A 72,089-nucleotide genomic window follows, 5' to 3' on the forward strand; every position below is an offset into this window, starting at 1 on the left:
CCCCTCTTTCTTTTTTTCCCCTGAAACAGGGTTTCTCTGTGAAGCCTTGACTCTCCTGGAACTTATTATAGACCAGGCTGGCCTCAAACTCTGCCTCCCAAGTGCTGGGATTAAAGGTGTGCACCACTGTCACCTGGCTCATTTGGTATTTTATTACATTGCTTTCTAGTTTATTAACTCTCAAAGAGGTCAAACTTGTCTTGAATTCACATAACTAGAAAGGGGTATGACTCAGAGCTGACTATTTTTTGCTTATCTATTACTTGTCTCCATTAAAGAACCATCAAAGAACAATTCATAGATACCCACCTCATAAAGTAGCTAATGAAAAAATCAGGCATGACAAAACAAGCAAGCACCCAGAGTTAAGTGGCAGCACAGCATGAAGGGCACTTACTCAGCTTTGACTTCAGCTCTGCATTTTCCTCTTCAAAGGTGTCAGCACCGGTCATGAAACTCTCATAGCATTTGATGGTGTAGTCCAGAAACAACTGATTGTGATAAGTAGATTTTAAAAACAAAGACATGATTCTGTATTTAGTGTGTTTCATTTTTTTCAAATTGAAAATTTAAATTTGAATAAAAATGGAGTAGGCAGGTATTTAAATTCCTTAGAATAAGAGATTGAAAACCTGCCATTAACCGTGTTATAAAGATGTAAGCAATCTATTACTTCTAAACATGAATAGGGATAAAAATACACAATTTGGGCAGATATTTTGAAGTCAACCCAGGAAGCTTACTAAAAAATATAATTCGACACAAAATGCACAAACTTAGTCTTCTTTAAGGGGAATGCTCAGGTTGGTAGACTCAGTGGTCCTCCTGCACAGGACCTGGTTTGCTCCCATCACCAACATGGTGCCACACAACTATTCACAGGACTAGTCCCACAGGATCTGATGCCCTCTCTCTGACATCCTGGGGCAATAGGCATATATGTGGTTCACACATATATGCAGGCAAAATAGGTCCATAAAAAAGCAAACAGAACATAACAATAATGATGATGATGATGATGATGATGATGATGATGATGAAGCAGAGGCTATGGAGATACCTCAGTAGTTAAGAGTAATTGTTGCTAATGTAGAGGAGCTGGTTTTGGTTCTCTGCACCCACATGGTGGCCCACAACTATTTATCATGCTAGTCCAGAGGATCTGACACTCTCTTTTGGCCTCCAGGGGCATTTCACACATATGGTACACAGACTTACATGCAGGCAAATCATCCACACACATAAAATAATAGTATTTTTTAAACAAAGACTCAAACAAACAAACGAAAACTAAAGCTCCGTGTCACTACTATGCATCTATAAGACTGGAAGAAAAAAATGAAGGATTTGCACCTTATGAAAAATTGAAATGGATTATGATTGTCTAATTCCAATTAGACAGACAGGGACTAATTATGAAAGTCAGAAACTTCAGGTGAATAATGCCATGGAAGGTGGAGCCCTAAGAGGAGACTATTAGACCTGTGACCCTAGAGGAAGTTCTGTTTTCAAACATGAAGCATTGTGACCAGTGTAGTTCAGCCTGCCTTGGAACTCACTATGTAGCCCAGTGTGGCCTCTGACTGGTGATTCTCCTTCCTCAACCTCCCTGAATGTTGGAATCATATTGTCTCACAACACATGACTCTGAGAAGAGCTAATCAGAGTGTTCCACAGCCTACATAAAGTACATATTTCCCAAGACAAACACATACCCTTTCACCAATACTGTGCTTACTAAGAAACCCTCTCATTACCCTGTTGAAAGAAGAGGTAGCCTAGATAGGCAGTGAATATTCCTATAACCTGAAAGGGACCCCACTGGTGGCAAATGACTATACCTTCATGTCACTCCCATCTGCTCTCTTGTAAATCACTTTCCTTAGGTGTGGTAAGTTTGAATCCTATGTAGTTCGTAGTCCCACAAAGCTAACTGATGGAGGTGGGTCATCTTTCTATCTGTTGTTTCATTGGTTAAGTAATAAAGAAACTGCCTTGGCCCCTTTAATAGGACAGAAAATTAGGTAGGCGGAGAAAACAGACAGAATGCTGGGAGAAAGAAGCCGAGTGAAGGAGTCGCCATGGTTCTCCCACTCCAGACAGACGCAGGTTAAGATCTTTCCTGGTAAGCCAGCTCGTGGTACTACACAGAATATTAGAAATGGGTTAGATCAATATGTAAGAGCTAGCCAATAAGAGGCTGGAGCTAATGGGCCAGGCAGTGATTAAAAGAATACAGTTTCCGTGTAATTATTTCGGGGCATAAGATAGCCATGCGGGCGGCTGGGTGCTGGGGACGCAGCCCCGCCGCTCTTATTTCAACAGCTAACGACCAGAAGCTGAGTTATCCTGTGAGATATACTGCTAGAAGTGTCATCCACTGTTCATGCCCTGCCATGGTGGGCTCTTCCTTATGAGCTTTACTGTTACTGCTGAGGGGCTGACAGAGTCCAGGGCTCTGGATGCTTCAGGCAAGCGCTCTGAAAGAGCTCTGTCTCCAGCCTGAGGATTCTCAAGAGGAAAAGATAAAAGGTTCTCTAGCAGCCTTTGCAGTTTGAATCATTGCTTAATGTGGCAGGTTCATTCTTGTTTAAAACAAAGGGGGAGGTTGGTTGGACAGCTGAGTATGTGAAAGTACTTCCTCTGCAAGTCTGCCCACTTGAGTTTGAGACTCGGGATCTATAGTGGGAGAAGGAGTCAACCCCTGACAATTGTCCTCTGATCTCACATGTGCATGTGACACACATGAATGCACACATATACACTCTGAGCAAAACAGGTCATTCATATTACGCTAGTCAGTTAATGTAATTTTAAACTATTTCTCAGCCATTGATAAAAAAATAAACTAGAATGATTACCACTTTCATTTTGTGAGATAGGCTTTAACAAGACACAGTTAAAACTACTGCACAAAGCTATTTTTATTCTGAGATGCCTATGGTCCTTAATATATATCAGGCAATATGAATAAGGTAAAGTTCATTCTCAAGCTAATGTTTGTATTTTAAAATAAAGTGGGGTTTGTCATGCAATTTATGTTCTAATAAAGCATATGGAATGAACTTATACTTATTTTTTAAAAAATAATGGTGCAGGACATTTGTCTATGTTCTGTCAATTATGTTTTAAATAAATGTGGATTGGCAGTAGCCAGGCAGGAAGTATAGGTGGGACAACCAGACAGGAAGTAGAGGTAGGTCAATGAGAACAGGAGAATTCTGGGAAGAGGGAAGCTCCATCTGCTGTCCTGACCAGACACAGAAGCAAGATGTGACTACGTCGCTGAAAAGGTACTGAACCATGTGGCTAACACAGATAAGAATAATGGACTAATATAAGTCATAAGAGTTAATAAGATCCCGAGCTAATGGGCCAATCAGTTTATAACTAATGTAGACCTCTGTGTGATTTCTCTGGGACTTAATGATTGTGGGAACCGGGCAGGACAGAAATATCGCCAGCAAATAATTATTTTCTCTTTGGCATTTATGACCTCCCATTTTTTAGCCTTCTGTGTGCTGAAGTTATGTAAGTGTACCACCACACCCAACTGTTTATTACATTTAGCACAACTACTTTTGGAAGTGGTAACTGAGCTAAGTAACAATATGCCTAACTACAGCAGCCAAAACAAAATAAACCAGAACAACCTACATGCAGTATTTTAAGGGTCAATATGTGCCAATCCTGCAGTCTCAGCTACTTGTGAAGACAAAGCAGAAGTTGTGTGAGTTCAAGGCTTCCTCGAGTACAGAGTAGTTTAAGGCCAATCTGAAAAATTAAGAGGACTTTTTGCCATGCAACATGCCTTGGATTCAAGCCCCAGCAATTCCCTAACCCCTCTCCTCACCAAATAGTTACGTTTTGTACTGATAAATAATTACATTGAAGTAAGAAACAGGAGGAAAAGGAATCTTACCTATGACACATATATTAGTTTCAATACTTTTCTTTCTTTTTTTCCTTCCTTTTCTTTCTTTCTTTCTTTCTTTCTTTCTTTCTTTCTTTCTTTCTTTCTTTCTTTCTTTCTTTCTTTCTTTCTTTCCCTTCCTTCCTTCCTTCCTTTCAGTTCTTTTTGAGATAGGTCTCTCTATGTAGCCCTGGCTAGTCTGGGATTTACTATATAGACCAGGCTGGCTATGAACTCACAGAGGTCTGTTTGCTTCTGCCTCCTGAGTGCAGGGATTAAAGGGATGCACATGGTTAAATTTGCATTTTTCAGTTAACATTTTTAAGTTTTTGTGGTTAGTGATTTTAGGAAGATATAATGTCATCTGAATAAAAGGCACACTAAGATTTTTTTTAAAGATCAATTTTTAAAAAGATTCATTTACTTATTATGTATACAATGTTCTTTCTGCCTGTACACCACCATGTCAGAAGAGCACACAAGATCTCATTACAGACAGTTGTGAGCCACCATGTAGTTGCTGGGAATTGAACTCAAGACCTTTAGAAGAGCAGTCAATGCTCTTAAACTCTGCACCATCTCTCCAGCCCCAGACAATTCTTAGTTTACTAAAAATATTTTCCTTTAGATTGATCTGTTTTATATGCAGTTTGCTTGGGAATGGCTTTCCGTGTTGTCAGTCCCAGCATTTGGAAGCCAAGCAGGGACATCTCTTTGAGTCAGGGGCAGCCTGGTCTACATAGAAAGTTCTAGGACAGTCAGAAATATGTAGTAAGAATTTGGGCAACCTTGCCAAGGCCACCTTTGAGTCCATCTCCATGGCCTACAGTTACCTGACCCCTAACATCCGGAAAAAGACTATTTTCACCAAATCTCCTTCTCAGGAATTCATTGACCATCAGTGAAAACTCAAAACAGAGTCTCTGCTCAGAGGACGTAGGCTCTAACTGTGGCCACCACATGAGAGATTTTACACAGGAAAAATTAATGAATTAAATCTGGTTTAAAAAAAATCAAACTCAGAAAATTCCTAGAAAGCAAAAGACAAGTTCTATAAAAGAACACCTTTTAGTGAAGAATATAAAAGCGTCCTCTTTATATATTGTTTATAGTAATATATAGTACCTTATCATGCTTAATTCCATCTTCTGTTTCTTCTCCACAAGTTGTGCTTTCTTTCTTGGCATGATAAATCTAAATAGTAAACAAACAGCACACTAGATTAGTGGTTTAATAGTTTGTAAAATCCATTCTTTTTTAAAGATTTGTTTATTATATATACAGTGTTCTGCAAGGTCAGAAGAGGGCACTGGACTCACTGTAGCTGGAGTTATAGGTAATTAAGAGCTACCTGGTGTGGGTACGGGGACTCTGGTTCTCGGAAGGGTAGGAAGTTCTCTTAATCAAGTCATCTCGCAAGCCCTTTGCTAACATTGTTTTGAGATAGAGTCTTCACCTAACGCTACAGAATGGAGCTCCCACCAGGTGAAGGTTGTATTCTCTAACAAAATACTATTTCTGAGCATTGTTCAGGGCACAGGAGATCCAAGCCAGGCCCTAACCAAAATTGATTTTGGAACTCATGCAACCTTGTTATTTAGTCTCTAAAAGAGATGGGGCCATGGTCAAATTGCTGCTATGCAGACAGACTGTGTGCCAAGTGAGCAAAGAGGCACAGTGAAGAATGAAACTATCAAGCCACTTATAAAATATTATGAAGCAATTTGGGATCAGAAAAAATAACAAATAATGGACAGAGGCCATCAGTCAATATATTATATATGGAGGTGAAGAGAATAATAATATATTCAGAATTGGAGAGAGGGCTCAAATTGTTAAGAGTGCTTGGTGCTTTTCTTGAGGACTCAAGTTCGTATATCTCACAAATGCCTGTGACATTGGTTCTAGTGGACCCAGTGCTCTCTTCTGGCCTCACACAGATTTTCACAAGCATAGATAAGTAAAAGTAATATTTTAAAGGAACATTTTCAATTGCTCCTACAACCATTATGTCAGGATCTAATACTTGCTTAGACAAGCTCCCAATACTCTCTTCCATTACCAGCCAGCAGTAACTTCATTGGGGTTGGGGGGGCTGAATTAACAGTCATATGTATGCTAGACCAGCAACCTATCACTGAGCTATTCTTAAGTTCTCTTTTCCTTTTTATCTTGTGACAGGATCTAAGTTGCACAGGCTGGCCTAAACCTCTCTTTGTAGAAGCACTTGTAAGGACAGATACCTGTGATTCTTCTGCCTTAGCTTCCTAATTAGATGAGATTACAGGCCAGAATCACTAAGCCTGGCTTAAAAAGCCATTTTTGAGATAACAGCACATCCACTACTGTAGGGAAAACACTACCTTTTATCTGAATATATCATAATTAAGTAACAAAAAAACCTTTCTTTTTAAGCAGTGGTAGTAAGAAAATGATTTAGAATGGGGTAAGATAGTTTATTAAGACTAGTGAGACAAGAAAGTCTTGAAATATCACTACAAGTCTCAGCATTAATGACTTAGAAATATAGTTAAGAAAACATCAAAACAAATGATATTAAGAAAGCTATATCTTACTGAAGAAATAGAGATGAATAAATGAGAAAATCAATACTTCCCCAAATGTTAACGTTAAATATTGTCAAGATGGGAATGTTTCCCTAATGTTTATGAATGCAATTTGAAACCAATGGGGGAGGGGTAAGCAAAACACAGAATTTTAAATAATATCGATAGGCTGGGAAAATGTTCTGTGGATAAAATGCTTACCATACAAGCATGACGAATTGAGTTTGGAGGCCCAATAACTGTAGTGATGGGGTTTTTTTTTTAAGTTTTAACAAAGAAAGCTTGCCTGAAGATCAGAGTACAGAGTGAACCACTAGAAGGCAAACACCTTTAATCCCAGGACTAAGGAGAAAGAGACAGAGGGATCTGTTAGTTCAAGACCACTCTGGGTTACACATGACTGAATGTCTAAAAGAGAAACAGAGCTCTTGCAGAGGTGATCCCACACCTTCAATCCCAGCACTAGAGAGGTGGAGACAGGAGTGATAGGGCTGGATGGAGAGAGGAATATAAGAGGGGAGGAGACAAGAGCTCAGAGCATTCTGAGGATTGTCCCTTTAGTCTGAGGAGAAGCATGAGGAGGGAGCCCAAGGAGAGGATTGCCCCTTAGGTCTAAGCATTGGTAGAAGTTAAAGGTCTCTCTAGTGCCTGGCCACACTGCTTTCTGGATTGCTCATCTTACCCTGATAGCTGACTCCAGGTTTTTATTTGAATTTGTGCTAAGGGAACCATGTAAAAGCTGAATGTAGAGATGAGCATTTGCAGTTCCAGTAGTAGGAAGTGGAGACAAGTTTTTGTAAATTGATAAGATAAAAGGAAAAAAGGGCTAGCGAGAAGGAGGTAAAAGCATGATATACAGTTTTGGCAACCTGGGCTTGATTCCACATATATGTAGTAGCATGTGTACATGTGCCCATGCACAAGCAAATACATAGTAATATCATTATTTTTTGCATCATTGCAAAAGGAAAAGAGGCAATTACTTTTTTTTTCCTGCCACACTTGTAGCTGGCTCCCAGCGCGCGGGAGAAGAAGAAAAAGAAGAAAAAAGAACAACAACAAAAGAAAACGCTGCTTTTCCCCTTGCTGCTGCTCTGCAGCCTCTGCCTCCACTTGTGCAACCAGAGGAGGAGCTGCAATCACCGCAGGGGATCCAAGGTCCAGATCACACAGGTACTTCACACAGAGGCTTCACACAGGTACAAGCTGATGGTGCCCCACCCACCCCCCACCCTGGCGGACACAGAACACTCAGGAGGCCTCCGGACTCTGAGCAGATATGGACCAGGACTCCAGCGCCTGGGCCATGCCCAGAGAGGCTTCAAGCTCGGGACCTGAAACAGGACATCCCTGGACCCTGAGATCCCTTGCAGGAGGCTGTAGGAAGATGCCTGGAGCAACCCAGAGTGCACCAGTTTCCTTCCCTCTCCTTCCCTCCCCTTGCCTCTCATTAAAGACTGGGCCCTTGTGACTTCAACAGCCTATATATATATATATATATATATATATATATATATATATATTTGCTATGTATACAGTGTTCTGTCTGCATGTCAGAAGAGGGCATCAGATCTTATTAATGGTTGTGAACCACCATGGGGTTGCTGGGAATTGAACTCAGGACCTCTGAAAAAGCAGTCAATGCTCTTATCCTCAAAAGCAGTCAATGCTCTTATCCTCTGTGCTATCTCTCCAGCCCAGGCAAATACTCTTGTGTGAAACTTTGAAGTTCAACTTTAAAAAAATATATTTTAAAAATAGCAATATTCTTTTTGTCATGTTGTCAGTTATTAAAAACATGAACAGCAGACCAGACTCAGTAACCTACTCCAAAATATTATGCTATGACTTTCACATGTGTGCCACAGCATAAGCATGTTTACACATCGCTCACACACACAGAAATAACAAGTTAAAGCCTTCAAAGGTATCATCAGGACTGGGAAGTGTGGTTCAGCTGAAGAGTACCTACACAGAATAAAAGAGGCTCTAACACTAACATGGGGGACCATAAATCTAGGGAATACGAAGTCAACTCCAAAAACCAAAAAAAAAAAAAAAAAAAAAACAACAAAAACCAAACCTGGATATAATGCCAAGGACTGGTGATCCCAGTTAAGACTACCAGTGAAATACAGTTTCTATTCCAAAATGATGAACCAAAAAGCCCACTCACCATATCCCAGCCATTCCTTTCTCAAAGGCACAGCAACCTGACAACAAAACCAAACCAAACCCAACAATATGCCTTCCCAAATCAATGGCTCAGTTTGAGACAGAAAGAATTTCATACAAAAAGGTTCAAATAAAATGCTGGATTAAAAGCTGGATGCAGTGGCACATACCTGTAGTTCCAGCTATTTACCAGATTGCAGTGGGAAGATTATTTGACCTTTGACCCCAGAGTACAGACAAGGCAACTTGGTGAGATTCACACAGAAAAAACCAACCAACCAACCAAAAAAGAAAAGTTTCAAATTAATAGTGAAATCACGTAGCGGGATATAAAACTGAGAAAACAAACAGCTTTAAAGTTTCCACATAGGTAGAGTTTGAAACAGTAATGCCTCTCCATAGGCACACAATGCTCACCCATGGCTGTGTAGAGAAGGGCTGTCTCTGCATAGACCAGGCTGTCCCTGTACTCAGAGATCTGCCTACCTCTGCCCCAAGTGCTAGGACTCAAAAAAGTATGCTATCACATCTGGAGGCTGAGTACTTTTAATTGCTATAAGTTTCCTTGGAGGAAAACTTGTTAATATGTAAAAAAAAGAGGCTGCTACAGATTTACATGGAACAGTTTTACAATAAAAAAATTTTGTTAAAAAAAATTTTGTTTAAAAAAATGTCATACACTCTAAAATAAGTAGGGTAAACATGTCAGGCAACATTAACTTATGTGTTATACTCTTATATGGCTGCAGCACAGGTTTATATCAGCATCACCAGAGATGAGCAATTTTGCAATGGCTCCATCACTAAGTGACAGAAATTAGTTCATATCTGTAATAATCTTATGGGATCACCATGCCATCCATCAGTGACAGAACATCTGCAAGCAAAACATGACTGTACACAGTTTTAGAGTAAACAGGACTTTGAAACCAATATCCAAGCCTGAAGTGCACCTCAATGGTAGGGCGACCCATGGTTCAACACCTAATACCAAAGAAAGAAAGAAAGAAAGAAAGAAAGAAAGAAAGAAAGAAAGAAAGAAAGGAAGGAAGGAAGGAAGGAAAAAGAAAGAAAGAAAGAAAACTATATCCAAAGAAAATGACTTAAAAGTTATCTGTAAGTTGTGAAAATATTCTTTCTATATTTCCCTATTTTTTGTGATTAACACTGATTCTATTTTTAAAAAATGACAAAATGAATTTTTCGAAGAAAAATGATGGGTTCATTTTTGTCTAAACTCTAACGCCCCAGGAAAACAATTTGTCAAGCAGAGCTTCTCCCTGCTCACCGTTCTTACACTAACAGTTTGAAGAACTTCAAATCAGATGTGCTTTGAAAGCAGAAGCAGGTTTGGAGACAAGTTGCAAAAGTCAGATAGGGAGAGAATAGAAATTCATTGTGAGGAAAAACAAAACAAAACAAAAACTAAACGTTTAAAGGTAAGATTTAAACTATCAATCAAATATCTTGATGCAGTCTATCAACCATACCAAGGCTGTCAGGATGTTAGGCCAGGTATGAGGGGCTCCCACTGCATAGAGGGAGCTCTTGGACAGTGCAAAGAGATACCTATGAGAAACAGGAAGATAAGGAGCAACCACGTTAGCAAGCATAAAGGCTACAGTAAAAGTGTATTTTAAAGCTACACTGCATGCATACCTGTTTGAAAATATTTGAGTCTACTCTGAAGATCTTATTCATCATTGATTTTTGAGTATTTATTCACATTACACAGATTACTTTGCACAGTGTTTAATAGCTGAGTATAGGATTCTCCTCAAAAACCTTTTCATTTTCCTACATTCAATGTACTTCTATTCGTACATTAGTGATTATCTGTCACTAAATCTCCTTCCGTCCCTGTGTCTCCAAACAAACAGTTTTTCTTCCTCAGTTTCCTGAAGTGTTGGGATCACACGTGTGCAGTACCACATCTGATCTGTGCTTGTCTTTCTTTATAATACTTTTAAACTTCATCTCTCTGCTGGTTAGCTTTGTCAACAAGACACAAACTAGAGTCATCTGGAAAGATGGAACCTCAATAAAGGAAAAGTCTCCATTAGGCTGGCCCATGGGCATATCTATGAAGCACTCCCTTAACTCATGACTGATGGGAGAGGGCTAGTCCTCTGTGGGCAGTGCCACCCAAGTAGGTAATACTGGACTGTAGTAGAAAGCAAGCTGAGCAAGCTATGGAGAACGAGTCAGTAAACAGCTTGGCTTCATAGTTCCCACCTCTGCTCCTGCTTGAGTTTCTGCCCTTAATTCCCTTGATGATTAATGTAATAAACTCTTCCCTCTGTTAGTGTTTTTTTTTTTTTGAAAGATTTATTTATCTCCTATGCATACAATGTGCTGCTGGCATCTATGCCAACACACCAGAAGAGGGCACCAGATCTCATTACAGATGGTTGTGAGCCACCATGTAGTTGCTGGTAGTTGAACTGGGGTCCTCTGGAAGAGCAGACAGTGCTCTTAGCCATCTCTCCAGCCCCCTTCATTAGTTTTATTCTGTGTTTTATTCAAGTATCAGGAAATCAAAATAAGACAATCTCATCGCTTTCATCAGACCTTACTGCTATGGTTTTGCCACTATAAACAATGGTACCCAGGCTGCACTTTATGTTTTCTTGAGACCAGGACTGAGTAGCTTTGACTAGCCTGGTATTCATCATGTAGATCAGGGTAGCCTTGAATTCAGAGGATCTATTTGCCTTGGCCTTTGGAATTCTGGGATCAAAGGCCATACCAGGCTGTACATTATGTTCCTCATGGTTTGTGCTTTACGTTCTATCACCTAAACTTCTGTTATAATGGACTACTACAGTTTGAATGTTTATTCTGCAGAATTCATGTTGGTAACTTAGTCCCCAGAGTCAGATACTAACGATACAAAGACAGGAGACTTCAGGCAGGTGAGAGCCCGATGAATGAATCTATTCCAAAAAAATGGGAGTTTGAAGGCATGGCCTTGTTATAAAAGTAATCCTTTTCTGACACACATGTTCCTCCTTGCCATATGGTATTTTCAGTTATGACCCACAAAGAAGGCCCTTCCTTATTAGAGGCTGGGTACATGCTGATGCCATCTTTTCAGCTTTCCATCCCTTATAGCCAAGAATTAAGTCAGTCACATGTGTGTGTATATGCATGCATGAGTGTATGTCCGTGTGAGAGTGTGTATAAATATATGTGTGAAGCCCATAGATCCTCTGTACCAAGTAGTCTACAATAAATATATATATATACATATATCATAAATATAAATGTATTGTATATTTAAAATTTATGTATATGGATATTTTGCCTACATATATGCATAACATGTGTATGCCTGGTTGCTGTGGAGGTCAAAAGAGGAATCATTGTATATGACTGTGAAGCACCATATGGGTGCTGAGAGCCTAACCTGAGTCCTCTGGAAGAGCAGACAGTACTCTTAACCACTGAGTCATCTCTTTAACTCAATAACTCCTATATTTACCAATTAACAAGCATTGGTGTTTGTTACAGGAACCAAAATGTTAAATATGCTACAATCTATCAATTTTCCTTCTTTTTCAGTATATCATACCCATGCTGTTAACAGTGATCATCCTAAAACTGAACCTACAAATTCAGAGGATTCACAAATTTATAATATGTGTTTCTTCTGTGTTCTGATAAGATCTTAGACTAATAAAAATATTACATACCCAAGGTCTTTAAAATCTTGGAATCTCTTCAAATTTCCTGACAGGAAATTTACATAATGGACCTAAGAAACTGTAAAGAAATGCAAAAATCTTAAGAAAATCTTTTGTTGATGGGGCTTGAAGAGACATTCTGGATAAACAATATGAATAACCATTTTCTGTAAGAAACTACAATCATTTTTATTAGGCATTGAAAGTTTGGATTAGAAAAAGTATTGGGAGCAAAATCCCTCAAATTAGACAATTTAATACCTTATATAAATGTTGGATATTTTTCTGAATGCTTTACCATGGATAGGTCTTGTAACATTTATTGTTTTAGAGCTGGAAAACATAACAAGTTGCATATTAAGAATATTTTGAGAAGCCAATCAAAAACATTTCCTCTGTATTCAAGTCCTGCCTGTACCTCTTCCTTGCTATTGGCCATTTAGCTTTTTGTTAGACTAATCAGGTGCCTTAGGCAGACAAGGTAAAACAGCAACACATTTTTACATATAATTCAACAAATGCAACACATCTCTACATAGTTATACAAATATTTTGTAACAATGAAACATCATTTCTCCTTTTACTTTTTTTCTTCAAACCCTCTCATATATGCTTCCTTGTTCCCTTTCAAATTCATGGATTTTTCATTAATTTTGTTACATGCATATGTGTATGTAACCTGCCCAATCTGTATGTTAATTGTCTGTATGCTGTCAGGGTTATAATTAGGCTGAAGGGAGATAAATACACAGGGAGAAAGGAGAGCAAAATAATAGTATGGATATGTGAAAAAAATCACAAGGATTCATACTGTTAAGTACCTAAGAAACAATACCACACACATAATTTAATTTAGTATAATGTTATTTGTATGTATGATTCAGGGCTCACCATTTGGTATTGGATAAGCAATTCGTGTACTCTTCCAGCAGTAGGACTAAAACTATTTCTCCACTTAGTTCTTTGTGTAGGGCTGGTTGGCCCCTTGTCCCCTATAGCATGCCTCTTGTCCTTATTCAGCTCATATTTAAGCAGCCATGTTAATGAGATTTTATTGGTGTAGATTCTGACATTCCTAGGAGATACAATGTAACAGCAAACTCCATGATGCTCTGGCTCTTATAATCTATGTGTCTCCTCCTTTACAATGTTTCATGAGCCTTACGTGTAGTGATATTTCATTTGTATTTTAATAAAGAAAGTTTAGCTGAAGATCAGAGAGTAGGTGGTAGCACACACCTTTAATCTCAGTAGCCACACTAGTTTGCCATAGAAACCTGGCGGTGCACGCCTTTAATCCCAGTGGTGCACATCTTTAATCCCAACCTAAAGAGTGGAATGCAAGACAGAAGGAGAAAGCTCTCAGACACAGTCTCATCACCCTGTTATTTGATTTCTCTGTTAGATTGCCTTCACATATGCATTTATTTCAGGAAGCATCGACTGTATCAATACCCATGCCACTGCACACTATTTCAGTGGCCTCAGTTTTAGCTGCTTCTCCCTATATACACTCCCTCCTCCCTCTATTTCTCTCCTTGCACCTCCCCTCACCAGCCTGTACCTTTCTATTCTATTTCTTCTTTCCTGATGAGATGCTTCTCTCCTCCTTAGTTTGTTACTCTATGCTTAATCTCTGTGATTCTGTATATCCACATGTAAGCTAATACATGCCATATTTGGCTTTCTGTGTCTGGGTACCTCACTCAGGGTGATTCCCCCCCTAGTTCTACCCATTTACTGTGAATTTAATTCTTTTTAATGGCTGAGTAATATTCATTTGAGTAAAGGTTCCAATTTTTATTATCCATTCATATTCATGTCTTGAATATGTTATCCAATTTCTGGGCATTATTAATAGAACAGCAACGGACATGGTTGACTAAGCATCTCTGTGGTAGGATGAAGTGTCCTTTGGGTAAATGCCCAAGAGTGATAGAGCTGGATCACGAGGTAGATCAGTTCCCATCTGTCTAAGGTGCCCCCACACTCATTTCCATAGTGACTGTATGAGTCTGCACTCCTACCAGCAGTGGATGAGTGTACCCCTTATTCTATGTCCTTGCCAGCAGGAACTGTCACTCGTATTATTGATCCTAGGGATTCTGACAGGTGTAAAATGGACTCTCAAAGCAGACTTGCTTTGCATTTCACTAATGACTGAGAATGTTGAACATTTAAGTCTTTCTCAGCCACTTAAGATTCCCTATTGAGAATTCTCTGTTTAAAAATTCCCAATTTTAATTGAGTCATTTGTTTTCTTGATATCTACCCTTTTGAGTTCTTTATATATTTTGTTTGAGTTTTTTTGTATAATTTTGGATATTAGCCCTCTATTGGGTGTGTACTTGATAAAAAATATTTTACCATTCTGTAAGCTGCCACTTCTCTGAATTATGGAATCTTTTGTCATGCAGAAGCTTTTCAGTATCATGAGATCCCATTTATTAAATTGTTGAAATTAGTGTCTGTGTTAATAGTGTTCTGCTCAGAAAGTCTTTTCCTATGTCATTGATTTCAGGGATCTTCCCTTCTTTTTCTTCTGTTAGGTTCAAGATATCTGGTTTTAGGTTGAGGTCTGTGTGGGAATTCCTTTCCATTAAATATTTTTTGGGATGTGGGGGTGTGTCAGCAATAGGGTGGCTTCTGTGTGCTGACATGATCTCTTATAAGGGAGAGAATGGTCTCCCATGTATTTCTGGTTTCTTCATCAAAGATTAGTTGTCCGTAGGCACTTGAATTTCACCTGACTTCTCAGTGGAAACCATGAAAGCCAGAATGTCTTAGATAGATGTGCTGCCAACACTAAGAGACCATGAAGGCAATCCCAGAGTACTATTCGCAGCAAAGCTTGCATTCACCGTCAATGGAGAAAAAAGATATTCCAGGACAAAAACAGATTTAAATAATAGGTAGCCACAAACCCATCCTTACAGAAAGTACTAGAAGGCAAAGAACAAATCAAGAAATCTAAGAACACCCATAATAACACAGACATCTGACAACTCTCCACCACCACAACTCAAAGAAGGGAAACACAGAAACTAGAACTCAAAGAATACATCAAAGCCCACACTCTAATAGTAGGTTTCAACACTCCTCTCTCACCAATGGACAGGCTAAACAGACAGAAACTTAATGGAGCAATAAGAGATATCACAGATGTAGTGAAACAAATGAAATTAATAGACATCTATAGAACATTCCACCCAACAGAAAAGAAAATACCTTCTTCTCAGCATCTCATGGAACCTTCTCAAAAATTGATCACATAATCAGTAACAAAGCAAACATTCACAGATACAAAAGAAAATGTCGTAACCACCTGTGTACTATTGGATTACCGTGGAATAATACTAGAATTAAACAAAACTTCTACCCCCAGAATGCCTACAAACTCATGAAAACTGAACAGTCAACTACTCTCCAGAAGATGACATCAGATACCTTAGAATTAGAGATATAAGGGATTGTGAGCTGCCATATGGGTGCTGTTAACTGAACCTTTGTCCTCTGCAAGAGCGGCAAGTGTTCTTAATCATGGATTCATCATCCCAGCCCTAGCAGGTACTTCATTTTTTCCCTTAAACCCAGATGTCATTAGGAAAGATCCTTTTACAGATGGTGCTGAGAAAACTGGGTATGTACCTGAAGAAGAATGAAATCAGGTCGAGTCTCAAACTACATGAAACATTGAAAATAGATCACAGACTTCATGTGAAGACAGGACATGCTGAAACTGCAGGGAAGACACATCAACTATGTCCCGTGTCAACAATCATCCTATGCAGAGGTAGGAACTTCTGAATGGACTGTGACAGCAGAGAACACAACCCAAGGACTGACACATGGATTATAGCAAACTGAAAACCTGCCTAACAATGGAAGGAACCTCACAACTGAAGAGACAGCTTACAGATTTGAGAAATCATTGCCAACTCTGTATCGCATAGGGTTCTATTATGAAAAAACAGCCAAGATTAAACCAAATCCAATCCATACATGAGGTAATGAGGTGAGCAGACAGTCCTCAAAGGAAGAAATAGAAATGGCAAATAATATTTGATGATGGGTTCAACATCCTAAGCCATCAGGGAAAGGTGAAATTAAAATGATTTATACTGTCACCTTACTAGCTCAGAATGACTTTCATCAAGAAAACAGAACAACAGATGCTGGCAGGAATTTGAGGAAAGAGGAAACTTTACTCACTGCTAGTGAGCATAAATTGCAGCTACTGAGGAAATCAGTAAGTAGGTTTGTCAAAAATGAGAAAGTGGTGGGACAGATGTCTCGGGGAAAAGCACTGGCTGCTCTTACAGAGGAACTGGGTTTGGTTCCCAGCACCCACTTGGTGGCTCAGAACCATCTATAACTCCAGTTCCAGGGAATCCCTTTCTGGCCTCCACAGTCACCACGGATGTACACATATATTGCAGGAAAAATATTCACACACATAAAAATAAAAGATAAACAAATCTTTGAGAATGACAACCAAAACTATCACATGATCTGCCTATATGCCTCAGTGATAAAGAGCACTTCTTGTTCTTCCAGAGGACCAGCATTTGATTCCCAACACTCAAACCAGGCAGTTCACAACCACCTGTAACACAAGCCCCAGGAGGGTCTGACATCTCTCATCTCTGTGGTCACACACACACACACACACACACACACACACACACACACACACAGATTTAAAAGTAAAAAAATGACATTTGTAGGAAAATGGGTGAAATTTCAATTCAGAATGTTAGCTGAAATAAACTGCGTTCAGATAAGCACTACGTTTTCTCTCATGTGTGCAGCCTTGATTGAAGTTTCTATGTGTGAGTGGGTCGGTGTCCATGTGTGGATGACTCATGAAACTAGAGAACTGTGAGAGGGAAAAAGAGACCTGAAGGATTTGGGTACAGGAACACTGACAGAAGATAATGCAATATTGTACTGGGAGTGCAGAAATTAGGTTGTTGTGGGCAATGGAAAAACAGCAAGAATGGGACAGAGGGGAGGGCAAGGCAAAGGCCAGAGGGCAGGGTGTGGAAGAAGAACACATGTGTAAAAATGCCATTATGATATCTACTACTTTGTAGCTAACTTAATAATCTTGTAATGGGAAATACTTGTTCCTGTAGCCATCGTCCCACTTGAAATGGAGTCCATGGGGCAGGTGTTGTGCTATATTAGTTCAGACATCTATTACAGTACCAGGCATATGGTCATGCGTAAAGCATTTGCTGAGCCAGTTGTTGCCATGCATGCATCTAATTCCAGCATTTAGAGGACTAAGGAAGGCCCAAAGATTCTGGCTAGAGACTCACCTAATCTGAGCAAGACCTTATCTTAAATAATAATTGCCTATTTGCCAAATACATTTTGATGGCAATTATTGAGCTTTGTATATTATGTCTGTCGGTGATTGGTTTGATTTTATTATGATGCCTATAAGTTGTTGTACACGCATATAGTAGCCTCTTGATGATTGTGTTTATGTTCTGTGACAACTCTCATGTTTAAAAACCATCTGACCTTTAATTATTTGAAAGCATTCATCTGTAAAATAATTTGTTAATAAATCTTTTTGTGAGAGTTAATATTTGATTTTTTTTGGTTATTTTGACTTTTCCATTTTGATATTTTATTGTTTATGCTGTAATCCCTCTTAATATCTCTTTTCTAAAATTTAGAAAGGTTTTTGCTATACATACCAGGGTAACCTTGGACTTGTTATGTAGCTCAGGCTAACCTTGAACTCAAGATTCTCCTCTCAGCTTCCAGAGTGCTGGGATTACTGGCATGCACCACCATGTCTTGCTCAATTATTTTTAAAATAAATTATGTGTCTAGGTGTTTTGTAAACTTTGTACATCATGTGCACACAATGTTCAAGTAGGCCAGAAGAGGGCATCAGATCCAGGGGACTGGAGTTACTGAGGGTTGTGATTGACCAAGCAGGTGCTGGCAATGAACACAGGCCCTTTGGAAGAACAAGTGCTCTTAACTGCTGAGCTACCTCTTCAGCCTCTCGTCAATTATTATGTACATGTATATTTATGCATATAAACATCTTCACTGCATGTAAGCATGTGTGTTGTGTGCTCCTAGATTAGAAGAACTGCAGTTATAGATGGTTTGAGTTTCTGTGTGAGTGCCAGAAATTGAATTCAGGTCCTCTGCAAGAGCAAACAGTTTTCTTAATCACAGAAAAAACCCTCCAGTCCTACATACATATAGTTTTTCTTTTCTTTTATTCTTCTTTTTTTTTTTTGAGTCATGAGTTTACATAGCCCAGAACAATGGATTCTCCTGCTTTCCAAATCTGGGATTATAGGTATGTCCTACTGCACAAATATTTAGATCATCAACACTTTTGGTTTTATGGGACAGGGTTTCTTTGTGTAGGCTTGGCTGTCTTGGAGCTCACTCTGTAGCCCAGGCTGGCCTCTAACGCATAGAGCTCTTCCTGCCTCTGGCTCCTGAGTGCTGGGATTAAAGGCATGTGCTCCCACCACTACCACCACCGGGCTTCATCAACTTTTTCTTCCTTCATTTCTTTTCCTTCCTTCCTTTCTTCCTTCCTTCCTTCCTTCCTTCCTTCCTTCCTTCCTTCCTTCCTTCCTTTTTCTCTTTAAAAACTTATTTTTATTTATATGAGTACTCTACCTGCACGTCCAACTTTATTTCAGACGAGGACATGGGATCACACTATTGACAGTTGTGAGCCAGTATGTGGTTACTGGGAACTGAACTCAGCACCTCTGGAAGAGTAAGCAGTGTTCTTAGATGCTGAGCCACCTCTTCAGACCCTCATCAACATTTTCTTATAGACTGATTTTTGTTTAAATTTTTCATGACTCAAACTAACTTGCACTATTACTAAACATAGACCATTTTTCATTTTAAGATTTCCTGGCTGTTATGTATTTTAGATAGGGTCTTACTATGTGACCCTGCCTGACCTGGAACTTGCAATCCCCCCAGTGTCTGATAACAAAGTGCTGGAATTGCTGATACAAGGCACACTCCTGACCTCTCTTTTATTGAGGAAGGGAAAAGGGTCTTCCTAGTAAAAAGTAGTTGTTTTGTTTTGTTTTGTTCTTTTTGGTGGTACTGGGAATTGAGCCCAGGTCTGAAGCCACATGCTAAGAAAGTACTTTACCACAGGTCCATGTTTGTAGCCCATGTCAAATGCCATAGAAATTGTTAACGGTGAAAACAACTTTGTGTGGATTACTTGAATAGCTATTTTTGTAAAACTGTGGGTTTTACTTATACATTGCTTTTTAAAAAAACAATAAAACTGGGTGCTAGTGGCTCACACCTTTAATCCCAGCAAATCCCAGCACTCCTGAGCCAGAGGCAGGCAGATGTCTGTGAGTTCAAGGCCAGCCTGGTCTACAGAGTGAGTTTCACTGACAGCCAGAGCTAGACAGAGAAACCCTGTCTCAGACAAACCAGAATTTAAACCACACTGCAAAAGCACTCAAATCAGACAATTTAATACCTTATATAGATGTTGGATATTTTTCTGAATAAATACTTTATCATGGATAGGTCTTGTATCCTTTATGTTTTTAGAACTTGAAAACATACCAAGTTGCATATTAAGAAGGCAATCAAAAACATTTCCTCCTGTGTTCAAGTCTGCATTATTTCAAGGCTATCCATCACACACACAAACACACACACACACACACACATCATAACAACAGCATCAAACATTAGTCTTTAAGCTTTAAATAACTAAAGACAATGCATTCCTTAAAGCAGGAGAGCATACCATGAAGTTACAGCAGTTTTAGGTATAAAATATGGGGGGAATGAAATGTACTTCTGTGACAGGGATATATCTCAGTGTTTTGTTCAGCTTGTGCTCAATCCTCAGAACCACAAATAACAAACCAAATTTCCTTGTGCATGACATTATCAACACATATATTATCCTTAAAGGTGTGTTTCAGGCCCATAGATCTGTACCAAGTAGTCTAAAGGCCTGTTCAATAACCTAAACACTTTCGTCTCTGTTTATGCCCCTATATGCTCCCTTTTTTGTACTCCCTTGTTTGCCATTGTGCCTTAAGGGAAAGTTGTCACCGAGTATCAAGGGTTAATATGCATGAAGAACTTAAGAGCAGTTGACCTATATGAACACTCAATAAATATTCAGAACTACTTGTAAAGGAGAGTCTGCCATTATCTCCATTAAAAAAGTGAAAAGTTCTATTTTATATTCTATGTATATTTTGTTTGTATAGACATAACCACACATGCACGAGAGTGCCTATGGAGGTCACAAAAGGGGCATCAGATCTCCTTGAGCTGGAGTCACAGGCGGTTGTGACCTGCCCAATGTGGGTACTGGGAACTGAATTTGGGTCCTGTGGTAGAATAGGAACGACTCTAAACCACTGAGCAATCTCCCAGTATCTCCACTCTTTTTCTTTCTTTTTTTGGAAGACAGGTTTTTCTGTGTAGCTGTGGTTGTCTTGGAATTTGTCTGTAGACCAGGCTGGCCTCAAACCCAGAGATTAGACTGCCTCCGTTTAATTAAATACGTGCACCACCGCTCAACCTATCCCCATTCTTATACACAAGGGATTCAAAGTACAAAAAGGTGAGGTCATACCCCAGGTCATACAAATAACAGACTGTTTCCTGTCAATCTGTATCAAACTTCCCCACCTCCAATCCAGACAACTGCTGATCTAGACTAGACATGTTCTCCAAGGTATGTATATCTAGGTATCACTACATCAAAACTAAGATGTTGTTTGTTCTTCTCATGCTCATCCTTTCATGCATACATTGCTACCTAGAGACTGGCTGCTAGGACAGTCTGAATGCAGCAGCAGAATAGATTCTAACTGTCTTTCATTAGTCAGATATTAAAGGGATCTGACGTTAAAAGGGGAGACCATGTTTTGCTGCCCAATGAAATTGTTTTGCATTGGAAATATTTTAACTTTATTACATTTATTATTGTGTGTGTGTGTGTGTGTGTGTGAGAGAGAGAGAGAGAGAGAGAGAGAGACAGAAAGAGAGCGAGCAGCTGGTGGTCAGTAGCTGCTGATGCAGCAGGTTCTCTTCTACCATGTGGGTCTGGGGATTGAAAGCAGGTGTTTGGGTTTGTTGATAAGTGCCTTTACCTGCTGAGTCATCTTGCTTACCCAGATTTTTTTTTTTAATTAAAAGCATTGTAGGTGGTGGTGGCACGCACCTTTAATCTGAGCACTTTGGAAGCAGAGAAAGGTATATCCCAAAGTTCGATGCTAACCTGGTCTACAGAGTGAATGCCAGGAAAACTAGGGCTGCATCGAGAAATCTTGTCTCCAAAACAAACCAAAACAAACAAAGAAGCAAATAAATAAATAAAACCATTTTAGTTTTGAAACCTTATAATAAGATTGTTATTTTAAATTGAGTTTATATTGACATTTTCTTAGTTTAATTGCTAATATAATTAATACTGCCAGACTTAGACAGTAAAACCAAAGCTCTCTGAAGGAATTACTAACCTTTGGAGAGTGAGCGACTCAAGTGTGGAACTAGAGAAGACCCACTTTCACCATCTGATTCTACAGTTTCTGAGAACTAGGTACAGAACATGGCAGCATGCAGCTGAGATCCATAGTTGGAGGCACTTACGCTTGACGGGTATAAAGGTCTGGTTTGTCGAGGTCCTGAGATCTTAATTCCTGTGTGGAGAGGCAGCCAGCACCACCGGTGGAAATGGAACTGCGCTTCATGCTCAGAACCTAATTCATGATTTCAATATCAGAAAAATGTTCCAGATGCAAGTGGATCATTAAGCAATAATTGTCACTTTTATTCTGAAGTAGAAGAGTAACTAAGTTTATTCCTTTACGATAGTATTTTCCCTGTGTGCTGTATTTGTTTGTCATGTATACTTAAGTCCTCACTAAAGATAACACCTATGCAACTTCAAGTATTCAATACACTCGAGCAAGACAATGCAAAAATGAACATATATGATTCCTGCATCACACGGCAATCCATGATCGCAAAATTTCAATGTGTTATCCCGAATACATCACTGGTATCTCTTATGTCTATTTCAATGGTAACTCACAGACTGCTTGACAAGAAATCTCAGGCTCCTTAACTCTCCTCAAAATGTTTCCTTTGGCTTCAAAATCAGGATTCATTCTCTTTTCCTAATATCTACTTTTCTTGCTTTATGTTTAACCCCATAGTTTAATACCCACTATTGTCTTTCTGGTTCTAATCTCCCTTTCAGTAAAGACAAGCAATCCGTTCCATAACATAATGTAGAGGCTGCTTCCATTCTCAAAATATTTTAGTATCATAAGCATACCTATGTCAGACCCTGTCTTCGTCTCTGCAGCACTAGACGCTAGCCACTCAGCTTTTTCTGGTCCTGCCCTGGCTTCTTTCTAGGATAAGACAGAACTCACTGTTGATAAAATTATATATATATATATGTAGTGAAGAGAAGTCACTCTATGCGATAAGGCTTATACAGGAGGCTTATTGGAAGATGAGAGAGAAGGGACAGAGAAGGCAGAGAGGGGAGCAGACTAGTCCCATGGGGTAAAGAGTGCGGGAGAGAGAGGGAGGTAGACACAGGAGAAGGGGGAGGTTAGGGGTAGGTCCACCTGTTACAAGGAACCATAGCAAATGTGCCCAGAAGTGGCTACAGGTGAAGTGCTCTTAGTGGCTACAGGTGAGGAGGTTTCCTGTCAGGACCCTAAGGACAGGCAGGCCAATGCAGATTCCCAAATACTAACACCAAATAATAACACCCACTTTATTGTTTGTTTGAGCTGGGGACTTTAGCACAATAGGCTGTGCACTGAGTCACATCACTCCTTGTTCGACTGCTTACATTCCACTTAGGTCTTATTCTCAAGCCTTCAGTTTCCCAGACTTTTTCTTCTTACATGGCTTTTCAGATGCTGCATTACCACAGGAACGCAGTGTTTTAACCTGTCCCTCCCAGGCAGTCCTCCCCTTCTCCCCCTCCCTGCGGAACACCTTGGTCAGCAATCAGCATCCTCTTTTCCCTCTCCAGGCGCTGCCCACACAAACTTACTGATCCCTGAACCCAGAACCTGGCAGATGCCGCCCCAGGTCTCTGATGCCACAGAGTTTCTTAGCAGGAACAGAGTTAACCCCATACCAGCAGTTACCTTTCTCTCTGGTTCTTGACCCCCAGCGCCCACTTCCAGTAAAATGCACAACTGCTTAGGAAGACACCCACCAATGCCAACCAGGAGCCATTTGGATTTTAAAGTCTCCGCCTGCGTGACGTCAGAAAGCCTCTTGCGAGTACTCTTAAGCAAGAAGGCTATGCCAGTTCCCAGACAGTGGTGGGAAGTCCTAGGGCAAAAGCTTAGATTTCTAAATCTTGCAGCTGTTGTGCCTCTGGCTAGAATTGTAGTTTTGTCCCTAGCAGCCCTTTTGAGTTTCAGTCTTTCCTAGCCATCAGTGTGTCTCCTCATCTGTATTTGAGACAATCAAGTACTTTTGCAGCAGTGCCCAGTTGTTTTCCATAGTATCTTTTATTGTTGTTTTGTTTTGTAAAATATCCCTGGGCCTGGTGAAATGGCTCCATGGGTAAGAGCACTGCCTGCTCTTCCAAAGAAATGGGTTAAATCCCCAGGACCCATAACTATAACTCTAATTTCAGGAGGTCTGATGCCCTCTTCTGGCCTTGGTGGGCACCAGACACACGTGTGGTATACATGTAGGCAAAACACTTTATACATAAAATAAAAATAATAAAGATCTTTTTTAAAAAAATAAAGGCAAATAAAAAGTATTCTTGTACAGTTTTATCAGGACCTAAGTTCTCAAAATTCATTTCAACACTCATCTTAGTTTCAAGATGCCTTAAGAAGTACAAAATTTGCTGGTCAGTGGTGGTACATTCCTTTACTCCCAGTACTCAAGAGGCAGAGGCAGGGGGATCTCTGTGAGTTTGAGAAGAGTCTACAGAAGAAATACAAAATCACTTTAGCTAAGACATTTGAATTGGAAGTATTATCTCTGTTTGACCAAGATCTCCCATATTTTGTCATTACAAGGTCAATTAGCAAGACTATTGTAATAGCTATTGCTTATGCATTAACTACTCCTGGATTCTTTTTATAGAAGACTGAAGTGAGAAAGGATTAATGTTCTACGGGTGCTTAAATAAAGCAAGTTTTCACATACTAGTCCTTCTAAAATCATTCCTCATCAAAGAACTCATTGAAACATTTTTTTTGTACAAATTTTAAAAAGTTGAAGTCTACAGTCATCAGGCTGGTAGTCATAGACACACAAAAACCTAACAAGCTTGCTTTCTATGCCTACTTCTGAAGGCCATAGGATTTTAGCTTAGTGATACATGGTGTTAATAAATTAAAATTCATCCTAAGGAATGTAGTGGGAAGAAATGATATGTAATCAAGTTGAATTTAATTTTCTAGATATTTTATAATGACATTATAGGTCATAAGCAACTGTAATATACTTTACTATTAGAAACTCTTTTAATTAATGCAGGCCACCTTATTCCCATGTGGTTATGCCATGGCAGTATCTGTGAAAGATTCTTCAGAGCAGGTAATAGGGATAAGTTACCTCTCTTTTTATCTTCGTTTTTTTTTTCTGAGACAAGCTTGTCTATTTAACAGTCTTGGCTGTGTCCCTTTTTTATCTTTTATGTTAATGCTTTAAAAACAACTACTTCTTTATTTTATTTGTTGTATTATGTGTAGTTGGAATTTTCTTTGGGCCACCAAGAAACTCCCAAATAATTTATTATGAATACTTATTAATTGTAAGTGCTTAGTCTTAGCTTAGGCTCATCCTGCTAGCTTTTTGAACTTAATTTAACCTGTTACTATTCATCTACATTTTTCCTTGGGGATTTTTACCTTTCTTTCATTCTGTATGTCTTGCTTTCCTGCTTCCTCCATGTGTGTCTGACTGGCCACTGGTTTCTCCCTGGTATCTCTTTTTCTTTCTTCCTTTCTAAGCCTAAATTCCTCCTGCTACTTAGTTTCCCTGCTGCAAGTCCTGCCTATACCTCTTCCTTGCTATTGGCCATTTAGCTTTTTGTTAGACTAATCAGGTGCCTTAGGCAGACAAGGTAAAACAGCAACACATTTTTACATAATATTCAACAAATGCAACACATCTGTACATAGTTATACAAATATTTTCTAACAATGAAACATCATGTCTCCTTTTACTTTTTTACTTCAAACCCTCTCATATATGCATCCTTGTTCCCTTTCAAATTCATGGATTTTTCATTAATTTTGTTACATGCATATGTGTATGTTACTTGTCTGTATGCTGTCAGGTGTATAATTAGGTTGAAGGGGGATAAATACACAGGGAGAAAGGAGAGCAAAATAATAGTATGGATATGTGAAAAAAATCACAAGGATTCATACTGTTAAGTACCTAAGAAACTATAACACACACATACTTTCATTTAGTATAATGTTATTTGGATGTATGATTCAGGGCTCACCATTTGGTATTGGATAAGCATTTCATGTACTCTTCCCACAGTAGGACTAAAACTGTTTCTCCACTCCTGGCATTTGTGAGTTCCCTATAGTTCTTTGTGTAGGGCTGGTTGGCCCCTTGTCCCTTTAGCTTGCCTCTTGTCCTTATTCAGCTCATATTTAAGCAGCCATGTTAATGAGATTTTATTGGTGTAGATTCTGACATTCCTAGGAGATACAATGTCACAGAAAACTCCTTGATGCTCTGGCTCTTATAATCTATGTGTCCCCTCCTTTACAGTGCTTCGTGAGCCTTACGTGTAGTGATATTTCATTTGTATTTTAATAAAGATTGTTTAGCTGAAGATCAGAGAGTAGGTGGTAGCACACACCTTTAATCTCAGTAGCCACACTAGTTTGCCATAGAAACCTGGCGGTGCACGCCTTTAATCCCAGTGGTGCACATCTTTAATCCCAACCTAAAGAGTGGAATGCAAGACAGAAGGAGAAAGCTCTCAGACACAGTCCCATCACCCTGTTATTTGATTTCTCTGTTAGATTGCCTTCACATATGCATTTATTTCAGGAAGCATCGACTGTATCAATACCCATGCCACTGCACACTACTTCCGTGGCCTTAGTTTTAGCTGTTTCTCCCTGTATACACTCCCTCGTCTCTCTATTTCTCTCCTTGCACATCCCCTCACCAGCCTGTACCTTTCTATTCTATTTCTTCTTTCCTGATGATATGTGTCTCTCCTCCTTAGTCTGTTACTCTATGCTTAATCTCTGTGATTCTGTATATCCACATGTAAGCTAATACATGCCACATTTGGTTTTCTGTGTCTGGGTACCTCACTCAGGGTGATTCCCCCCCTAGTTCTACCCATTTACTGTGAATTTAATTATTTTTAAAGGCTGAGTAATATTCATTTGTGTAAAGGTTCCAATTTTTATTATCCATTCATATTCATGTCTTGAATATGTTATCCAATTTCTGGGCATTATTAATAGAGCAGCATTGGACATGTTTGAGCAAGCTTCTCTGTGGTAGGATGAAATGTCCTTTGAGTAAATGTCCAAGAGTGATAGAGCTGGATCACGAGGTAGATCAGTTCCCATCTGTCTAAGGTGCCCCCACACTCATTTCCATAGTGACTGTATGAGTCTGCACTCCCACCAGCAGTGGATGAGTGTACCCCTTATTCTATATCCTTGCCAGCAGAAACTGTCACTTGTGTTATTGATCCTAGGGATTCTGACAGGTGTAAAATGGACTCTCAAAGCAGACTTGCTTTGCATTTCACTAATGACTGAGAATGTTGAACATTTAAGTCTTTCTCAGCCACTTAAGATTCCCTATTGAGAATTCTCTGTTTAGATCTATACCCCAGTTTTAATTGAGTCATTCGTTTTCTTGATATCTATCCTTTTGAGTTCTTTATACATTTTGTTTGAGTTTTTTTTATATAATTTTGGATATTAGCCCTCTATTAGCTGTGTAGTTGATAAAAAATATTTTACCATTCTGTAAGCTGCCACTTGTCTGTATGATGGGATCTTTTGCCATGCAGAAGCTTTTCAGGTTCATGAGATCCCATTTATTAATTGTTGAAATTAGTGTCTGTGTTAATAGTGTTCTGCTCAGAAAGTCTTTCCCTATATCATTGGTTTCAGGGATCTTCCCTTCTTTTTCTTCTGTTAGGTTCAAGATATCTGGTTTTAGGTTGAGGTCTGTGTGGGAATTCCTTTCCACCAAATTTATTTTGGGAGGTGGAGTGTCTCAGCAATAGGGTGGCTTCTTTGTGCTGACATGATCTCTTATAAGGGAGAGGAATGATCATCCATGTATTTCTGGTTTCCTCATCAAAGATCAGGTGTCCGTAGGTGCTTGAATTACACCTGACTTCTCAATGGAAACCATGAAAGCCTGAATGTCTTGGATAGATGTGCTGGCAGACACTAAGAGACCATGGAGGCAAGCCCAGAGTACTATTCCCAGAAAAGGTTGCATTCAACATCAATTGAGAAAAAAGATATTCCAGGACAAAAACAGATTTAAACAATAGGTAGCCACAAACCCAGCCTTACACAAAGTACTAGAAGGCAAAGTACCAACCAAGGACGCCAACAACTCCCATAATAACAGAGACCTCTGACAACTCTCCACCACCACAACTCAAAGAAAGGAAACACACAAACACTACCACCAAAAAAAATAAATAAAAATAACCGGAGTTGACATCCACTGGCCATTAATATCCCTCAATATCAAATGGACCTAAGAAACAAGCCAGTGTGGCTATACACAAGTTCTTTCCCCAAGCTCAGGCAGTTTTTAGACAAGCAAGGGTCTCATTCCCTTTGAGGAACTCTCAGGCCCTGACACTAACACCTGACTGGTGCCTATTGTCAAGGCCAATGGTACACTCCTCAGCCCCTCCCTGACCTGACCTGACCTGAGAAGCCACACCCCAACCCAGTTCACAGTCTCCTCTTTATCTAACTAACTAACTAACTTACTATACAGCATAAAATGTGGAATCTCTTCTCAATGAAATGCTGTTGGCAGCCATTTGATGAATTTATTCTCAGATCAGATCAGATCCTGTCCAGCAGGGGTGTCTTCTTTCCATTTTTCTTCTTCTTTTGTTTGTTGCAGTCAGTTTAGATGTGCTGGTCTATGATGTGTGTGTGTGTGTGTATGTATGTATGTCTGAGAGAGAGAGAGAGAGAGAGAGAGAAAGAGAGAGAGAGAGAAAGAGAGAGAGAAACGGAATTGCTATTTATTTGAAGAGTATTAATGATTTAATATTCAGCGATTTCCAGCTTTATTTACCAGCACATTTATTATTTCCAGTGAACACCTTCCTCTGAAAACATTGGAACCCCCCCATCTGTACATGTCATGCACGTGTGTGTGTGTGTGTGTGTGTGTGTCAAATTCCATTTCAGGAGCTGCTTTGCTGACACTCACCCAGCACCAGTGAGATGGAGGCCACCATTTTCTTAGCCAGTTATGTTTCAGGACAGTCAGGAGACAGAAAGAAAGAAGGAAGGAAGGAAGGAAGGAAGGAAGGAAATAAATAAATGATGTACATTCCCGACGAAAATAAAATTAAGTAAATTTTAAAAAGTAAAAAGATAATTAAGAAAGTAAGTAAATACATACATAAAAATAGACAAATAAGCAAACAAAGAATGAATAAATGAATAAAATATTATTATTTAATTGAAACATTCAATAAATAAATAAATGAGTCAGGCTGAGCAAATAAATAAACAGATATATGAAAGAAGATAAGGAAGTGAAGGAATAAATGAACAAATAAATAAATAAGTAAGTAAGTAAATAACTAGGTGGGTCATTTTTTAAAGAAGTAAGTAAATGAGATGGGCTGAACAGATAGATAAGTAAGTAAGCAAGCAAAGAAATACACAAGAAGTCATTGCTTGATCAATCAATCAATAAGCAAGCAAGCAAGCAATAATGAAAAAAATGAGACACATCCATTAATCCATAAAAGACAAAACATGGAAATAAACATGTAAACTGGTCAACCCACCCACGTTCACTCTGACTCTAAGATTATAAGATACACATTGTGAGACATTGACCCCTCCCACGTGTCACATTCTGAGGCAGTGACATCCTCACATGTGTCACATTCTGAGGCAGTGGCCCCTCCCATGTGTCACATTCTGAGGCAGTGACCCCCTCACATGTGTCACATTCTGAGGCAGTGCTGCCCCCTCCCATGTGTCACATTCTGAGGCAGTGGCACCCACAAAGGGGAAGAGTAAGTCCAAAGGAATCTCAAGCCTGGAGCCAGGATTGGGGTGTTTTTGAGCAAAGAGGAGATGACTTTTGAGTGACAGGTAAGGGCCTCGTACTGTTGCTGACCTAGTCATTTTCCTGTGATCAGAAGACACCTCTGGGCTCTGGAATCAGGTTGATCTACTCTGGACTGATCGCAGCAATTACAGAGCTTCAGAGGACAATGGAAGAACAAGCTTGCTGGCTGCAGCTCAGAGAGGGTGCCATAAATGGATCTGGAATTTAAGCTTGAAGGATGATTCTTTAAGGTTCCAACTTAAAAATATAAAACCATGAATGCATGAGTGGATGGTGTTGGGCTCAATACCACATTCAAATACTTAAAGCATAATAGGCACACACAGTGTCAAGTTGGGAGCATAGGCCCCAGTCCCTCACATCTGTCCCAGCCCCAAGGCCTGGTCTGGACTCCAAATCCCAGCAGGCCAGGTCCTGACCCCATCCCTGTAGCAAGCTGCATGAAGCCACACCTGATGGCAATGTAGAGAGCTGCCTGGAGTCGCACCTGATGGTGCTGGCTCCCGCCCTCCGCAATCCCGAAAGCGAGTGCTCTCTGTGATAATCAACTCCTATGGCTAAAGCCTGACTTATGCTATTATCATGCAATGACTGTCAGCTGCTTGCATATGCGTGGACCTATGGGTAGTGCCCACCTGGCAATCTGAGGTTGGCGGCCCAGGCCTACTTAAGGGCTGGGAGAGGTTTGCCCGGAGGAGAGAGGAAGAGACAGAAGGAGAGAAAGAGAAGGGAAAAGATTGCTGTGAATAAAGTCCTGGAATAAACTGCTTAGCAAGAAGACCTCCGGTGTTGCGCGTCCTCCTTGCTGGTCGAGGGGGGCCGCGACACATCCCCAGGTTACTTAAGTGATCTCCAGAAAGAGGAACATTTGGTCTCCCTTTCTTCCTCTCAGGGGCTGTATTCCTGCAGCTTCCAGGTTCCCACTTGGGGCCATCTGAGAGTGCAGATCTGCTATTAAACCTGGATATTTCTTTTTTTTTCTTTTCTTTTTTTTTCTTTTTTGGATTTTCTGAGACTGGGTTTCTCCATAGCTTTTGGTTCCTGTCCTGGAACTAGCTCTTGTAGACCAGGTGGACCTCCAACTCACAGAAATCCACCTGCCTCTGCCTCTCGAGTGCTGGGATTAAATGCGTGCGCCACCACCATCTGGCTAAACCTGGTATTTCTTAATTTGGCTTGTTTTGATTTAACTTGATTGGGAATTTTTGCATCACTGGAGAGCTTGCTTTACACAGTTCAAAGCCAGGTCCACTTTTCCCCCTGTAAGCCTCTTACCAAAATCTTTTTAAATTGAGCCTACTTTGTTCATTTGTATCAGACAGACTCAATTTAAAAAGATGTTTGTATATATATATATGTGCCCATGGTTTTTGGTCTCTGCACTTTCACCCCTCCCTTCCCTTAGTAGCCAGTCTCTCATAGCACCATGCTACCAGAGGCACTGGCCCCTCCCCCACTCCCTCAAGCCCACACTCCCCAACCCCCTCCTATGGAGCTACATTCTTTCCCCTTGCTTTCCCAATTTGGAGGTTCAAATTCCACCTTTCCCTTCCCCTACCACCTCACTGCTCCATGCTGAACTCCCTCTTTACACTGGGCTAGCCCCTCCCATGCTCCCTTTTCTCTTCCAAATCTCCCTCAGGTAGAAAAGCAGCTAGGTTTCTTTTCTACTAATCATTCTGTTTCCTCAGTCGGTACTAGATATTAGGAAAGAGTTTTAAAAAGTTGAGGATGGTCCCCAAACTTCTATATGGGAATTGGAGAATATGGCCTTTAAAGTTTTTAATGCCCCAGAGGAATCAGCTGAGTCTTCCCGACAGACAAAGCTACAACAATCTACAGGCCCAGGTCTTAGCAGCTGACCTAAGGTCACAGGAAGGGGGACAAGGGAAGCCAACCACGGGGCTCTATCAAAGGTGGTCTAAATGGTCAAATGGCACGATATTGCACTACAGCTGCTCCGAGGTTGTGCCCTATCTGCCAGCAACCCAGACACTGGAAATCACAATGCCCCTGTGCTGGCTTGTCCTCTAGGCCATGCCATGGAGGTCTGGCCTCATCACCATTGGCAAGTGAAACTCTGCCAGCCTTCAAATGTCTCAGCCTGGCAGAGGATTGACGCTGCCCAGACTTGGTATATCCCGTAACCCTCTCCTAGCCTAGGGTCATGCTACAAGTGGTGGGTAAATCCATTATTTTTATTTTCACTTGGGCCTTTAGTTTCCCTCACCAATTTCAGCTATAGGGGTAGACAGGACCTGTTCCTCCCCACTTAAAACTCTGCCACTGCCCTACATTCTTGTAGGACAATTATATCCTTAGCCACTTCCCCAAAGCTTTGTTCCACTTCTTGGAGTCCCTTTTAACCCCGCCCATCTCCAAGATTCTATTTTACAGCTTCATTCCTCCTGCCAGACGTGTGCCCAGGCCAACCCACAAGGAGTTCTCCACATACACCCGCTGCGTGGACACCAACCGGGCAAAGATTGGCAGGTTAATTTCACTTAAATGCCTACTCATGAAAAAACTTCGTTATCTCTTAATACTTGTGGACACTTTTACAAGGTGGATAAAAGCATTTCCAGTCTCCAGGGAAACAGCAGATGTGGTGGAGCTCAACATCTCCTGGACAATGGGACTCATCAAACAACAACTGAGCAAGCTTTCCATTGAACTCAGGTTATCTTGGCCCTTGCCTCAGGGCCAACCGGCATTCCCCTATGGGCCTTAGCCCCTTTGGGCTGCTTTATGGCAGGCCCTTTCTCCTTAACCATCACCTTCCAGTTCAAGCTCCTCCACTGGTGGGGTACCTACCCTACCTCTCCCTTTTAAGGTCCCTTCTCCATTCACACGCTGACAGCTGTCTTCCTGCCACCACACCAGTGGACGCTAATGCCCCTAAACCTGCCCTGCTCTCCCCAGGGCACAGAGTACCCCTCAAACAGTTAACTCCTAGGTCTCTTGAACCTCGATGGACAGGACCTCACATGGTAATCCTCACCACACCCTCAGCTGCCAAGCTCTTGGGACACCCATGCTGGTACCATCTCCCCAGGCTCAAGCGGGCACCTACTCAAGACACTTGGTCTGTCCAGCAGACAAGACCCTCCACCCTCCATTTTTCCAGGATGCCACAATGAAGGGCCTACCTGTTCCTCATCCTGGCACACTCATCTTTAGCAATAACAAGTTTTTTTTTTTCCCTAGACACCTGCCTTCTCCTCTTCCCCAAGGAACAGATGCCTGCCTTCTCCGGGATGACACTTCATGGGATGCCTTTCCAGCCACACCTCTTGCTAAACATGGACACCTGGCTCTCCCCTTCCCCACACTGCCCCATGCCTGCAGGAAGTAGCCAGATTTGAGTCTATGCCCTTTTTTCCCCAAAGAGCCCTATGGAAGGTAAGTGCCACTTGGCCACAGACCTGGAGTCCTGCCCAGGGGACTTACAGCCTACCTGGATTGTACTCTGCCTCATTATTTTCTTTTTTTAGGATCCTTGACAGCCTTGTAGGAGCCAGAAAAGACTTTTAAAGGCCTGTAAGAGAACCAAGCTCATGGATATCATGGCACAAGTGAGAAATGAGAGGTGGAGGGAACTCTGGCAGTTGACAGTCTTTCCTTCTGGGTGTCACTGATGTAAAATGTTGGGTTTTGACAATTTGGCAAGACATGTTCTTATGAGCAGTATTCTTTCCCATATGTCAATTATGTGTCCACAGAGTTTAGAGAGAAAGGAACTCGCCCACACTGAGATTTGGGCTTTGGAAAGATAATCTGACAGTGTGTTTTGTTTTGTCTTGACTCACTTTCTTCCTTACTCCCTTTCTCTGTCCTTAACAAACCTTCATTGGCTGTGTGTGTGTGTATGTGTGTGTGTGTCTGAGAGAGAGAGAGAGAGAGAGAGAGAGAGAGAGATGGGGGAATATTTCTGGGGATGGATCCCAATGCCTGTGTTTGCTCTCTAACAGATACACACCATTTAGCTTCACTTCCAAACTCTCACATACAGGAATCATGTATTTTTTCCAACCAGCAAGGATTTCAGACTGGCCAACCATGGTATGCACAAATGGAGACTGGTGACGGTTCTTGTGGGAGTGATGACCCATATCAGGGGGCTTGGAAAATGCACTTGTTGTCTGGTCAGAGACACCATTGCGCTACCACATACCACTGACAGGCCAAGCCACTAAGGATACCTTCCTGGAACTCATGAGTGCACGTTGTGGAAGCTACCCTGGCACTAAGCCTCTCCACATGCTGCAATGGAGATTCCTACATCAGATGTCTCTGAGGTGAAAAATAGGGACCTGGAAGGGCTTTTCAAACAGCAGAGCTCAGAGCCTGCTGACTTTTCACAGGCATCGGCCTGAAGAAGGAAAGCAAGCCACAGCCAGGTCCTCTCTCCTGATCTCTCCAGCCTTGGAGTGTGTGAGCTCTTTGAATCTCCCTCATGATGCCCCTTTCCTTGCTGGTACAGATGTCTTAGGCAGTGCCTACCTTGCCTAGTCTGATTCCTTCCCACATGTTTCATCCACACTCCCCTAGACTCCCATCGGGTTACACACCACAGATGTTTTGGCCTAGCTATTCATGGAGGCTTGCTGACATCATGGCATGACTGATGGCTGACTATGAACACCTGCCTATGGCTTCTGGCACATTCAGCGGGTAGACACATTACAAGTGTTACAGCTCCAGAGGGAAAGGTACACTGACTTGTTGGGAAGTCAGGCTATACCTGCAAGTATTACAGATCTGAGGGAAAAGTATCCTGACTTGTCAGGGAGTCAGGCTGTACCTATAGCAGTGAAGGGAGGTGTCCTTGACACCTACAGCTGTGAGAAAAAAGGAATCCTACTTGACGGGTAGTCAGGCTATACCTAAATCTGGGGTATGGTGAGGGATGGTCTCCCCATCAGATGTAGCAAATCCTACAGCTCTCTTAGAGTGCACTGGTACAGCTGAGCTCTGCTCCAACCTTCTAAGAGAGCTTCCCAGCTGAGGTATATAGCAGAAATTCTAATTATTCTTAATAAATAAAATCCAGAGTCATATATTAAGGGATGAAAGCTAAAGGATCAGAACATTGCTGCCAGTCACTAAAGAGATGTTTTACCTCTACCAATGTTCAAACCAAAGGGGCAATCTTGTCCTCAGACTGTCTCCTCAGACTGCCTTGAGATCCTGTCTCTTCCCATCTTATATTCCTCTCTCCTCCCAGCTGTATCGCTCCTGTCTCCACCTCCCTGTGCTGGGATTAAAGGCGTGTGATCATAAGTGCTGGGATCACCTTTGTGTGTGGTCTGTTTCTCGTTTAGACAGATTCAATTTTGTGTATCCCTGAGTGGCCTTGAACTCACAGAAATCCATCTGCCACTGTCTCCTGAGTTCTGGGATTAAAGGTTAGTGCCACCACTGCCTGACCTCTAGGGGCTTAGCTCTGCACTCTGATCTTCAGGCAAGCTTTGGTTAAAACACAAACTAAGTATCACTACAGAAGTATCCATTTCTTCTGCTCTGCTCCCCTAAGGGAACATCTCAGCAGAGGTATCCATTTCCTCTCAGCTCTGGCCCAAGATATTACTTCTGCTTCCCTGAAAATAAGAGACACCTGCAGGAATGCAGCAGTCTCCTCCGAATCCAGTGAAAAGTTGTTACTCACCTGGCCTGAGAACTGTTTGTGCTCAGCTTCTTCTTCTGGTTACTATAGAACAGGGTCACTATGAGCTGATAGACAGGCAGTGCTGGCTGAGCATTGGGAGGGAAACAAGCCTTCCACACACAGCAGCATCATGCTATCCCTCTACAGCTGTCAGCACCAAGCCTTCCAGAGAGGCTGGGTTTACTTTCTCAGGGTCACACAGCACTAGGTGTGTCAGACCAGGGCCCACACACTCACCTTAGGGTCATTCTGACTGCCTCCTTCCTTCCTCCAGTACTGTCTCTGTGTTTTCTTTTGGGTAGAAGGGACTCAGGGGACAGATAAAGCATACATATGCAGAGTGGAGGTGGTATTGGGGCTGTTTTCTGCAGGTGTCCAACCCTTTTCAGAGGACCCAAGTGACTTGCTGGTGTAGCCCCTATAGATGGGAAAGCTGTGGATACACAACCTTGTTTTCAGCTCTTGTAGGCCACTCAAGAAGATCCTTCTTCCTGCTGCCTGTTTGGGTGGTTGCAACTTGAGCCTGATCAGGAGCCAGCCTGTGGCAGAGCAAGACAGGTCTGGTTCCTCTCCCGGGAGCAATGACAGAGGAAGGGTCTGACTCAGGTCTCGGTTCCAGACTGTGGTTGAGCGGGGCTAGCTGGGGCCCTGGAGAGAGATGACAAGCAAAACCCTAGAAGCTACAGTCTGCAGTGTAAAGTCCTGATTTGCATCAAAAGCCACCAAACAGGAGGAGGCAGGAGGGGAAAGTCCAGCCCCTGGGATGCATCTCTGGCACTGGCTGAAGGACTCTGCCTCAGCTTCTTCCCCAGAAGTCCATGTGTCTGGAGAATGGAAACCTGAGCTGCTTTTGGTTCTCAAAACCAGTGGAGCAAAGCATGGTGGGTCTCACCTGTAACTCCAACACTTAAAAGGCTGAGGCAGGAGGACTGCTATGAATTCAAGGACAGCCTGGACTACAAGATGAAGAGTGTATGAAAGCACACAAAAGCTGCTGGGCACACACCTGTCATCCCAGTGCTCAGAAGGCTGAGGCAGAAGCCGAAGGACAGTGTTTCAGGTCAGCATTTCCAGCTCAGACTAAACTATTTAGCATAAATTTGTTAAAACCAAATCAAACTAACTAATGTGCTTCCTCTCTCCTCCCACAGCAACAGTACATGAAACTGCTTCAGCAACAGGGCACACTTAGAGAATACTGAGCCTTGTTACACCTGAGGAAAGTTTCCTTGACAAAGTGAGTTCAGAACGCAGGGCCAGTCTCTTGCTCATGTTTTTCCCCATGGCCAAAAATGGTGCTAATGGCTATGGGTAGGTCACCACATGGTTCCCGCCACAATGGGGAAAATCTCTGAGAAAGACTGGCGGGTGTAGTCTAAGTCAACTGTCTGCTTTGGACGGTTCCATCTGGTCAGGATTCCAGGTCCGGGAAACTTGACCAGGATAGCATTGCTGAATCCTCTAGGAAAGTGGGACAGAGCAAAGCAGGTAAGCTAACCCTCCCTGTAACAGCTATTACACTCCCAATAAAACAGTAACCAGGGATTTCCCAGGCAACTCCCATGTGGTGGACAGAAGCCAAGTTTGCAAACTGGGGAGTGAAAATGTGGGAAGGTAGAGTAAAGCATTAGCAACAAAATGCAGGGTGTTTTAACCTCAAGGATCAAAGGTAACAGGAAGGTAGTAATGCCAGCAAACAGTGCCACTAATGGACCCAGCTGAGATGGCTCAGAATGTTGAGGATGGGCAATATTGAAAGAGATATAAGAGGCAGGTTAGGACCTGGGTGAACATGGTGCAGAGGGCACAGGGTCTGCAGCAGTTGCCCCTACCAGGGGGAGGGACTAGGTACTTGGCAGTGGCAAGAAGGGGTGGAGTCCTCTTTCTTGCTTTACACATTCACAAATCTGTTTAAACACATCTCCATCCTGTCTCACAGCAAGCCCCAGGAACACAGTTGAGTCTTCCAACCATGGTGCCACCACACTGGACCAGGACAGCTACAGCGACACATGCACTATGCACACATGCACACAAACACACAGTGGCTGGAATTCCATCAGCTACACTATAATTTCAACCTCTGTAAGCATCAGACACCTTGACCAATGACCAAAATGACCAGCCTCAGCCACACTGACCACCTCACCCAAATGTCAGGATACACAGGAGGCAGAGGCAGTCCACATAGGGAGGAATGCCAAGACATACACAGAGCAGCACTGTGCACTCTGGAAGGTTTCTTTCCACTATGGTGCTCCACAGTAGGCAGCTCTCTCTGGTCCCCATCAGCAGTTCAGCCTTCAGTCCAGTACCAGGGCAGAAAGGGCATTCAGGTCTTTCATGTATGGATGAGCTACCAGGGTCTGGTTGATCTTCAGCTTTTGCTCAGAGTCAGGGAAGATCTTCAGCAGTGCTTCCCTCGGGTCACTGGTATCTGTGGAAGATCTCTGTGCTGACATGAGAGAGTTCTGCTGTATTCTGGGAACAGTAGCCAGGGGTGTAAAGTGTGGCTGCTGAGGAAGCCAAGAGCCTGAAGAGGCTCCCTGGCTCCGGGATGGAGGCCAGTGGCTGGTGTTGGTTACTTGGGTTGTGGGGCTCAAGAATGAGCCCACATTTGGCAGGGCATTGAGTAGCAGTGCATGTGTCTATAGATGAAGTGACCATGGTGAGAACGGCAGGGAGAAACCCTGTAAAGCACATATGGCTGACACTGAGGGTCTGGATGCTAGGTAGTTCCATGTTTTCTGAAGGCCAGAGAGCCAAGGGGATGTAAAATCGGCCCCCATAGAGTGGCCTATAGGGCACCTGGTCCATTTCCAGACCAATGAGGGAACAAGAGCTCCTGGGATGGACAGTCCCTCCCAAGCCTACTGTCTGAGGGTGGGCCATGGTGGTTGGTTCTGCAATGCTCCTGCTCTTCTGGGGGGGGGGGTGTTCTAGGCAGTATCAGCTGACTGGGAAAAGTTGCCTCTGGGCAAGAAGGCAACTCCAAGAGGCTCCTGGAATCCCTATCTCCAGTGAGGTCTGGATGGGGCGTGTGTACTCTCAATGCATATGCATCCAGGGGACACCTGTCCTGCTTAGAAACTTTTGCCGATTTTAGCTGCAGCTAAGAACTGGGGCTAATAGTGACATCAACATCAGAAGCTTGACAACCTGCAAATGCTACATTAACATTAGCGGCATCCACTCAAGAAAGAGTGATGACTAGTGGTCACCAAGCATTTGAAGATGACATTAGGTGAGAGGAAAAATGACCAGCAGGCCTGATCCTGCCACCAGGCTACTGAAGGAATGGAACAGGTAGCAAAGAATTCACCTCTAGTATGACCTGGGCCTTGGCTCATCATAGGACACACACACAGCCTCAAACACAGGCCTTGAGGCCTAAAATGCTACGAGGATTTCCAACATAAGATGTGGGATTGAGGAGGTGAAATGGACTAGCTGCCATTTCCTTGGCTCGAGTCAATGCCTCACCAGTGTGATAAAACCCAAAGGCTTATACCTAGGTCTGAGTGGGCCTGAGGAAGCAAGTGCCATAGGAGTGCGAGCTGGGAGCTAATCTAGTCCCAGGACACTGGCAGAGCAGGATTGAGCCAGCGACCTGATCCTGAGCAGCCTAGAAACAGTGAACCCTACCAGAACAGGTACAGGGAGTAACTGCTGAGGATCCACACATGAATCTGGGACCTTCAAGGAAGTAGACCTAAGTCAGGACCCCTGTGAGTCTGGGTGTGAATCTAGAACTTCTGAGGAACTAGGCCTGAGCCAGGACCTCTGCCAGTCTGGGAAGAAATCTGGAATCTCTGAGGCAATAGACAGGAATCAGAGATCTCTGCAGGGCCAGGCATGAGTCTGGGACCTCAGAGGGAGTAAGCCTGAGCCAGGACCTCTGTGGGTCCCAGCATTGGCCTGGACATCAAAGGGAATAGGCAGAAATCAGAGATCTCTGCAGATCCGAGCTTGAGTCTGGGACCTCTAAGGGAGTCAGCCTGAGCCAGATCCTCTGAAGTTCTGAGTGCACCTGAGTCTGGGAACTCTGAGGCAGTAGACTGGAGCCAGAGACCTTTGCAGGACCAACTCCAAGCCAGAGACCTCTGCAGGAGTGCATCCAGAACAGGATTTACAGAAACAGGTCAAAGATGGTAATTTAAGACATAGTAGGCTTGAGAAAGCAAACTCCAAAGGAGCAGAGCAAAGCCCATGAGTGCTGAACTATCTCCAGGAACATGAAGTAACCAATGGGGTAACTAGAACTGTGACACTGACTGTACTATGAAGAACAACCATCTGAGATTTAGATGCACTGACACATAGAAGATTAATCAACAGAATCTCACACAGACCCAACCACATATTAGAGGAAAAGATGAGTAGAAAAGGCAAGAACTCACGCAACATCACAAAGAACAACACAACACCAGTAAAACCTAAAGACCTTACAACACCAAGACTTGAACAACCAAATATAGATAAAGCAGAAGAAAATGATCTAAAAGTAACTTCAAAAGAATGTTTGAAACTCTTAAAGAAATGAGAAATTCCCTCAAAGAAATGGAGGAAAAGACAAACAAAAAAATCAGCAAATCCCTTAAAGAAAACAAAGAAAAAGCAATCAAACATATGAAAGAAACCACTCAAGACATGAAAACTGAAATAGAGAAAATAAGGAAAACACAAGCCAAGGGAATTATAGAAACAGAAATCATGAGAAAATGAGCAGGAACCACAAATGCAAGCATGAACAGCAGAATACAAAAGATTGAAGACAGACTCTCAAGCGCTAAAGATACAATGGAGAAAATAGACTCATCATTTAAAGAAAATATTAAATCTAACAAAAGCTTAACCCAAAATATCCAGGAAATATGGGACACCATGAAAAGGCCAAATCTAAGAATAGTAGGTATAGAAGAAGGTGAAGAAGTTCAACTAAGAGGCACAGAAAATATATTTAACAAAATCATAGAAGAAGACTTTCCCAACCTAAAGAAAGATATGCCTATGAAGATACAAGAAGTTTACAGAACACCAAATAGACTGGATCCAAAAAAACATTCCCTCGCCACATAATAATCAAAACACTAAACATTCAGAGTAAAGAAAGAATATTAAGAGCTGCAAAGAAGAAAGGCCAAGTAACATATAAAGGTAGACTTATCAGAATTACACCTGCTTTCTCATTGAAGACAATGCAAGACAGAAGGGCTTGGTCAAGCATTAAGAGACCACGGATGCCAGCACAGACTAATATACCCAGCAAAACTTTCAATCACCATAGAAGAACAACACAAGATATTTCATGACAAAACCAGATTTAACCAATAATAGCCACAAACCCAGCCCTACACAAAATACTAGAAGGGAAACTCCAACCCAAGGAAGTGGGCTACATCAATTTATAAAAACAGACAATTGATGGTCTCATAGCAGCAAACCCCAAAGAAGGGAAAAATGCACAAATTAATATTGCCAAAAATGAATACTAAATTAACAGGAGATAGCCATTACTGCTCATTAATATCCCTAAATATAAATGGACTCAACTCACCTATTAAAAGGCTCAGGCTAACAGATTGGGTATGAAAACAGAATCCTTCCTTCTTCTGCATACAAGACACATCTCAACTTCAAAAACAGACATTATCACAGAGTAAAGGGCTGAGAAAAATATTCCAATCAAATGGACCTAAGAAACAAGCTGGTATAGCTATCCTAATAGCTAACAAAATAGACTTCAAGCTAAAATCAATCAAAAGAAACAAAGAAGGACATTCCATATTAGTCACAGGAAAGATTCATCAAGAGGAAATCTCAATACTGAACCTCTATGCCTCAAATACAAGGGCACCCTTATATGTAAAAGAAACACTTCTAAAGGTTAAATCAGACATTAAACCCCACACACTAATAGTGGGAGACTTCAACACTCCCTTCTCACAACTGGACGGGTCAGTTAGACAAAAAATGAACAGAGAAATAAGAACACTAGCATGTTATGACTCAAATGACTTAACAGACATATTTGAAATATTCCATCCAAACAGAAAAGAATATATTTTCTTCTCAGCATCTCATGGAACCTTCTCAAAAATTAAAAACAGCTCTCTGTGCTTGGCTTAGGTACAGGCGACATGGCAAAATGCACCAAGAGGTCCGGATTGTCAGGAAATGTGGGACCTGCTATGGTGCCTCCCTCCGGAAAATGGCAAAGAAAATTGAAATCAGCCAGCACACCAAGTACACGTGCTCCTTCTGTGGCAAGAACAAGATTAAGAGAAGAGCCATCGGCATCTGGCACTGTGGTTCCTGCATGAAAACAGTGGCTGGTGGGGCCTGGACCTATAACACGACTTCTGCCGTCGTTAAAAGAAATGGACAATTTTTAGATAAATACCACACACCAAAATTAAATCGAGACCAGGTGAACAATTTAAATAGACCTATAAGTCGCAAGGAAATGGAAGCTGTCATCAAAAACCTCCCAACAAAAAAAAAGCCCAGGACCAGATGATAATACTTATACTCCTTAATGTGTTTCACATAATAGAAACAGAAGAGTCACTGCCAAACTCTTTTTATGAAGTTACAGTTACCCTGATACCAAAACCACACAAAGACTCAACCAAGAAAGAGAATTACAGAACAATCTCACTCATGAACATCTATGCAAAAATTCTCAATAAAATACTGGCAAACTGAATCCAAGAACACATCAATAAAATTGTCCATTACGATCAAGTAGACTTCATCCCAGGTTCAACATAATGAAAATTTATCAATGTAATACATTATATAAATAAACCGAAAGAAAAAAACCACATGATCATTTCATTAGGTGCTGGAAAAACATTTGACAATATTTAACACCCCCTTTATGATAAAGGTCTTGGAGAGATTAAGGATACAAGGATCATACCTAAATATAATAAAAGCAATATACAGCAAGCCAATAGCTAACATCAAACTAAATGGAGAGAAACTCAAACGATTCCACTAAAATCAGGAACAAGACAAGGCTGTCTATTCTCTCCATATCTCTTCAATATAGTGCTTGAAGTTCTAGCAATAGCAATAAGGCAACATAAGGAGATCAAGGGGATTCAAATTGGAAAGGAAGAAGCCAAACTTTTGTTATTTGCAGAAGATATGATAGTGTACATAAGTAACCCCCAAAACTCTACCAAAGAACTCCTACAGCTGATAAATATGTTCAGTGATGTGGCAGGATACAAGATCAAGTCAAAAAAATCAGTAGCCCTCCTATACACAAGAGATAAAGAAGCAGAGAGGGAATCAGAGAAACATCACCTTTCACGATAGCCACAAATAGCATAAAGTATCTTGGGGTAACAGTAACCAAGGAAGTGAAAGATATATTTGACAATAACTTTAAGGCTTTGAAGAAAGAAATTGAAGAGGGTACCATAAAAATAGAAGGATCTCCCATGCTCTTGGATAGGAAGGATCAACATAGTAAGAATGGCAATTCTACCAGAGGCAATCTATAGATTCAATGAAATCCCCATCAAAATCCCAACAAAATTCTTCACAGATCTTGAAAGAATAAAAATCAACTTTATTTGGAAAAACAAAACACCCAGGATAGCCAAAACAATCCTATACAATTGAGGAACTGCGAGAGGCATTACCGTCAATGACATCAAACTCTATTACAGAACTACAGTAATGAAAACAGCTTGGTATTGGCATAAAATCAGAGATGCTGACCAATGGAATCGAATTGAAGACCTGGATATTAATCCACAAACCTATGAACACCAGATTTTTGATAAAGGAGCTAAAATTATACAGTGGAAGAAAGTAAGCATCTTTAATAAATGGTGCTGCATAACTGGATGTCACCTTATAGAAGAATGAAGATAGATCCATATATATCACCATGCACAAGACTCAAGTCCAAATGGATTAAAGACCTCAATATAACTCTGACCACACTGAACATGATAGAAGAGAAAGTGAGATGTAGCCTAAAATACATGGGCACAGGAGACCACTTCCTAAATATAAACCCAGTAGCACAGACAATATGGGTAACAATGAATAATGGGACCTCCTGAAACTGAGAAAATTCCATAAAGCAAAAGACACAGTCATTAAGACAAAAAGGCATCTGAATGGGAGATCTTCACCAACCCCACATCAGACAATGTTCTGATCTCCAAAATATATAAAGAACTCAAGAAAGTAGACATTAAAATTCTAAATAACCCAATTAAATAGTGATGTACTGAAGTAAACAGAAAATTATCAACAAAAGAATTTCAAATGGCCAAAAGATACTTAAGGACATGTTCAACTTCCTTAGCTATCAGGGAAATGCAAATCAAAACAACTTTGATATACCATCTCCTGCCAGAATGGCTAAGATAAAAAACACTAATGGTAGCTTATGCTGGAAAGGATGTAGAGCAACAAGGTGAACACTCATCCATTTCTGGTGGGAATGCAAACTTGTGCAACCACTTTGGAAATCAGTGTGGCAGTTTCTCAGAAAATTGGGAGTCAACCTACCTCAGGATCCAGCAATACCACTCTTGGGAATTTATCCAAGAAATGCCCTATCATACTACAAAAGCATTTGTTAAAACATGTTCATAGCAGCATTATTTGTAATAGCCAGAACCTGGAAACAACTTAGATGCCCCTCAATGGAAGAATGGATAAAGAAAGTTTGACATATCTACACATTAGATTACTACTCAGCAGTAAAAAACAATAACATCTTGAATTTTGCATGCAAATGGATGGAAATAAAAAATACTATCATGAGTGAGATAACTCAAACCCAAAAATATGAATATGGTATGTACTCACTCATTAGTGAATTCTAGCCATAAACAAAGGACACTGAGCCTATAGTTCGTGATCCTAGAGAAGCTAAGTAATGAGGTTAACCCAAAGAAAAACATAAATACATTCTCCTAGAAATAGGAAGCAGACAAGATCTCCAGGTTGGGAGCATGGGGGTGGGAGTGGGGTGGGGGGAAGGGGAGATGGGGAGAGAGAAGGGAGAAGGGGAGGGTTGGGGAGAGCTTGGAGGAATGGGATGGCTGAGATGGAGTACGGACTGATATGGGAGCAGGGGAAAATATATCTTAATTAAGGGAGCCATTTTGGAGTTGGCAAGAGGCATAGCTCTAGAGGGGTTCCCAGGTGTCCATGGGGATGTCCCCAGCTAGGACCCTGCAGTGGATGAGAGGATGCCTGAAATGGCCTTGTCTTGTAGTCAGACTGATGATTATCTTGAATATCACCATAGAACCTTCATCCAAAGACAGATGGAGATGGAGACAGAGACCCACATCGGAGCACTAGACTGAGCTCCCAAGGTCCAGTTGAAGAGCAGAAAGAGGGAAAATATAAACAAGGAAATCAGGACTGCGAGGTGTTGGTCCACTCACTAAGACAGTGTTCCTGATCTAATGGGAGCTCACCAAAGCCAGCTGGACTGGGACTGAACAAGCATGGGATCAAACTGGATGCTCTGAATGTGGATGACAATTGGGGCAGATTGAGAAGCCAATGATAATGGCACTGGGATTTGTCTCTACTGAATGTACTGGCTTTTTGAGATCTTAGTCTATTTGGATGCATACCTTCCTAAGCCTGGAGGGAAAACAGAGGGCCTTGGACTTCCTATAGGCAGGGTACCCTGCCCTCTCTTAGGACTGGAGGGGGAAGGAATGACTGGTGGAGCAGGAGGGAAATGGGAGGAGGGGAGGAAGTGGAAATTTTGAATGGTATTATTTATAAAGAAATAAAAAATAAAGAAAAAAAAAAAGAATTTTAAGAAGACACCAGAAAGTTGAAAGATCTCCCATGCTCATTGGTAGGCAGAATTAACATACTAAAATGGCAATCTTACCAAAAGCAATCTACAAATTTAATGCAGTGCCCATCAAAATCCCAGAAAAATTCTTTACAAACCTCAAAATAATGATAATCAACTTCATATGGAAAAGCAAAAAACCAAGGATAGCCAAAACAATCCTGTACAATAAAAGAACTTTTGGAAGCATCACAATCCCTGACTTCAAACTCTACTACAGAGCTACAGTACAGAAAACAGCCTGGTGTTAGCCTAAGAACAGACAGGAGGGCCAATGGAACTGAATTGAAGACATGGATATTAATACACCCACCTTCAAGCACCTGATTTTTGATGAAAAAGCAAAAAATATAAAATGGAAAAAGAAAATATATTTAACAAATGGTGCTGACATAATGGATATCAACATGTAGAATGCAAATAGACCCATATCTATCACCATGCACAAAACTCAAGTTAAATGGATCAAAGACCTCAACATAAAGCCAGACACACTGAACCTTATAGAATAGAAAGTGGGAAGTACACTTGAATGCATTGGCACAGGGAATCACTTCCTAAATATAACTTAAGCAGCACTGACACTGAGAGAAACAATTAATAAATGGGACCTCCTGAAACTGAAAAGCTTCTGTAAAGCAAATGACACGGTCAACAAGAAAAAACGACAGCCCACAGAATGGGAAAAGATCTTCACTAACCCCACATCAGACAGAGATTTGATCTCCAAAATATACAAAGAACTAAAGAAATTGGTCACCAAAAGAAAACATAATTCAATAAAAAATGGAGTACAGACATAAACAGAGAACTCTCAACAGAGGAATCTAAATTGGCTGAAAGATACTTAAGGAAATGCTCAACATCCTTAGTCATCAGAGAAATGCAAATCAAAACAACTCTGAGAATCTATCTAACACCTGTAAGAATGGCCAAGATCAAAAAAACTGATGACAACTTATGCTGGAGAGGTTGCGGAGGAAAAGGGAACACTCCTGCGTTGCTGGTGGGAATGCAAGCTGGTACAGTCCCTTTGGATGTCAATGTGGTAATTTCTCAGAAAACTAGGAAACAACCTTCCTCAAGTCCCAGTAATACCACTTTGGGGTATATATCCTATATCCAAAGGATGCTCAATCATGCAACAAGGACATGTGCTCAACTATGTTCATAGCAGCTTTGTTTTTCATAGCCAGAACTTGGAAACAACCTAAATGCCCCTCGACCAAAGAGTGGATAATGAAAATGTGGTACATTTACACGTTGGAGTACTACACGACAGAAAAAAAAATGACATCTTGAATTTTGCAGGCAAATGGGTGGAGCTAGAAAACATCATTTTGAATAGGTAACCCAGATACAGAAAGACAATTATCGCAGGTACACACCCATAAGTTGATTTTAAAAATAAAGCAGAGAAAACCAGTCTACAAATCACAATCCCAGAGAACTTAGACAATGAGGGCACTAAGAGAGACATACATAGTCTAATGTATATGGAAAGTAGAATAAGACAAGATCTCCTGAGGAAACTGGGAGCATGGGAACAATGGGGAAGGGCTGAACAGGAGGGAAGAGGCAGGGAGGGTAGCATAGAAAAATGTAGAGTTCAATAAAAATTCAAAAAACCCAAAGGCTCCCAGAGAAATGACAACAAGGCCAGGACACTCCAAGTGTGTTGGTCTCCACTGAAGGAGATGCCTGGGTGAAAATCAACCCACCACAGTGCTCCATCAAGTTCAAACTGATGATCCCAAAGGCTCAGGCTACAAATGACCAGCTTGCAGCCTTGAAAGATGGGACAGAAAGTGTCTTCTCCTTTTGGTACTTAGACCAACCCCATGCAAACCTGCCTGGAGATCCACAGAAATATAGCACATTTTGGTTTCAAAACAAAAAAGGTCTGCCTCTAGGTTAGCATGAAGGAGTCTGTGGTTAACAAAGTCACCTGAGAATTCTTAATGTAGAAATAACTTCTACTTATCAATGTCAAACAGAAAAGCAAGCAGGCTTTCCCATGCAGTGATGGTAAACAGTAGCTGTCAGCCCTCACCCCCACCCCCACAGTGGTTTCTGAGCAGGACACAAGTTCACATCAGCATTGGACACTCAGAACAAATGGCTGCAGAAAGTGCATGGGAAAAAATCCCATCCCACACAAAGAACTAGTAGTGACTGTTATCACCAGCTTGAAAACCTGCTTCTTCTGAGATCCTCATGAATGTCTGCGTGCTCTTAGAGTAAAATGAAAAGGATCCCCGCACAGGGCAGGCCTAGACCCTGGCACATGATGCAGAGGCAGAGGGTCAGAGTTTGAGCTTAGCCTGCTGACTCAGAGGAAACAGTCTAAGGCAGGCAGGCAGGCAGGCAAAAAAAAACACTGAAAAACATCACACTAAAGAGTAGCCCTGTGGTGCTTGCTTGACTGGCTTCTACATCAGTCACATATCGCAAAGTCTAATTAAGGCTTAGAAAAATTTCAAGTGCCATTTCTAGTTTTCAAGGACAGCATTTGTTGCAAAGCACAACAATTGGTTAAAATTAAAAAAAAAACCTTTCACATACAAGGGAATACATGGAAATACCTTTAAAAAGCCCTCCTTTAGGAGAACATGAGCAAGGAAATCAGGACCACGAGGCGTGCACCCACCCACTGTGACAGTGGAACTGATCTATTGGGAGCTCTCCAAGGCCAGCTGGACTGGGACTGAATAAGCATGGGTTGAAACTGGACTCTCTGAACAAGGCTGACAATGAAGGCTGATGAGAAGCCAAGGACAATGGCACTAGGTTTCGATCCTAATACATGAACTGGCTTTGTGGGAGCGTAGCCTGTTTGGATGCTCACCTTCCTGGACCTAGATAGAAGTGGGAGGACCTTGGTCTTCCTGTAGAGCAGGGAATTTGGACTGCTCTTCAGTATCGAGAGGGAGGGGGAGTGGACTAGGGGGAGGAGAAGTGGAGTGGGGATAGGGGGAGGGGAGCGGGGGGAGGGGGCAATATGTGGGAGGAGGGGGAGGGAAATGGGAAACGGGGAGCAGTTGGAAATTTTAAGTAAAAAAGAATAAAAAAAAATAAATAAAATTTTGATCCAAAAAAAAAAATTAGGATAAGAACCTGTAAGTACTTTGCCACTGTGTCTAGCAACTACTTGTATATGCCTCCAGGGAAGGTGAAAATGTTGCATTCTTAGTCACTTTAAAGAACCCCAAGGTCGGGGATGGTGGAGCATGCCTGAAAACCAGTACCCAGAGATAAGTGGATCTCTGGGAGTTCAAGTCTAGTCTGGTCTACAAAGTGAGTTCAAGGTCATCTAGAGCTGTTATACAGAGAAACTGTGTCTCGAAAAACCAATAATAAATAAGTAAATGAATAAATTAAAAAAATAAAACTGTTAAAAAATAAAAAAAAAGAAATAAAATAGCCCAGCAGAAAACCAAAAAAAAAAAAAAAGCCCTCCTTTAGAAGAAATTCTTCTTGGCGAGGTCTGTTTGTTTCTTCCCAGATCATCAGGAACCATAAACATGTCCCCCATGAAAGTGTCTGAAGCAGTCTACATACAGCACAGAAAGGCACAGTGCTGACCACCAGGCCCCTTCACTGCTAGGAAAATGGAGGAGTGATGCGGAAGATAATTCCCTTACAGGAACAGCCTAAGACCCACTTCCTCTGACTAGGACCCATGTCCTAACAGCCCAGTTGCTGTGATGTCACCAATGGGTCATCCATGGAGAAGGTCAGCACAAACACACTTCAATCACCTCTCAGTGGTGCCACCAGACAGAGAGTAAGCACAGGAGCCCTTAGGAGGCTACTCTACATCCATACCATAACAGGTCACAACTTTGATAATGATGTGTTTATTTATTTCATAGAGTGACCCCAGAACACTGTTCCATTTCACTTTGGAGTCATGGGCTCCAGTAAAGCACACTGTCTCCATTCTTTACGTAAGAGTTTTGAACTGAGTGAGCAGCTGGTATGTGTGTGCTATCTGCATATATACAACTCTGACCATGCACCACCTGCTTAGACAATAATGATGACACTGTCAGTGCTTTTTAGTTATTTTTTAAGTGAATTTTTATGTGTGGATGTTTTGCCTGTGTATTTGCCTGTGCACCATGTGTGTGCTTGATGCCTAAGGAAGTCAGAAGAGGGTATCAGGTCCTCAGGAAGTAGAATTTCTAAGAGTTGTGAGCCACTATGTGGGCTCTAGAGTTTAACCCAGGTTCTCTGGAAGAGCAGCCAGTGCATTTAGCTGCTGAGATATCTGTCCAACACATATATTGCTTTTTCCAAGTATGGTATAGAACAATGTATGCCATAGCAATTACATGGATATGTATCATGGGCAGAACTCATCAGTGATTCTGTAACATCAGCAATGAACACTAGTGGCTTGTATGCTCACCCACTTGAATTAGCTTCCCCACTTTACTCACTAGGTGAAAATACTTTTCAGAGGAAGAGATGCACACCTGTGATCCCAGCACTTGGGACACAGGAGCAGGAGAATCTCGAGTTCTTTGAGCTCCTTTACATTCATATCTTCAAAAAAGTTCTCAGAACTGCAGCCTCCAATTCAGGACTCCCTCCCTCCCTCTCTTTCTCCCTGCTTTCTGTTTTGTTTTTCAAGACAGGGTTTCTCTGTGTAGACCTGGCTGTCCTGAAACTCACTTCATAGACTGGCTGGCCTCGAACCAATAGAGACACACCTGCCTCTGCCTCAGGAGTGCTGAGATTAAAGGCATGTGCTACCCTGACCAGTTTCCCTTTCTCTATTAAGCACACTGCAGTATATCACTGGTTTCCACCATCCCCACAGAACCAGTGGTCTTACTAAGATCACTATTATTACTACTCAGTATTTCACAGACACCTAGGTTAGGACCAAACATCATAACCCACACTCCCTCTCTCTCCTTTTCCTATTTCTTTCATTTTTTTTTCAAACATCATTGCATATAATCCAGGCTGACCTTGAGTTTATTATAACATGGAAACTGATCTTGAACTCCTAAGTCTCCAGTCTCCACATCCTGTGACTGACTCCATTCCTTGACTTTTGCAAAGTTCTTCTGTCCTGAACTTCCAGGACATTGGCTCTACAGGGTTTATCCCTTTCTATTGTCCCTGTTCAGACTCCTTTGCTCTTCTGTCTTTGAGATCTGTAACACCTAAGCCTCAGGCCATCCAGGGCTTGCTCTTTGAATAGATCTTCTCTGTATGCCCTCTCCACTGGAAATCACAATCTTAGGACTTTAAAAAGCAACTGGCCTTAAATGCTACTCGTCCATAGATTCTATATCCAATAGAGACCAACCCTCAACTTCCAGGCATGTGTATGAGAGTTCCTGATCTACAGCCTCGACTTTGATGTTTAATAGACACTTCAGAATGTAAGCCTTCCACTCCAGAGGGAAGCTGTGGATCTCATCCTCAGCAGTTTCTTTTCTCATTTAACCTTTTCCAAACCATGAGTCAGTGCTGATGCAGCCCTGTGCCTCCTCCTTCTTTCCCTCCTCTCCTCACTTTAAAAAAGGAACCAACACCCCAAATACTCATTTATTCTTTGTGTATGTGTGTGTGTGTGTGTGTGTGGTGTGCCCACGTACCAACATGTGCATATGAAAGTCAAAGGGACAACTTTCTCACTCCTTCCACCTATATTTGGGTCCCAGGGCTCAAACTCAGGTTTCCAGGCTTGGAAAACAAGCACCTTCGCCCTCTGAACTATCTCCTCAGGCTGACTTTGTACTTTTGTAAATACTTGACAACAGCAATTCATTAAAATTCATGATGACTCTCTCACGGTCACATTATCATTTCATGGACTAGCAAGCTGAGGTATAAAGAGGTGAAAAAACATAGTGAATGGCCCATAAATTATTCCTCATCAGTGCATGAATGAATGATTGTGTGATCTCACTTATGTAATGATTACAACCTAGGGATTCCATAGTTGGGATGTCCCCCAATTGAGCTACAGCCATGTGTACTCAAAGTAGCTGGGATACAGAGGCAAGCTTCCATTCAAGTTGGTCCAAGACACATGAGCATTTGGGGACATTGTTCCTTCTCATATCTTTCCCATTTATGGTTATCTAGAAAAACCTCAGGGTGCCCAGGAAGTTAATTGTTATTATTGTGTATTTGCTGTGCTGAGATAAAATCCAGGGTCTTGGACATGCCAGGCAATGGCTTTACCACTGAGCTCCATCAAGCCCTGCCCAGGAGGTTACTAAATCTGTAGTAGGGCTGTGCCTGGCCCACTTTGTCAGCAGACATACTGATGGTATGTCATCTCTTCCTGAGTACTGGAGACAGGCTAATCAATTGTCTCTTTACCCTAAACAGTAGAGCCTTTCAGTAATGATGTCTTATAGTTGAGGAAACTTTCCAGTGGCCTATTGTATGGGATTGACTCTCTCCTGAATTGAGCAATAGGAAAAGAAACTGTTTGTAGAGACCCAAAGCCATAGGAATGGAGGGGGTCACTTGTACAGACCCAGCTGGCCAACACACCTGCTGTGGAATAATCATTTTGTACACTGTGAAGATGTGTCACTCAGATTGGTTTAATAAAAAGCTGAATGGCCAATATCTAGGTAGGATTTCCAGGCACAGAGGATGCTGGGAAGAAGAAGGATAGAGTAGCGAGGAGCCAATGCCAGGGCCGTATTACAAAGTAGTATAGGCATTACAAAGTAAAGGTAACCAAGTCACATAAAAGAAGTAGATTAAAAGAAATGGGTTATTTAAGTTATAAGGGCTAGTTAGAAACAAACCTAAGCTATCAGCAAAACTTTCATAATTAATAAGGCCCTGTATCATGATCTGGGAGCTGGGTAGTTGCATAGAGTAAGACTCACAACACACACCTGCTGAGCTAGGATGCTGCTAGCCCCCATGTGCATATCCCAAATCTTATCTGTCTGTAGCTGTGTTCTGAGCAAATGGAATTCTCAGAGTGAATGGAGAGCCAGTATTGCTCCTTCTTGGAGCTCTTGAATTCTTTGTCTCCTGAAGCTTGGGGAAGGGATTGTTTTGCAAGGTCTGAGGACAGAGAGGTAGTGGGACTCCTAACTACCAGACACATATCCCGTAGGCAGCACTTCCACTGGTGAGGCCAGACTTCCCCTCTAGCTCCTTCTGTCCCTCTACAGTCTGCCCACTGCAGTCAGTGTGGGATCAGCTGTCACCAGACTGCTCAGTGGACAGCTGTCACTTTATAACTGTCGTACATTCCAGTCTGGAAGGTAACCAGGCACTAAAAGCTGCTTTGCTTCAAGTGGCCAGGGCTCCGGACATCTACACAGAATTAAAGCCTTTTAAATGCAATGTTAGCAAAGTGTGTGATTCTATCAACTGGAAAGGCAGTGGCCCCTCCTTCCTGCTTTCCATTTGTATGTATGTCCTCTTTCCAAGCACCATCAAAGTTGTCAACTCGGTGGCAGAGTTCTTGCCCAGCATGACATCAGCACTGCTGACAGTTTTTCCTTGACAGTTTCACCAGTGACGGGAATGGACCAGAAGGCCTAAGTGCCAGTTACCTCAATAACCCACTGCACTGGAGTTGCTTAAATGAAATAATATCCTTTTCAGAATTGAAAATAAATGGCCACATGAAATTCATATGTGACCTTTCCCAAAACTAAGAGGTAGAAACAACTCAAATGCCTATCAATGAATGAATATGGATAAATAAATTGAGGCATATCCATTCATCTACTAGAATGTTACCTAGCCATATAAAGAAGTGAATTTCTGGTACATGCCACCTTGAAATCATTGTGCTGGGTGGAAAATGAAGGCTATGCACAAAGGGACAGTATTGTATCCTCTATTGATGCAAAATGCTGTCAATAGGAAAAGCTAAATAGACAAAAAGTCAAGGGATTGGGAACTGGCTACTTAAGTGTGTGGCTTGCTTTTGGGCTGATGAGAATGCTGAGCTAGACAGCGGTTGCTTGAGAAAGTGCTAGATGTCAGCAATGGCATATTTTCTGTAATACACATTTTACCACAAAAAGTTTTCATAAAAATCAAAAGGGGGAAAATTCAGGAATATGTGGGCATTATCCCAAATCAAAATTTACTCCTCCTTCCCAAAGAGAAAATTAACCAACTAAATTGGTAACTGTCCAAGTGCATACATTTGTCGGAACTCTTTCACTAAACTCTGCCTCAGTTAAAAGTTCACCAATCAGTGCTTGAGCTGGCATCACAGACCCTAAAGCCTGAGCAGTGCAATCAGCATGGCCCTGGGCAGAGGTGACAGGAGAAGTTCCACATTCTGAAAGGGAAATCTCTGAATCTGTGGGAATGTGATCTTTTTTCCAGCAGGGCTGATTGGTGGGCCAGGTCCTCTGTCTGCTGTGCTCTGTCAGCTCTGAGAAGCACACCACAGTCCCTTACACCTCCACAGAGTTCAGAGGGATTCAGGTGTGGAGTTAGAATGGGGACAGATGTTCTGTGTCAGAGGTCATCATGTGTTCCCACCATGCTGTATCCACGTGTCCATGTTGTCAAGGGTTTCCTTTCCAGACCCAGGAAGCTTGAGTATAATCCACCTAACAGTTTTGTTTATTTTTTTTTATTTTTTATTTTTTTGGTTTTTCGAGACAGGGTTTCTCTGTGGCTTTGGAGCCTGTCCTGGAACTAGCTCTTGTAGCCCAGACTGGTTTCGAACTCACAGAGATCCGCCTGCCTCTGCCTCTCTGAGTGCTGGGATTAAAGGCGTGTGCCACCACCGCCCGGCAACGTAACAGTTTTTAAGATGGGTGGAGTGACAGAGGCAGGAGGATTGGCAGTTTGAGGTCAACCTGGGCTCTGAAATGAGACACCATTCTACCCCTTCTTTCCACCCAAGCCCTTCATGATCTGCTGTTGGGCAGCCAATAATGACAAATACCCATGGTCATTAAACACGTTTAAAAGCACAGACTGGAAGAGATAGGAAGAGGATCACTGACTGGACATGTGACATCACGTCCAGGCTACCACCGTCAATGCAAAGTGTTTGAATCACCATGTGTTTGGCAAGTGAAAAGAAGGCCTTTGCTTCTTTTTAAATTAGAAGTTGGTTGCTCCAGGAATATGGAAGTCAGGGGCAGGAATAGAAGCTTCCATTAAGACTATTCACAAACTGACACAAACATTGAACAACCTTGACTATACTGATTGACTAGTTGATTTAGCAAGAGTATAGATTGACAGGTAGTCTTAGAAATTTACTTTATATTCCTAATCTGAATCAGCTAGATTCCTTCAGTACCCCCCCCCCCCATCTAATTGAAAGGAACAGCCTCCCAGTTCCCCAGGACCTTTGTCTAGTTTAGTTCCTCTGACTTCTTTTCTGAGCGTTTCATACCGTATAGCAAAGGGGCTGTATGAATAAAATGGTCCAAGGCAAGTGGTGAAGTGGGGGTGTGATTTGAAACTCCAGGGAAAAAATGTAAATAAAAAGGTAATTTAAAAATATTCTAAACCCTACAGTGAATATTGGTTACGTTTCAACCTTTAGAATCTATAATTAGGTCTAGAACTCACATTAAACAGGGCATGGTGGTTTGTGTTTATAATCCTAGTAGGAGTAGAGGCAGAAGGACCAGAATTTCAAGGCTGTCCTCAGCTACAAGTGAACTTGAGGCTAGTTTTGGATTCACATAACCTTGCTTCAAAAAAGGGGGGAGGGGAGAGAAAGAAATAATCAAACTTTCTCCCCTCCACACTAAGCAAGTACATTTTATTAAAATTTTTTTTTTTATTTTTAAATTTTAATGTGCCCAGGGGTTGAGGAGATGGTTCATTGGGTAAATCAAATTTAGCACACAAGCATGAAGAGCTGAGTTTGGAATCCAAGCATGGCAGCACACATGTGTAACCCAATCACTCCTACAGGAAATAATGAGAGGTGAAGATATAGAAACCCTAAAGCTCACTCACTGGTCAGCTAACCTGGCTCACTCAGGGGAAAAGTAAGAGAGAGGCCTAGTCTCCAGCCACTGGAAGATAAGAGTCAACCATCAAGGTAGCCTTCTGACTGTCACACATGTTCTCTGGAAAACACGTTCCTCCTCTTTTCCTCCTCCCCCTAAACACACACAAACACATGTATACATATACTCAAATGTACACATGTACAGACACAAACACATATACATATACATACACATACACATATACATACATACACACGACCACACAGATTTTGAAAACCAATCCAATTTTCCAAATCACCCTTGACTAAGAACTGCCAGACTCAGTTAATACCATGTACAGTCAGTACACTAAAAGTATTTCTAGAAGACACAGTCAGGGGTGAGGGCCTGTGGCCTGAGTCAATGGTGTCCATTCCCTATTTCATACATGATTCCCATGTAGCTATGTGAGACCATTCAACTTAAACAAGATTGAAGTGGGGTTGACAGGAGGAAGTCTGAAAAGCTTACACTTTTAAAGAAAAAGTTTTGAAGATTTATTTTATTGCTGGGTGAACACCTTTAATTCCAGCACTTGGGAGGCAGAAGCAAGTGAATTTCTGTGAGTTCGAGGCCAGTCTAGTTTACAAAGTGAGTTCCAGGCCAGGTTCCAAAGCTACACAGAGAAATCCTGTCTTGAAGGCCAAAAAAAAAAAATAAAAAAATCAAAAGAAAGAAAGAAGGAAAGAAAAAGGATTTGTTTTATTTTGTGTGTATGAGTGTTCTGTCCATGTGTCTGTGCACAGCATGTTCCTGGTGTCCTTGGAGGTCAGAAGAGGGAATCAGATCCCATGGATCTGGAGAGTCCACCTACCATGTGGGTGCTAGGAATTGAACCCAGGTCCTCTCCAAGAGCAGCCAGTGCTCTTAACCACGGAGCCGTCTCTCCAGCACACAGCTTACATTTCCTTCTTTCTCTCTAGTGTGTTTGAGTGATATCTGGAGCAGCAGCAGCAGCTTTTCTGTAATGGAGAGAAGATACCTGTGCACATAAAAGCTAATGCACTAAGAACAGCAGAGAGGAAACAGAAAGTAAGGTGCATCTCGGAGGGTTCTGACAGCTGAACTAACAATAAAAGGACTTATTAAGTAACATAAATAGATCCTGTGTAAACCCTGTGATCAGGTTTCTGTAATTTGAGAGCAAAACGATCACAACTACTGTAGTTACAAGCATAATGAAAAGAGGAAGCTAAAAATGGATGGAAATAGAAAATACTATCCTGAGTGAGGTAACCCAGACCCAAAAAGAAGATCATGGGATGTATTCACTCATAATTGGTTTCTAGCCATGGATAGGGGCCACTGAGCCTATAATTTGTGATCCTAAAGAAGCTAAATAAGAGGGTGAACCCAAGGAAAAACATATAGTTATCCACCTGGCTATGGGAAGTAGACAAGATTGCCGGGCAAAAAATTGGAATCTTGGGGGTGGGGTGGGATGGGGGTAAGGGGAGATTGGGAGAGAAAAGTGTGAAGGAGAGTATGGGGGGAACTTGGGGAAATGGGATGATTGGGGATAAAGGAAGGTTGGATAGGGGAGCAGGGAAGCACATATCTTAGTTAAGGGAGCCACCTAAGGGTTGGCAAGAGACTTGAACCTGGAGTGGCTACCAGGTGCCCAGGGCAATGTCCCCAGTTAGTTCCTTGGGCACCTGAGCATAGGGAACCTGAAATGACCCTATCCTATAGCCATACTGATGAATATCTTACATATCACCATAGAACCTTCATCTAGCGATGGATGGAGATAGAGACAGAGACCCACACTGGAGCACCAGACTGAGTTCCCAAGGTCCTAACGAGGAGCAGAAGGAGAGAGAACATGAACAAGGAAGGCATGACCACGAGGGGTGCACCCACCCATTGAGACAGTGGGGCTGATCTATTGGGAGCTCACCAAGGCCAGCTGGACTGTGACTGAAAAACATGGGATAAAACCGGACTCTCTGACCATGGCGGACAATGAGAGCTGAGGAGAGGCCAAGGACAATGGCACGGAGTTTTGATCCTACTTCATGTTCTGGCTTTGTGGGAGCCTAGACAGTTTGGATGTTCACCTTCCTAGACCTGGATGGAGGGGGGAGGACCTTGGACTTTCCACAGGGCAGGGAACCCTGACTGCTCTTCAGACTGGAGAGGGAGGAGAAGAGGAGTGGGGGGAGGAGGAGAGGGGAGGGAGGAGGGGGAGGGAATTGTGAGGCGGGGAGGAGGCGGAAAATTTTTTTTTCAATAAAAGAAAAAAGAAAAGAGGAAGCTAAAACAGGCACTTTATCCTGGGCCAGTTAGAGTTAGCAGCCTGAAACAAACCCAGGCATACACCAGAAGAGGGGACCTCCACTAAGGAATTGCCTCCAGCAGATCGGCAGCAGGACTTGGGTGCTGTCTCATGCCCTCTGGGTCCTTCCTCCCTGGGACCTCATCTCTGCTTCCTGCTCCAGGACTCAAAGGGATCCCCTGGTGAGCTCATGCAACACATCAGGCTTGCCATCTGGAAGGCACAGACTCTCAGCATCACTGCCATGGCTGAGATGCATAGGGCTTTCAGTCTTACTTTTCACACTGACCTGCAGAATGAGGCACCAAGAAACAAGTCTCTGTGGGCAGCTGCCAGTCAGCAGGCTCATCTGTTCCTTCTCTAGCATCTGCCAAAAGCAGTTTCCCTTTTCTACAGTTCAGTCTTACAATAGAAGACTGGCCTGAGGCAGGTGCTCATTCCTGTCCGGGTCGCTGTGGCCAGAGGAGGACCGCAATATGTCTGGCTTTTCACACACCTGCCTGAGGTACTGGGACTCACTGGGGGGCAGGGAGCTCAGAGTAGTCCTGGTGCAAGAAAGGGGTGAGCTGGCCCTAGAGGCATATTCCTATAACCCCACCTACTTGGGAGACTAAGGGAGGAAGCTCACAAGTTCCAAGGCCACATGAGTAATTTAATGACAACCTGTCTCAAAATAAAAAGAGGCTGGGACAAAAATAAAGGGCTTCCCACGACATGAGAGGTCACAGTCTCTCAGATATCTGTAATGCTGTTTAGCTTTTTGTTAATTTGACACAAGCTGGTGCCATCTTGGAAGAGGTGTCTCAGCTGAGAAAACTTCTCCATCACAGCATCTTCTTGACAGATGATTGATGCAGGAGGATCCAGCCCATAGTGAGTGGTGACACTCCTGGGCAGGTAGTGTTGGGGTGCGTAAGAAAGCAACCTGAGCAAGCTATGAGGATCAAGCCAGTGAGCAGAGTTCCTCCATCATGTCTGCCTCAGTTCCTGCCTCCAGATTCCTGCCTTGCCGGGATGATGGACTGCTTGCTATAAGCTGTAAACTAAGGCTTTTCCTTGAGCTTCTTTTTGTCATGATGTTTAATCAACAACCAATGGAAAATGAAGGCAGCTGCTGAGGAGCGAGGGATAGCCCTGTTTGCCTTACTGAATCCTCATCTCACCAGGAGAGTAAGGCAGGCTCAGGGGATGTAAAAGAGTTGTCAAGAACTCACCCGGTGTGTGTTAGGGGTGGATATTTCCACAGTTAAGGGCATTCATTGGCAGCTCTTTCACAGGATCCAGGTTTGATTTCCAGCACCCACATGACAGTTCAAAACCTTCTATAGCTCCTGTCTCAGAACTCTGACATTTTGGGCCACCGTGGGTACCAGGAACACCTGTGGTACAGTAATGAGCATAGAAACAGATCCCTCTGGATGAATAAATACAGAGAAATCTGTAGTGTAGATAGAGCAGGAAATTTATAGAATAAGAATGAGTGCAACTTGGTGTAGTATAAAAATATTTCTTCTTGTGTGTGGTGTGGAAAATTACTAAGAGGCAATGTTAAGTAAAACATGTATGAAAAACACCCTTGCCATTTTGAGGTAAATGTATTTTCCAGTAAGACACAAGATGGGCCTCACCCTTCTGTGCCCAGCTGATACAGACTTGGAGGAAACATGTTTACCAGAAACATGGACATGAGAGGGACCTCTTCCCTCAGTGCCCAGTCGATATCAATAGCCTAGGATATCGGGCTATTGGAAGGCAAGTAAACAAGCAGTTGCTAATGTATATAAAAGAGAAGCAAAAGTAAGACAGTCATCTCACCATCACGATGGCTCTGGCAAATTGCTGAGCCTCGTAGGGATCCTCCAAAAGCCTTGTCTTCCAGGACTCTGCCACCCAAGAGCAGAATCTTCCAAAGGCCCTGCATCCCGAGGTAAGACTGGTACCAGAATACAGACTAACTTCATGATCCAGCACCCAGTACCAGCCAGAGAGCAGAACATCGAATGCCTGCCTCCCAAGAGCAGAATCCTCCAAACATCCTGCATCCCAAGATAAGATACTATCACCAGACCACACAGACTACGCTGTCAAGCAAGCTTCATGATCAAGCACACAGTGCAGTTGGACTTCCAGATGGAAGAAACCTAACAGTCCCTTTCATCCCTTTACAGAACAGATCAGGTCATATAGTGTGTGTGTGTGTGTGTGTGTGTGTGTGTGTGTTAGCAGGATTATTTAAGTAGGGCACTTTGTAACATGTGTTTAGAGTGTGAGTTGTTAAAAGTTATTGAAACAATGGTATTAATATTAGAGCATGAAATGTTAAGGGAAATCAATATTTTAATACATATGTTTAATGTTTGGTATTAGTATTAGGAAATGTTAATTTATAAGTTACATTAAGCTTAAAGAAGTGCTTCATGAATAATTGATGAGCTGAATTGAGGTTATGAATTGGTTTTAAGTATTAGGATTAGTAGGGTTAATAATTGTGATATTGAATTGCCTGTGTTTTCCCTTCATCAGTCCCCCATGCCTATTAAGATTGTAAACCCCATTGATGCATTGGATATTGAAATTTCTGGTAAAGACAATTCTTTCACTTGGCGTGGTTACTCACTGATCTCTGGGGAGAAGGGCACAAGAGAACAATGAGCTGAGGAAGTCATAGTGATTGAAGTGGCTAAACTCACCAGCTCACGACAGGTACACAGGCATACATGCAAACCAAACACCCATAGAAAACTTTAAAAAAAAAGGAGAACACCCAGTTCAGTTCAGACCTGTCCCATATACCTTCTGTACAACACACATCTTTCCTTACTAGCCCACAGTGGGCTGGGCCCTCCCACATCAATCATTCATGATGACTATAGCCAACAGACATGTCCACAGGTATATCTGGTGGAGGCCACACCTCACTTGAGATTCTCTCTTCCCAAGTGAGACCATTTTGTATCAAGTTGACAAATTAACCAGCACAACACCTCCCTCCTCCCAACAAACCACACCTGACTCACCCCCTATCCTGCAGGACCAGGAAGACATTGGTGGCTAGGTGGCTCCTTTGGAGAAAGCAGCACCCCATGGGTCAGGGTTGTTCTCTCAGAAGAATGATGTCTTTTTTGGCCAGACATCTCCCAGACACTGGGTCTGGGGTTTTCCAGGTGAATTTCCCACTGTCTCACTCTCTGAACACTGCACTGTCCCCAGCTCCACAGGACAGGTAACGAAAATCACCCCACCTGATTTCTTATTCCATTCAGGGACAGAAACACCAGTGTTCCATTCCTATTTCCTTCTGTAAGTGGAGATCAGGACCCTCTCCAGTTAGGCCTCCCACCCCTCAGGACCCCAGAAAACTGCTTCTTCCATCTCAACTGGCCAGGTGGGAGATGCGTTGACTTCCAGAAACACAGGCTAGCTCCCATGACCCTCCTATCTTAGTGCTGGCTTATTAGACTTTCCTCTCATGTTTCCTAAAGGGTGTCCCAGAAGCAGCAGGGGGTCCAACAATGCCTGGTAATGCTGACCAGTGAAGGATCAGGCGTCTCAACCCCACCTTCTCTAGCACAGGTAATCCAAATGCTCTGGGACCATCACAAGACACAAGTGGATGATTAAATAGCACTTTGCTTCATGGAGTTATTAAACACATTATATAAGAGCAACCTCAGGTTATGTATTTCAGTGTGCATGAAAAACGTTCATTCCTCGCTTACACCTGAACCTTCCCTGAAGATCCCTCATCATTTATTTGCAGAATACCCCACATATAAAACTTGAAGCATTTCTGGTGCTAAGCATTTGAATAAGGTATCCTCAGGCCAAGTGTCCTTCCTGCTTTTCCTCTGGGATATTTGTGACATCATATTGACTTAAGCAAATAGAATCAGCTAAGAGATGTTTATTCAGCACCTACTATGCCTCAAGCAATCTTGCTTTAAACTGTTCAGCTACTTTGGGGATGAGAGAAAAATGGAGAATGGACTTGTTCTTGTGGCCCTTGTTGCCCACCCTTCCCCCATCCGGCTCCACACCACAGTCAAAGAGGTTTCCAATGAGCCATAACCCTCTTTTATACAATGACTTTCACTGGCTCCCCACTTACTTAGGCTACAGTCCAAATTACTTTGCATGAGTTAGCTGCTCTTTCTGATCATGCTGACCCTTGAGTGTGTGGTTTCTTCTATGGAGTCTCCTCCCCAAATGTGGCCTGAGATTTCTGACTCTTCATCTGTGTCCTAGATGTGATGGTGACAATAGGGAAATTCTGGGCTGGGTGGATGGACCTCATAGATGCTTTAGGGAGCTAGCCAGGCAGTGTCCCTGGGGATTATGCAAAGGCATAAGGGGGTGATAGTGGGTAGGTGAAGGAGGTATTTTGTCTCAGTCTGCAGCTCAGGTCAAAGGCAGGCAGAACACAGATGGTCTGGGGGGGGACTAGACACGCAGGTTCAGACATGCAAAAACCATTGAACATCCTCATCACCTTTTAGCCTCTTGATCCATGCACAACCTGGCAGCATCTGCCTCCCCATGCTCCACTCTTGATCCACACTCAGCAGGACAGTGTCCACTTTCCCCTCTAGGAGTCTGGTCAGGGGCCATAGGATGCTGCAGAGTGGTGGATGAAGCCTATGAAGACTCATATGGAAGTGGGGATAAAGTTCTCCCAGGAATAGTTGAGGTCAGGGTCCTCTGTGGGAGTGATGGAGACCAGGCGTCTGCTAACATGGGCTTAGACTCCTACAAGCCCTAGAGTAATCCTTGTCTGGGAAAGAGTAGGTTCTGGATCTCTGAAGCTGTGCTACCTCAGACTTCTTGTGTGACTGCGGAAGGTTGGAGCTAAAAGGAACCATGTGCACAGAGTAAAGACATTGTTCAGGACATTGTAGGAAGCAGTAGCTGAGCCTGAGCCAAATCCTCTTAGGACTGCAGGGTTGTCCTTCAGCTAGCAACAGGTTGCTTCAGCCAGTCTGAGCTACAGTGTACTCATCTGTAAAATGGGAATAAGAACACCCATCTTAGACGGTCATTGTACCAATTAAAAGAGCTTATTCTTCTCTTTAGTAAGGACTATTCTCCCAGTTTTTGAAATAAAGTTTTAGTTGGAAACCTAGCCACCTCAGAATGGTCATGCTTTATCCATTTCTAGGGCATCTGTGATGGTTAATGTTGAAGGAATTGAGTGAAGGATGTCTCTGTTAAAATCATCAACCCTTCACATAGTCTGTGCAAAGTGTCCCCTGGGGACCTCACCTCACATTAACACCAACATTTTCTGAATCTGTGACCCATGAGAGCTGTGAGGTTTGAGTACACATGCACAGGCCACTCTCACTCTGTTTTACAAACATTCCTGAACTTTATCCTCAGGCTCAAGGTGAATTTGAAACTCTTTCATTCAAGACAAATGTTATCTCTAACCTCCATGCCTGGGCTGTGTAATGACTCATCTTGAACGTCAATGTGATTAGATAGTGATCTGTGAGATTAATAAAGCATCTCTCTGTGTCTTTGAAGGCATTTCTAGAGTTGATTGACATGTAAGACAGTAAATGGACAGGGGAGGACCCAGGATGAATGGGAACAGTGCCATGCAACAGCATAAGTGTGAAAGAGGAGAAACAGCCATCACATGCTAACTCCACTGTTCTGCAGAGAGCACATCAACATGTTGCTGTTGCCCTTGGATGTCATCTCATTCTCCAGTCCCTCAGCACAGCCCTACAGCAGTAGCTTTCAGAGGCTTCTAGCCTTCGTCATCAGAACAATGCACATGCCTATCAAATATGCTATACTTATAAAATGCAACGTTTAATTGTCAATTATTCCCATCAAAGTCTGGGTGAGAAAAAGAATTCATAAGATTAGGCTATAAACAAACTGGTTTTTTTCTCCCTTTCCTCTGATTAAAGTCAGTTACAATGCTGTGAAATGTCTTGGAACATGTGACAGGGAATGGGGAGAAGTGTTTGGTCAAGAGCCAACAAGAAACTAGGTCCTCAGCCCAATAGACTGAGATACTGAACTCTGCATATAACTGTGTATGAAAGTAAGATGAAGCCTATCAGTCTTCATTTCTCATCACTAAAGTCAAGGTGTTGGCTGAACTTTCTGAAACTCTAGCAGAAAATCTATGTTCCTATCTCTAGAAACTTTCTGCCTTCTTTGGTTAACAGCCCCTTTCCCCTTAAAGGGCAAGAGTGTTGAGTCTGGTTGAATCTCTCATATGGTATCACATTGGCACTCCCTTCATGTTTCCCTCTTGCATTTAAAAGCAACCTAGAGATTATATTTAACCCACACAGATAATCTATTCCAAGGGCCATCTAATGAAACCTTACACAACTTTAATTCTGACTTTTCATGTGCTATTAACACACTTATAGATTCTAAGGGTTAGATTGGGCATCTCAAATGTTCTCATGATTGTTGACTATATGAAGTAATGGACTGTTATCAATTTATTAAATCATTCACAATGCATATATTATATACACATCATTTACAGAAAACAAGGGTTCCTCATTCTTGTAACCATCATGTCATTTTAGTTTGCTTTAAACTCTAGGTCATGCTGCCAGTTTGCTTTAATAGCACAGACTATACTCTGGCATTGAAAACAAGAAATCCATGCAAAAAACAACACCCTAGAAACCACTGGAGGGGGTGGAAGAGGTTTGGGATTCTTGCCCACACCCTCTCCAGATAGTTATACCACTTGATCAGTCCAGTAGCTACATGGAAAAGATTTATTTACAGAGATTCTCTTTTTCATATTAATTTATTACTTAATTAGCTTATTAATTTTGTGTCTAAGTGTGTGTGCTCTTGGGGGTGTGCACACACATGTACATTTCCTAAATCGCACATTTAGTGTCAGGTCTTTTGTACCACTATCTGGGTCCTAGAACTTGAATTCAGCTTGTCAGGCTTGGCAGCATGCACCTTTGCACAATAAGCTATCTCACTAACCCTTGTTTACTGGGATTTACTTTATGTGACCTCATTCTGAGCTCATTCAGGGACTAAGCTGTATGCAGGATGATTATTTTTTGGAGAGCCACTGGATGAGAAAAATGAGGCCATTTGAGTTGCCAAGAGGCTGAACAAAAGCATAAAGGAAATTTTTAGGAATGAGATGTCTACGAGGTCTTTGAAAACTTTAAACCTATGCCTACAAATTTACTACAAAAATGTGCATACCGGCCAATAAAAGTAGACATACATTCTGAACAGATACTTCGTTACAAAAGATTGACAGGTGACAAATATGCATATCTGCAGATAATTCAACATTTTTACCCATTTGGGAAATACCACTGAAAACTATAACGAGACTATGCTGCAAACAACAAGCACTGAAGAAGATATGGAGAGCTAAGGGCAGGTTAGCCTGAAGTTACATGTAAATTAACCTCGAAACTTCATAATCCTGCTCCTAATGAAACTAGAGAAGTGAGCCCTACACTTCCATAAAGACATGTATGTCTCATAATCTTCCCAAACTATTCAATTCTTGAAACTATTCGGTGTAGAATTAAAAATACAACTCACATGACTTTATAGGGAGGAAGTTTCAGAGATCCTTCATGAAATCCTAAATTCACATTCTGAAATTCACCTGCATTTACTATTTAAACCATTTTTATATCAAAATGTAAACTGAGGGTAATGTTTATTAACATTCCATTTCCTAGGTAGCAGGGAGAATGACTTAGGTCACATCCACACCTATGCCTGCTCTGTCACATAGACTGAAAAACACCTCTTCCCCAGGGGATCTCTTAAATCACAATAGAAGGAACAGAATGGCATCAGCATAGCCTGACCACTTACTTAGGATGGTGTCAAGTTGTCTCACTCTCCAAAGGCTAGGAGACTCCTTTCTGTGTAGTAGATGCAAATTGTGCCTTGCCAGGTCACTCAGAATTCTGAATGCCATACAATGTAAGAAAATGGGCCTGTATAATCCACCCTCTACAATCCATTCCCTTATATTAACTTTAATAAAGCCTGTGCTTCTGCAACAGGGTAGATGACTGTGTTTGCCTTAGGCAAAGATCTACCGACGCTTACCATCAGAAACTAGCATTCTAATCATGCGAGTTCCTGTCTTAGGCATCTGGGGAGAAGCTTCAAACCCATCTCTGACCTTTGTGAATAAAATAGATTAAGGGAGAGAATACCTTTGGGCTCTGTGTCTCGGAGCCATACTTTTTTTGTCAGGAGAGATCATAATGTTTATGAATAATCATGCTCCTAAAGGCTATAGTCTCCTATTTAAAGGAGAGGAAGATTGCCTGAGTTGAAAATGTTTCTTCTGCTGGTCTAGAGCACCTCTTGATAATTTTATCAAAATCTAGACTTCTTAACACATGCATTAAGTCCAAACATTTACAGGACATGTCAAAACTTTTCTCAACATCTTATAAACAGTTACAAACATTATCAGGTCAATACTATAATTCTAGAATGGGAATTAACAATAAACCCACAATTTAACATATCACACTTTTTTTAAATCCATAGTAATCAAAAGACAATAAAAGATTTTTCGATAGGTGAGAGTCCAATGACATTGCTGCTATCAAATACCAGTTCCAGTCTCTGAGCCGCAGTTAAACCCTCAGGCCTGCCCCCCTCTTGAGTGAAGAAGGGCTTCAATCATTTCTTATTTTGTGTCTTTTCTTCCATGAGGAGAAAGCTTAGGTCTTAGTTTGCAGGTCCAATATTTTAATCAAAATGAGTTCTGTGTCGCAAAGATTAAAACAGTCAAATGTTCAGTCTACATTTGAGCTCCAAAGTAAACAGGATTCAGACTGCAAACAAGTTGTAGTCAACATACAGCAGGACCTCTGTGACTGTGTGTGTGTCCCAAGTATCTGGAAGCAGCTCAGAATGGCATCCAGCAATGCAGAGTGTTGTCATCAGGTCCTGTGAATCAGGCACTCTTCTCTATGGGGGTGGAGAAGACTGTGGGCTTTTTATCCAACTCCTTTCACTCCGATTCCCCTATGGGGATGTCATCAGCTATGACGTCATCGGGACTGCCACTCCTTTCCTGTACATGCAGTCATCTCATCCAGCTTTATTTTCTTTCTGTGAAAAAAGGCACAAACACTTTCTGGACCCCAAATTAATATAGGGCTGGGTCTTTTTGTAATTCATCGCAAGCATTTTTTTCACCTTGCCTTAACAAAGGTCACTTTGGTGCCACCATGTCAGAATCTGTTTGCAACGTTTATCCATTTAAGCTGTTTTCAAGAAGTTACAGGCACACTCCCAATTCCTTTTTATTATTAACCATATATGCAGTTCTTCCATTGGATGAACCATCTGTAAGATTTAGCAGAATATCCTTTAAAGAATCTTTACCAAAATATAGCTGTGCAAATAACAGCAACAATCAGCTGGGAAAAGATTATTAATCTGGCTTTTAATTGAACAAACACAATTGTCCAAGAATCTTTACTTTAAAATTATCAATTAATTTAGTGCTTATTATAAGAAACATCAGTCATAGTCAGTACTCTGCTAAAACATCCCCTAGATTCCATATGCTCTTTTGTTCTGTTCAATTCTCTGCTTTAAATTAAGAGTTTAATGTCTAACTGGCAGAATGGGAAGGTGCAGTCATAAAAAGCAAACCATTTTTTTTCATAAAACTGCTATATAAGTAAGTTTTGTATTCAATATACATGCTTGCAAAGGCTGAATCAAAATTAATATAATGTACTCTTTGATTATTGTATAGTATATTCTATCTGCTTGAGTACCTGTTTGGCAGCTTCTATAAGCTGTCTATTGGAAATTGGCTCAATGCTTCCTCTAAGAATTTTACTTAGTGGCTATAGGAATAAGAATATTATGAAGACTTTAGCCATTGTATCTATTTAAAAGTTTTTAAACTATGCTCCTTATAAGTTGTAAGTCTGCCTAGCTTACAGGAAAGTAGAAATAAGAAAGCACATTCAAAATATGGTGCTGGCATAACTGGGCATCAACATGTAGAAGAATGAAAATAGATCCATATTTATCTTTGTGCGTGACACTCAGGTCTAAATGAATCAAAGTCCTCAACATAAAACCAAACACACTGAACCTCACAGAAGAATAGGTTACAAGTACACTAAAATGCATTGGTGTATCTCAAATATAGCCCCAGTGGCACAGACATTGAAACAACTAATAAACAATATCTCTTAAAACTGAGAAGCTTCTCTAAAGCAAAGTATACATTCAACAAGATAAAATGACAGCTTATAGAATGGGAAAAGATCTTTACTAATCAACTCCAAAGCATACAAAGATCTCAAGAAATTGGTCATCAAAAGAAAAACTAATCCAACAAAAGTACAGGGTACAGACCTAAACAGAAGACTCTCAGCAGATGAATCTAAAATGACTGAAAGACATTTAAAAGATGTTCAACATCCTTAGCCTTTAAAGAATGCAAATCAAACAACTCTGAGAGTCCATATTATACCTATAAGAATGGCCAAGTTTTAAAACACTGATGTCAACTTATGCTAAAGAGAATGCGGGGTAAAGCAAAAACTCCTGTGCTGCTGGTGGGAATGCAAATTGGCACAGCCACTTTGGATTCTAGTATAACAATTTATATATATATATTATGTATATATATACATATACATTATATATATATATTATATATACAACAATCTGTCTGCATGTATGTCTGCAGGCCAGAAGAAGGCACCAGACCTCATTACAAATGGTTGTGAGCCACCATGTTGTTGCCGGGAATTGAACTCAGGACCTATGGAAGAGCAGGCAATGCTCTTAACCACTGAGCCATCTTTCCAGCCCCTAGTATAGCAATTTCTCAGAACATTAGACAATAAACTACCTTAAAACTCAGGAATACAACTTTTGGGCCTATACACAAAAGATTCTCCACCTTACCATAAGGACATGTGCTCAACTATGTTAACAGAATTATTTTGTCATAACCAGAACCTGAAAATAACATAAACTCACCTCTTCTACACAGATGATAAATGAGTTGAGATAGAAATCAGAGAAACATCATCCTTTACTAATAACTACAAATAGCATAAAATATCTTTGAGTAACTCTAAACAAGTGAAAAAAATCTGTATGACAAGAACTTTTAAATCTTTGAAAAAACAAAGTTAAGACATCAGAAAATGGAAAGATTTCCCATGCTCTTGGGATGGTAGAACCAACATAGCAACAAATGACAATTTTATCAAAAGCAATCTGCAGATTCAATGCAAACACCCATTAAAAATATAGCAGAATTCTTCACAGACCGCAATAGAATAATCCTCAACTTCATAATGAAAACAAAACCTCAGGATAGCCTAAACAATCCTGTACAATAATGGAACTTCTGAAGCATCACAATCTCTTGACTTTAAACTTCACTACAGAGCCACAGTACTGAAAACAGCTTGATATTGGCAGGACATGCTCCCTCCATCTGCCACTTGGCTTTGTCTTTCTGGGTCTTTGTCTTTCTAGGGAGCAGGTGGTGCCCATTCCTCATTCAAGCTCCAGTGGGTGTAGCTGTGCTGATTCTTGCTATCTTTTCTTATTTATGTTAACTTGTAATCATAAAATTAGGAGAATTCCTGAATCTTCTCCTCTGTCCTATTGGCCGACTCTGGGTGCTGACTATGGGAGGTAATATTAGCTCTCTGAACTTTGTCTCCTGCTTGCCTTACATACAGGCAGGTTAGACTCAGCTCACTACTTCGTGTGGGTCAAACTCAGTTAGCTACAGTGCATGTGCGAGGACAATTTCAGTGGTAACCTAGGTCATTTTTGGGCCAAATGCCATATTCCCTTCATTCTTTCTACCCATTCAGCAGCATTAAAAGCTGCATCTTTGTGATCATAATGCCTACACACTCTAAATATCTCTGCCTTTGTTTCTGCTCCACTTTAACGTCCTTTAGCTGCCAACATACATAACTGAATACTGTCTCCTTGTCACATATATATACCTTATAGTTTATGATTTTTATTCCTGATTTATTCTCCCACTTACATGCTTTTTTAAATTCTACCCCTTATTTCTGAGCACTCATTCCTTACCTTTCCATCTGTGGTGCAATTTTCTCATGGGTTCCTCACGTTCTCCTCCATATTTCTGGTGATTCTTCCATGTGTTTGGAGGTTCATCTATCAGCCTCACATTGTGGGGTGCCAATATTCAGGGATCAGCCCAGACATAAACTCTTTCTCATTCCAGAGTGGAGGTGTGGAATGAAAACACAATTCACACAACTATACTGGGAGGGAGTTTCAGGGATCCTTCATGAAATCCTAAACTCACATCCTAAAATTCATCCTCGTTTATTATTCAAATAGCTTTTATATCAAAATGCAAACTGAGGGAGAAGTTTAGCATTCTGTTTCCAAGGTAGCAGGGAGAATGACTTAGGTCACATCCACATCTATGCCTGTTCTGTCACATAGACTGAAAAACCATGCTTGAGAGCTAAATTACAATAGAAGGAGCAGATAAACATATTAGCATATCCTGACCACCTGCTTAGGAAAGCATCAGGTTGTCTCACTATCAAAAGTCTAAGCCACCACCGTCTGTGTGGCAGGTGCAAATTGTGCCCTGCCAGGTTGCTCAGCATTCTGACTGTCATACAGCGTAGGAATATAGGCTTGTATAATCCGGCCCCTACAATATCCCATTCATAAATGTCACCTGGTTCAACAACACCTTCTGTCATAAAAGAGGCCTTGGTGGAAGATGGAGTAGACAACTTGAGAGGCTTCATGGTGTTTGTGATTTATATTTTAAAATTAGACTGAATGCTACTCTGTTGTTGTGACAGCATTTATGTGACACCCTATCATTGTAGGGGAAGCCCAGCCCAAGGGGGCATGTTTGCCTTGGGCTAATGTTTATGTATAAATCTGGCAGTGTGAACCCTGCTGGCCCTTTTGTACTTCTGGTTTCATCGCTGGATCGCTGGTGTTGTAAGCTATTTTCTTCATTAAAGTTTCATATTTCATTAGTAAGTTAGCCTGGTTATTATGCCTCATCATATCATGTTTTCTGTTATCTGAGGTAGGATCTTACTCTCAATTTGTCTCAAATTTATAATCATTCTGCCTCAACTTTAGAATTTCTGGGTTTAGAAGCATGTACCATCATACCCAATAAATGTATTTCTCAAAGTGGATTGTCAGATCTATATAATTTGCATTTATAATGGACATGTAATGTGAGCTTATATAACTACTACTAGGTTGCCCTCTCTAGAAGCAACTACAGAGCTTAAATCGACCTAACAGCATCTTCCAGTTTCCTCTCTCTCAAAACTTTGTATTTGTGCCTTTCATGGTGTCATGCTGATATAGAGTGAAAGTTTGCAAGGACTAAGTTCTTAATAAGCCACTTTGATGAACGTGGCACATTTCTCCTCCTTTAAACATTATCCCTAGTCCCAAATCATTTCCCTATCTTGGCAACCAGTTTAACAATGACTTCAGTCCTAAAAGTGATCCAGATGGAAGAGACAAGGTAGAATTTAGCAACCTCACAGTAAATTTTTTTTTTTTTGGTTTTTCAAGACAGGGTTTCTCTGTGGTTTTGGAGCCTGTCCTGGAACTAGCTCTGTAGACCAGGCTGGTCTCGAACTCACAGAGATCCGCCTGCCTCTGCCTCACAAGTGCTGGGATTAAAGGCGTGCGCCATCACCGCCCGGCCCTCACAGTAAATTTTAAAAAATCAGTTTATTAGGATACAACCTTTTTCTCCTTTTTTCCTTCGGAATGATAGTTTCTATTTTAATTATCATAAAATCACTCGAACTTATGCTTTTGTTATTTCTCAGACAAGAAAGACAATGTCATTCTACATTCCTAATGTTTATCAAATTACTGGGCCTGGGGAATGATATGGGTGCAGGCTGAGTCATGCAAGCTTCTGGTCCATGCTGAGTCACAGGAACACCAAGTTGATGACAATCAACATCAGGTACTGGATCCTCACTGGAACTTGACACAATAGGTTTGGCCAGTTCTGCAGAGTAGTAGCAAAGTCTATTCTACCTATGTGTGGACTTGACTTGCTTAGGGTCCCTGTCATATACAAGAAGCAGTAAGATGTTGAGAAAGTGACTAGCTACTTTTAATTTTCTCCTCTTTGCAAGAAAGCAGAGCTATAGGGTAGCCTCCCAGACATGGCCAAAGGGGTTTTGTGGTCTAGGTGTTGTGAGGCTGGGAGAAATGAGATGAGGTGAGAGGAGGTAAAGAGAAGCAGAGCAAGAACTGTGGGATGGTAGGTGTGCAGTGCTGACCGCAAGGCCCTCGCTTGTCACTCATGAGTAGGCCAGGAAGGCCAGAGTGTCTCACTTTTCCTGTGTGGAGCCAGAGGCCTGCAAATGTGCAGACCCCCAGTGTTCAGATACTCCTTAATGTTTGTCCCCCTTGAGATGCTCCAGATCCTTCCCACCAACACTACATCCCACCAGAAAGTGCCAGCCTCCAAATAGAGCCACACAAAACACATCCACTATAAATAACATGAGGTTTAAGCCCACCCCAGAGGTACTCTGGCCCAATGAGAAACTAGGGAGGGAGTGTTCTACTC

The sequence above is a fragment of the Chionomys nivalis genome, chromosome 9 (assembly GCF_950005125.1).
Source record: "Chionomys nivalis chromosome 9, mChiNiv1.1, whole genome shotgun sequence".
NCBI lineage: Eukaryota > Metazoa > Chordata > Mammalia > Rodentia > Cricetidae > Chionomys > Chionomys nivalis.